We start from the raw sequence: 71,834 nt of genomic DNA on the forward strand, positions 1-71,834 counted from the left end.
TGACTATTTGGCTTCAGTGGACCTTAGGCATGCTCATTACTCAGTGAAGGTTGCAGAGGAACAACAAAAATTTCTTTGTTTCACCTGGCCCGGTACTGTACAAATTTACATGTTTGCCAAATGGAATTTCAGAGGGGCCAAGACTGTTCACCAAATTAATGAAACCTGTCTTTGCTACCTTAAGAAAGAAGGGTTACAGGATCACCAGTTTTATTGATGACACGCTTATCATTCACAGTACAAGGTCAGGTTGTCTTGAAAGCATAAATGATACAATCACTTTGTTGAGGAGTTTGGGGTTCTACATTAATGAAGAGAAATCTGTCCTGATTCCTACGAAGTGCATAGAGTACTTGGGTAATGTTATTGACTCGGAGAGTATGAAAATTTACTTGCCTGAACGCAGGCTGGATAAAGTAACACAAGGTTGTAAGGCCCTTCTGAGCAAGGAACGACACACCATCAGAGGGGTAGCTAGAGTGATAGGCATGCTTGTAGCTGCCACCCCAGCAGTGGAACTCGGTAAGCTTCATTACAGGAAATTAGAGGCAGCAAAGATTGCTGCCTTAAAGGAAGAGAAAGGTGACTTTAACAGGAAAATGACTATCACTAATGACATGAGAGAAGATTTGAATTGGTGGATAAATAACGTTTCAATTCAGGACAGACAAATTTTCAGAACAGGACCAGATATTGAATTGTACACGGATGCATCTCGCTCAGGCTGGGGTGGTCACCTAGACCAACAGACAGTGAGTGGTAATTGGTCAAGGGAGGAAAAACATTTACACATAAATGCTCTCGAGCTCAAAGCCATTCTCCTGACACTGCAAACATTCACACTTGAACTCAGAAACAGGCACATAAAGGTTTTCTGTGACAACACCACTGCCATATCGTATGTCAACGAAATGGGGGGTTCTAAATCACAAACTTGCAACAACATATCTATTGAAATTTGGGACTTGTGTTTGTGAAACAACTCGTGGATCATCTGTTCGCACATACCAGGCAAAGACAACGTTATTGCAGACATAGCTTCTCGTAAAATTAATGACAGACACGAATGGAAACTGGGTGAAAACATCTTCAGGGAGTTATCTCAAGTGTTTGGTACTCCTTCCATTGATCTGTTTGCCTCTAGAATTAATAAGCAAGTAAGCACGTTCTGTTCGTGGAAACCAGACCCAGAGGCAAAATATTTTGATGCGTTCTCATTTAAATGGACACAGTTTCAACTTTGTTACATCTTTCCTCCGTTTTCATTAATTACTAGGTGCCTGCAAAAGCTAAAAGCAGAGGTAGCGAAAGGGTGGATGGTGGTGCCACTATGGACTTCGCAGCCTTGGATGGGCACTCTCCTCCAGTTGCTGGTCGATCACCCTCGTCTGATCATGGGGAAGGATGTGCTGACGCACCCATCTACGGCAGAACCTCACCCGCTATTGAAACACACGAGTCTCATGGCGTGCCTTCTATCAGGGAATCCCTACGAGAACAGGGCGTATCTGCAGAGGGCGCAGAAATCATTATGGCATCCTGGAAACCTGGCACAGAGAAGCAGTACAGGCCACACATCAGAAGGTGGGCCCAGTTTTGTCATAGACGGGATATCGATCCCGTTAATCCCACTGCACCAGAAATAATAAACTTTTTAACGGAAACATTCCACCGGAACGTGGGCTATGACAGTATCAACACAGCAAGAGGTGCTCTATCTTCATTGGGCATTGTAGTCAATGGCTGTAGGGCAGGGGTCCACCCTCTGGTGATCCGCTTTATGAGAGGGGTGTTCAATTTGAGACCAACCAAACCCAGGTACACAGAAACTTGGGATGTTAAGCCCGTTTTGCAGAAACTGAGAACGATGTACCCACTGAAAAACCTGTCACTTAAAGAAGTCACATTAAAACTCGTGATGTTGATGGCACTGACACAAGCTGCCAGAGTACAGACGTTACACTTGCTGGTATTAAATGGCATTACTATAGGAGATGACTTCATTTCTGTGCCTTTGGGGGGAATTCTTAAGCAGGGTAGGCCTAGCTACAACATTCGTAGAATTAAGTTTCAGGCTTATCCAAAGGACGCCAGTTTATGCGTGTGTGAAACCTTGAAATGCTACATTAAAGCCACACAAGAACACCGACAAATCACTCAACTCAATGACATTAAATTATTCATAAGTTTCATCAAACCACATAAAGCAGTGTCTAAAGACACTATTGCACGTTGGCTTAGAACTATGCTTAATATGTCTGGGGTAAACACCAACACTTTCACAGCAGGTAGTGTGAGGCCAGCCGCGGCATCAAAAGCCAAAGCTATGGCTGTACCAATTGAATGCATAATGGCAAAAGCAGGATGGTCAAGGGAAACCACCTTTGCAACTTATTATGACAAGCACATTGTCACAGGGACAGATGCATTTCAGGAGGCAGTGTTGGAATAAGTACATCAGCGGACAGCAGCTTGGATGCCCATGTTTGACTCTAATGCAGCTGCTTTTGTGGGCCTCAAAGTTAGGTTAAGATTATGTTTACATGTTACATGCAAATCTTTATGTACATACATTAATAAATATGTTATGTTTACACAAGGTACTGGTGAGCCCGGGTTACAGAGACTACTGGGAGTCATAAGTGACAGCGGATTAATATTTTTAAGGTTTTATTTGGGGATGATGGATTACTACAAATTGTTCCAATTGCATAGTCCTCAACAGGTCAAGTTGTCATTTTGTGATATGTACATGCTCATACATGTACTTGCAAAGTCAATATGATGTTATCTGTTTCCAATAAGGTTATTATTACCCAAAATTCACAATACACATAAGGTACGACACCCACATGGCTTCAAAGCCTCATGTGGAGGATTCCTCCAGCCGAACGGCGATTTGATGAAGTAAAATTAGAAAAGTACATGAGACTTACCGTAGGTCAGTTGAAGTGTACTTATAATTTTGCGAAGCAAATCGCCTCGGCTGGTTGGAAGCCTTCACATGCCCTCCTCTCCCACCCTTCGCTACTAATTACACTACTAATTACGCTACTAATCACAAGACCAGATACCCTTTATTTCATGTGGGCGTTCGTACATGTCAAAGTCTGATCTGGCGGCGGCGCGTGAAGCTTTCTCATGTGAAGGTTTCCAACCAGCCGAGGCGATTTGCTTCGCAAAATTATAAGTACACCTCAACTGACCTACGGTAAGTCTCGTGTACTTTTCTAATTATGCCCCGTTGTTTCCTTCTCTCGGTTCACGTTGAGGACCTAGTGTTTTTTTATGCTTTTTTTGTTTTATTGCCCTTGAACTCTAAAAGATAAAACTACATGACCTCCCATAACCTAACCTTACCTAACCTCCCTTAAAACCCAAATCCCCCCAAACCTAACCTTTCCTGACCTCCATTAACCTTTTATAACCTCCCTTAACCTCACCTAGCGTAATATAATCTTATAAGGGAAATAAGAGTGTTATAAAAATTGCAATAGTTTGTCAGAAAGGCCTATTTTTAACCCCTTGACTGTGGATTTCCTACAAGAAGACATCAAAAAGCTATGGGAGTGGAACAAAAAGTGGCTGCTACAATGCAATGATGAAAAATGTTAAGTCCTGCACCTTGGGAGGGGATATCCAGCACACCAATACCACATGGGAAACACTCCACTATCCACCACAGAGGCAGAGAAAGACCTGGGAGTGTATGTTACCAGGCTACCAGTGAAGGGATATCCAGCACACCAATACCACGTGGGAAACACTCCACTATCCACCACAGAGGCAGAGAAAGACCTGGGAGTGTATGTGACCAGGCTACCAGTGAAGGGATATCCAGCATACCAATACCACATGGGAAACACTCCACTATCCACCACAGAGGCAGAGAAAGACCTCGGAGTGTATGTGACCAGGCTACCAGTGAAGGGATATCCAGCATACCAATACCACATGGGAAACACTCCACTATCCACCACAGAGCCAGAGAAAGACCTGGGAGTGTATGTTACCAGGCTACCAGTGAAGGGATATCCAGCACACCAATACCACATGGGAAACACTCCACTATCCACCACAGAGGCAGAGAAAGACCTGGGAGTGTATGTTACCAGGCTACCAGTGAAGGGATATCCAGCACACCAATACCACATGGGAAACACTCCACTATCCACCACAGAGGCAGAGAAAGACCTGGGAGTGTATGTTACCAGGCTACCAGTGAAGGGATATCCAGCACACCAATACCACGTGGGAAACACTCCACTATCCACCACAGAGGCAGAGAAAGACCTGGCTAAGACCGCTAATGGGCTGGGGCCGTCCAAGAGGGCCTACTGGTGCTACAGGCAGACAGGGGATAGACAGGAAGCTGATGAGAAAATAGAATTCCCAAACCAATTCTGGTGTGTGTCTGTATGCATGTGTGTGTGTGTGTGTGTGTGTGTATTTACCTAGTTGTATTTACCTAGTTGTAGTTTTACAGGGCCTGGGCATTATGCTCGTGTGGTCCCGTCTCCGTGTCTGCATTTATCCAACTTATCTTTAAAGCTTTGCACACTCCTCGCTGATACTGTATCCTCGCTCAGACTGTTCCAAACCTCTGCATTTCTTTGCGGGAAGCTATACTTCTTTGTGTCTCTCAAGCATCTCCCCTTTCTCAATTTTTTACTGTGTCCTCTTGTATTTCTGCTTATGTTTCCTTCTGTTAGCAGCAGTTCTTCATTATCTACTTCATCTATTTTGTTTAATAATTTATAAATTTGGATTAGGTCTCCCCTTTCTCTTCTTTGTTCCAGTGTTGTTAAGTTCATTTCCTTTAATCTTTCCTCGTATATTAATCCCTCCAACTCTGGGACCATTTTTGATGCCATCCTCTGTATTCTTTCTAGTTTCTTTATATGCTTCTTCTTATGGGGGGACCACACTACCTCTGCATATTCTAATTTTGGTCTAATCATGGTAGTGATTAGCCTTCTCATCATGTCCTTGTCCATGTAGCTAAATGCTACTCCAATATTTCTCACCAAGTTATATGTGTCTCTAAAGATCCGATTTATATGACTCTCTGGTTGATTATCATCCCTCATCACTACTCCCAGGTCTCTCTCTTCATGCACTTTTTTTAATGTTTCACCATTTCCCATTTTGTATATCCAGATTGGTCTTGTTTCACTTTTACCCATTTCCATAACATGACATTTTTTCACATTAAATTCCATCTCCCAATCCATACTCCATTTCCAAATTTTGTATAGGTCTTCTTGCAATATTTCACAATCTTCTTTGTTTCTTATATGTTTTTGTAATTTAGCGTCGTCAGCAAACAGGTTTATGTAGCTATTAACTCCTTCAGCCATGTCATTTACATATACCAGGAAGATTATCGGTGCTAATACTGAACCCTGTGGTACTCCGCTTTCTACATTTCTCCATTCTGATTTTATGTCCTTGACCACAGTTCTCATCTCCTTCCCATTAGGTAGCTTGCCATCCATTTTTCATATTTCCTTTCAATCCTCCTTTATTTTCCAGTTTCCATAATAGTCTTGTATGTGGAACTTTGTCAAAGGCCTTTTTCAAATCTAGATAAATACAATCAACCCATCCATCCCTTTCCTGAGTTCTGTCTGTTACTCTTGAGTAAAAACTGAGTAAGTTTGTAACACATGATCGGCCCTTTTGAAATCCATATTGTTTGCTGGTAATTAACTTATGCTCTTCTAGAAATTTAGTCCACTGCTTCTTTATTATTTTCTCACATATTTTGCACAAAACACTTGTCAGGGATATGGGTCTGTAGTTTGAAGGTTCATCTTTCCTTCCACTTTTATATATGGGGACCACTTCAGCCCTTCTCCACTCATTGGGCACCGTACCTGTTGCTACTGAGCATCTAATGATGTCGTATATTGGAACAATTAATTCATCTCTACATTTTTTAAAATATACCCAGAAACTCCATCCGGTCCTACTGCTTTTCCCTCTTCTAGTTCTCCCAGTAATTTATGGATCTCTTCTTTGTTTACCATAATCTCTTCCATATGAACTTCTATTTTATTCTCTTGTGGCGCAATAAACATTGTTTCTTTGGTAAAGACTTGCTGGAATTTTCTATTTAATAACTCTGCCATACCTTTAGGGTCATTGACTTCCACATTCCCGTCTCTCAGTCTTTCTATTGTTTCTTTCGGTTTAGTCTTCCCATTTATAAATCTATAAAACAACTTGGGCTGTTCTTTGCATTTTTCCACAATATCCTTCTCATATCCCTTTTCTTCTTCTTTCCTTATTTTCACATATTCATTTCTCACCATTCTGAAGTCTTCTTTGTTTCTTTGATTCTTCCTTCTTTTTAGTCTTTTCCATGCTTTGTCCCTTTTTTCTTTTGCGTTTGCACATTTGGCATTAAACCAGTCCTTCCTACCCTTAACTTTGGGTCTGTATACGGGTACATATTTTTTGACACCAGTGTTATAGGCTTCCATAAAGATATCATACTTTTCTTGTACTTTATTTTTTCTCAGTAACTCATCCCATTCCACTTTCTTGTAAAACTTCCGAAGGTTTTCCATGTCTGTCTTAATATAGTTTAGCCTGTTTGATTTGTAGGATTCGTCCTCTTTAGTAACCTCCACTTCTGTATCAATCTCTATGGTTACATGATCACTCTTGCCCAGTGGACATCCATACCTTAGTTCATCCTTGATGTATATTCCTTTTGTTAGTACTAGGTCCAGTCTTGCCGGTTCATCGTCACTTCTATATCTTGCATGTTCATTCACTCTTTGTAACATAAGATTCTCCATCATCAATCTTAGGAATCTATCTCCCCATGCGTTATCTCCACTATTACTCTCGAATGTCTCCCAGTCAATCTCTTTACAATTGAAGTCACCAACTAGCATAACTTTTTTGTCTTCCTTTAGCATTTTGCTTAAACTCCGTATAGTGTCATTGATCATAGTGTTGTGCTCTTCCTTACACCATGAGTTTGTTCTGGGTGGTACATATGCGGTTATAATTGTCAACCTTTCCTTGTTTTTGGTTTCCACATTTACTTTCGCAATTTCAGCTTTACCTTCACCGTATTCTACCACTTTCACTGTTAACTCCTTTTTTGTCATTATCATCACTCCACCTCCCCCTTTGCCCATTCTATCTTTCCTCCATATATCATAGTTTTTATTTATCTCTAATTTAATAGCTTCGTTCAGTTTGGTTTCCGTTAAGCATACGATCATTGGTTCTTTCTCCTTTATGAAATCTTGCAGTTCCAATTTACTAGTTATTAATCCATCTACATTTGTATACATCACTCTTAAACATTTACTCTTATCTATCTTTTCTAACTTTCGTTCTTCTTTATCCTCTCTCTTGTGTACCACTTTCTGACTCGGTCCCCTACTATTCTCCAAAAAAATATCTCCTTCCACAGATCTTTCATTATTCTTCTCCTTCGCCTCTGCTAGTAGTTCGTTCCATTTCCTTCTTTCTTCTTCATTTATATTTTTCTTTATATGTATATATCCTTGCAATCTTCTGTTTCCTTTAATTTAGTTGTTCTGTACAAAATATCCTCAGCCGCCTTCTGTGATCTTAACTTTATTTTTATTGGCCTGGTCTTTCCTTCTGTGTAAGGACCCATCCTGTGGATTTCCTCCACCTCTTCCTGAAGACTTTGTTGCTCGTCATCATTTAAATTTTTTAGTAGGTCCTTAATTGATTTCAATTCCTCTTTATCTCTTTTAGGCTTATATGTGATCATCTTTTCCTTCAAACCAAATACTATCACACTCTTCTTCTTGTCTGCAACTTCCCTGACTAGTTCTTCATTTTTCTTTATTACCTTAACCACTTCCTTTTCTACATCTTCCTTATCTTCTTTCATTTGTTGCTCGATTACCTCTCTTAGATTCACGTTTGCTTTCTCACTCTCCACTTTCCAGGTCTTCATTTCACCCAATACCTCCTCCCTGACTCTTTTCTCCTCCTGGGTGACTAATTACTTTAAACTTTCTGTGTGTGTGTGTGTGTGTGTGTGTGTGCATCAGTGTGTGTGTGTGTGTGTGTGTGTGTGTGTGTGTGTGTGTGTGTGTGTGTGTGTGTGTGTGTGTGTGTGTGTGTGTGTGTGTGTGTGCATCAGTGTGTGTATGTGTGTATTTACCTAGTTGTAATTTTACAGGGCCTGAGCTACACTCGTGTGGTCCCGTCTCCATATCTGTACTTGTCCAATTTTTCCTTAAAGTTGTGCATCAGTGTGTGTGTAAATAATAATAATAATAATAATAGTACTACTAATAATAAACAGTTTATTTAGATGGTTTGCAGCCAAAGGCTGAAAATTTACATGATATTTACATAAATGCATTTGTGTACATAAAATGTAAATATAAATTATATAATATAATATAATACTTGCTGTTTAGTATGTTTACAATGGTGGGGATGGGGCTCTTCCTGTACCTTTCCGTCCTTGCACGGATAGATATCAGTAAGTTGCTGTGTCTAACTGCATGGCGAGAGGGAGGCGCAGTGTCTGGCAGCAGGTCACGGTGGTGCGGGTGATTCAGGAGCTGTTCCGCGCACTTCTGGAGGAGGTGCTGGTAGCGGTCCTTAAGTGTGGGCAGGTGTAGGGTGTCGAGGGCCTCGTCATAGGTGGAGTAAGACGGGCCCAGGGTGAGCCTACACTCATGCCTCTGCACCCTCTCAAGCTGGCGGTGCTGGGTGCTGTTGAGGGAAGGAAAACAGGCTGGGGAAGGGTAAGTGAGCTTGGGGAGGATGAAGGTGTTACAGACTCCCGCCAGCTCACGCGTGGGAGTCCCCAGTGACTTAAACTGCCTCAGAAGGTAGAGTTGACAGGAGGCTGAAGCGATGGTGTGGCTGTCGTGCTCCTTCCAGGTCAAGCGGTTGTCAATGGTGACACCGAGGAGCTTGGTTGTCTCCACCACCTGTGCATCACTGTGTGTGTGTGTGTGTGTGTGTGTGTGTGTGTGTGTGTGTGTGTGTGTGTGTGTGTTTCCTCTTCTTCACCCAACCAGTATCATAACAAACTACATTTCCGGTCCAGCAGTACCGCCTTTCATTACCCATTGGCCTCCTGCTCCTCTGATGCCTGAGTACTACAACCTGACCCTTTCCTGCAGGACATGAGGAGAGTTGAAGCCAAGACGGAGGAGCTGCAGAGGTGCCAGGAGGAGAAGCTAGCTCTGAAGGCCCAGCTTGATGCACTGGGACTCTCTCTGGCCAAGCTGGACATAGCCATAAAGGACAATGAGCTCAGGACCATGGAGGTTTGTCTGAGGGAATCTTGTCTTGTCACCGAGCGAGGATATCAGAACCATGAGCGAGTCTTCTGTAATCACATATGAGTCTTATAATCACATTCTTCTAGAGTCACAAGTGAGTTCTGTAATAACTAATGAGTTTTATAATTGGGAATGACTTCTATAGTGCCCTTGAGCTGCCTCCTGTGCTGTAAGAAAAACAATGGATTGACACACTTACCGATGTCGTAGACCCACACTTATTTTGGGCTGGCGTGGACTTTAGAGTAACTTGCATGTGTGTTTTCTTTAAGGTTGTATCAGTGACATCTCAAGCAATGGACGTCTTTCTCTTTTGATCTTGCGGCGCCCTTGTCCTTAAGCCGCGAATTTTGATAAATCAACCGCTTTGGTGCGAATCGCCCTAACTCCCTTATTTCTGGGGCTTCAGAAAAGTTATTGGTATCACTTGACGGCAAAATGCAAGGGCTATATTTTATAATTAGCAACTGGGCTTAAAAAATTGACTCTAAAGGGTCGAAAATCAAATAAATTCTCAAAAAGAAACAATAAAAAATGTATTTTTGAGTTCCCAACCTTGAAATCCACTCATTTTTTGAGAATTTCAAAAAAGTTATTTAACAAATGATTTAGCCCTGCCAATGTGCTTTCCAAAATGGTGAATGTTTCCCTGCTCCCAGTAGTTTCGTCGCTAGAGCTCGAAACGTAAACCTTGATCCACACCCACCATCACCACCCTGTTGATGCGTCACTGGTCGCCACCGCCGTCCGCCGAACTCCCACCCCGCCCTCCCCTCTCCCTCCCCACCCCATCCTTTCACCGCCTCACAGGAGGTGGAAGGACGGGGTGAGGAGGGACGAGAGGGAGAGGGGCAAGGACCCGGCAGACGACGACCAGTGACGCATCAACAAAGCGATGATGGTGAGTGCGGGGACGCGTCTTTGTTGTGTCAGCGACTCATCAATGCAATGCAGGAATTCTTTCTTTAGAAAACTCCAACTCAAAGGAGTCATCCTTGTCACCAACGGCATCCGCAGTCAAAGGAAGAGGAGGGAGGCAAGCGAGGCGGAGTGGTGGAGGTGAAGGGAGCGGCCGGTGACGGGGGCATGGGGTGAGGAGGGGATTTAAACAAAATGAGAACGTGCGGCCTTGCTGTTTCCGTGTATTATTTATTTATTTTTATTTTTTAAGGTTAGAGTAGCAAAATCCCCAAAATAGGCAGACCTTCCCAGTGTCCAGGAACATAACCCCCCTATTACCATTGTTTCCTATGGGGAAATTATGTTTAAATAATGCGATTTTAAATAACGCGACATCTCCAGGAACGTAACCCTCGCGTTAATCGAGAGGTGACTGTATCTTAAAATGGTTTTAATACAAGATAGTCAACATATTGAAGTGTTCATATATGAATTTTTATGCAGATATTTTAGTTTTTGTGGCGTCAGGAAGGTTTTTCATCGCGTCGCGTGAAATGAGTCAGATTTGGTGAATTTTCGTCGCGACTTACGGTCGAGCTCGAGCGAAAACTACTGAAGCTAGGAAGGCGTGCTTGATGGCAAATGAAAGCTCTTTTAATACAGATTAATAATCAGAAAAGAAAAATTGGAAAACATTAAATAAATAAAAAAGTTATAAGCAAAAAAACTAAGATGTGTCCAAATCGCTGTGAAAGGGACGAAAAACAGACTATTTTGTGACGGCTCAACGACAAACTTAGAATGGAGCTATCAAAACATCCTTCAAGCTGGTCAGACTACATTGTCAAGAGGGGCTACATGCTCAATTACAGCCTTCTAGAGGCAATAGCAAGGCCACACTAGACAAAAACGGCAAAATGCCTGGCGTTCGTCAAAATCGCTCTCGACAAGGTTTATGTTTTGAGCTCTAGCGACGAAACTACTGGGAGTAGGGATATGTTATGCACTATTTTGGAAAGCACATTGGCAGGGCTAAATCATTTGTTAAATAAGTTTTGTGAAATTCTCAAAAAATGGGTACTCAATGGGAACTCAAAACTTTTGAGTCAATTTTTGAGCCCAGTCGCTAATTATAAAATATAGCCCTTGCATTTTGCCGTCAATTGACACTAATATCTTTTCTGTTGCCCCAGAAATAAGGGAGTTATGGCGATTCACACCAAAGCGGTTGATTTTTCAAAATTCGCGGCTTAAGGACAAGGCTGGAGCAAGTGTCTGTTCCATATGTACAAGTTTCACTGGTTTTATGTATGATGCTCCACTTGACAGTTTTTTTTTTTCTTTTTTCCCTACAGCAAAGGTGACAGCTCAAGGGCAAAAAAAGAAAACAATAATGAAAAAAAAGCCTGCTACTTGCTGCTCCCACAAAAAGAGTTCAGAGGAGTGGCCGAAAGAGAGGTCAATTTTGGGAGGAGAGGTGTCCTGATACCCTCCTCTTGAAAGAGTTCAAGTCGTAGGCAGGAGGAAATACATATGAAGGAAGGTTGTTCCAGAGTTTACCAGCGTGAGGGATGAAAGAGTGAAGATGCTGGTTAACTCTTGCATAAGGGGTTTGAACAGTATAGGGACGAGCTTGAGTAGAAAGTCGTGTGTGGCGAGGCCGCGGGAGGGGGGGAGGCATGCAGTTAGCAAGTTCAGAAGAGCAGTCAGCGTGGAAATATCGACAGAAGATAGAAAGAGAGGCAACATGGCGGTGGATTTTAAGGGGTAGAAGACTATCAGTAAGAGGAGGAGAACTGATGAGACGAAGAGCCTTAGACTCCACTCTGTCCAGAAGAGCTGTGTGAGTGGAGCCTCCCCACACGTGAGATGCATACTCCATATGAGGGCGGACAAGGCCCCTGTATATAGATACCAACTGTGCAGGGGAGAAGAACTGGCGGAGACGGTACAGAACGCCCAACCTTGAGGAAGCTGATTTAGTGAGAGAGGAGATGTGAAGTTTCCAGTTAATATTTTGAGTTGAGGATAGACCGAGGATATTTAATGTTAAAGAAGGTGACAGCTGAGTGTTGTCGAAGAATAGGGGATAGGTGTTTGGAAGATTGTGTCAAATTGATTGGTGGAGAAATTGAGTTTTTGAGGCATTGAAGGACACAAGGTTCCTTTTACCCTAATCAGAAATGATAGCAAGGTCTGAGGTTAAGCGTTCTGCAGCCCCCAGTCTGGAGTCATGTACTACCTGTTGTGATGGTCTTCTGTTGAAAGAAGTTGAATAATGCAGAGTGGAGTTGTCAGCATATGAGTGGATAGGACAGTTTGTTATGGAAAGAAGATCATTGATGAATAACAGGAAGAGAGTGGGTGATAGGACAGAGCCCTGTGGAACACCACTGTTGAGAGATTTAGGGGAAGAACAGTGACCGTCTACCACCGCAGAGATAGAACGGCCAGAAAGGAAACTGGAGATAAAGGAACAGAGAGAGGGATAGAATCCGAAAGAGGGCAGTTTAGAAAGCAAAGAGTTGTGCCAAACTCTATCGAAGGCTTTTGATATGTCTGGTGCAACTGAGAAAGTTTCACCGAAATGGCTAAGAGAGGATGACCAAGAGTCAGTTAAGAGAGCAAGAAGATTGCCAGTAGAACGCCCCATATGGAACCCATACTGGCGATCAGATAGAAGGTTAGAAGTGGAAGGGTGCGTTTGAATCTTCTGGGAGTGGGATCAGCCACTGTTCTTCCCCTAAACCCATCAACAGTGGTGTCCTGCTGGGCTCTGTTCTGTTTCCCACTCTGTTGTTCATTAACCCCCATGGCGTCGGAACATTTCCCACCCGTGACCCCCCCCAGCGTCGGCACTTTTCAAAATTCTTTTTTCTCCCATTATGTCAGAAATGCTGAAAAAACATAGGTTTAAGTCATGAAAAGTGTCAAAAATGACATCTGAGTCACGGTGTGTGTCGTAAATTGTCGCGTCGTATATGTACGACGCCGACGCTGGGAAGGTGACTCAGCCTGTGTAGTACATGTACGACGCCGACGCTGTGAGGGTGTGAGGGTTAATGATCTTTCCAAAGCAAACTGTTCTTTCCACTCATTCACCGATGACTCTACTCTGCATTTTTCAGCATCTTTTAACAGAAGATCCTCCCAACATGAATTACATGACAAGTCTGGATGCTACAGAACACTTGACCTTGCTATCATTTCTGAATGGGGCAGGAGGAGCTTCATGTCCTTCAATGCTTCAAAACTCAGTTTCTACAATCTTCCAAACACTTATCCCCATTTTTTCAATAACACTCAGCTGTCACCTTTTTCTACAATATACATTTTCAGTCTATCTTAACCCCATTAACCCCTTCAGCACCGCTCCCGTTTACCCGACCCGGGCCCGTATACCGCTCGCCAGGTCAGGCCAGGTATCACTGAAAGGGTCAGACATGAGGCGCCAGCCTTGTTCCTCCACTGGCTCCATAGTGTCTGAAGACTCATCACTGTCATCTACTAAGTCACTATCACCACTTTCTGAGGCATCATCACTTTATTCTTAGTAGAAGCACCTGGCAGATATTCAGAGCCAGCCTTGGAAGTATATCATAGTGCATCCCCTATCACGTGACGGTGCTGAAGGGGTTAAACCGCAAAAGTTTTTCTCGGGAGATCCCCCATAACGCAAAAGTCTGGAAAATACACTTTGAAACTGAGAAAAAGTCATAAAAGATGTTTTATAGGAAATTTTCTAGGGTGTTGCATTTGGCTGGAATTTCAAGATTCCCCCAAATTTCCAACTTTTTACTGGTGCGACATACAGGAAAATTTATTGAGGAAAAGTTGCTCATTTTATGACGATGGAGTCTGAAAAGTGTAGTTTGTAATCTTTGACCCAGAAATTTGCTGCCTACAGAGCCAAAGTTGTGGTGAAAGTTAAAAAATAGTTTGGTATATTTTTGTATTTTTTTCACGCTGGAATGAATATCATTGAACAAAAGTTGCAGAAAATCCTCCGTGTAACTCAAATGTGGAACCAGATTATGATCTGGACTGACCGTTTGGCTGGAATTGCATGATTCCCCAAAAATTACAACGTTTTATTGGTATGACGCACAAGAAAACTTATTGAAGAAAAGTTGCTATTTTATCACGATGGAGTCTGAAAAATATAGTTTTTAATCTTTGACCCAGAAATTTGCTGCCTACAAAGCCAAAGTTGAAGTGAAACTCAAAAGAATATTTTTTGTAGTTTTTTTCATTCTGGAATGAACCTCATTGAATAAAAGTTTTAGAAAATCATCCGTATAACTCCACTGTGAAATCAGATTATGATTTGGACTGACTGTTTGGCTGGAATTCCATGATTCCTAAAAGAATCCTACTTCCGCTTCCCTCTCCTCTGAACACTCTTGTGAACAAGATATTGGTTCATCTAGAACACCATGTATATCAGTGGAGGTGTCAAGACTACGCTCAGCATGCACACAACGAACAGAAACTGAAGGAAGACCATCAAAATAGATCATCTGAGGGAACATAATTGCTCTGCAGACGCCATGATGCGTAGACAGGAACTGTAGGCTATTTTTAGCACAGAGTCGTGGTATTACCAGGGTAAGGGACAAAATAGGTGCCAGTTAGTCAGTTAGCATCAACAGACATAGTTACGCGAGCCCTTTAGATTCCAGATAGCTTCTTGCTCTCCGGCACTGCATGGTGTCATGCTCGTTGCCCGCGTCTGAAAGAACTATATGACGCCAGCGGCATCATCGTTATTAAGGGGTTGAACTTAAGATTTAACTGGAAACTTCATATCTCCTCTTGCTAAATCAGCTTCCTCGAGGTTGGGCGTTCTGTATCGTCTCCACCAATATTTTCATTCTGACTGCTAACTGCATGCCTCGCCCCCCCCCCCCCCCTCCCATGGCCCAGCTACACTTATCCCTATTTCATCCAAACTCCTTATGCAAGAGTTAATGAGCATCTTCATTCTTTCATTTGCTGATAAACTGGAACAGCCTTCCATTGTCTGTGTTTCATCCTGTCTGTGACTTGTACTCTTTCAAGAGGAGAGTATCAAGACACCACCCATACTTGACATTTTCTGGCCCCTCATTCTTTTCCTTTTACTGGAGCAGTGCCCAGCAGGCTTTTGTTGTTGTTCTTTGCCCTTGAGCAGCCTCCCATGCTGTACACAAGAAAATGGATTTCTCTTTTTAACCCGGTAGCAGCGGGGATCATGTTTCTTAATGGTCCCTCTAAGCGAGAAAAATGAGAAAAAATCACCCTCACACAAACCATTTCATAATATATATCAAAGCATTTGTGATCAGATTATGTATCATTATTTTTGGGGTTTATATCATGGCACAAATTTGTCCCGTCGTCGCTGCTACCGGGTTAATTGCACCTTGTTGGTTGTGGTTCTGAAGGTTCCAGTGAGTTGTGGCACTGTTCTGTGTTTGTGTCATGCATGTGCCTCCTGTATTATCCACAGTATTAGACTATTAACGAGAATACTGCAGACTGTACCACCAGTGATCTTACTTCACTATGAGACAGACACACCTCCACCTTCCTGTCCCACCATCTCTTTGTCATGTGAACCACTCACTTCTTGCTACCACTTTCTCCCTTTTTTCCCGGTGATCTGTGTGTCTGTCTGCCTTGGGAACTTCCTCCAAGGGGTTGGCCACAGAGAAAATGTCTCCAGCTCTGTCAACTCTCTCCCTCCATTACTTGTCCATTGATCCATTGCACCCTTGATGTCCTCTCCCCAGACCCCTATACACACTTGACAAAGTCATCCTCTTTCAGTCACACCAGGCATCTCAACCATCTCAGAATGCCTTGCTTCACTCATCAACCACTCAATTTACCATAAGCCAGAAATTTGTCCCCAAGGCATGATGTCCCTTCTTCACCAGGCTGGCAGTGAGAAGCAGAGGCTGGAGGGCCTTGTGATCCAGGCCAGCGAGGAACAGGAGATCAAGAAGAGGGACGAGAAGTTGGCAGTGCTCAAGGAGGACAACCAGAAGAAGAAGGATCATCTGGCCCAGCTGCAGCAGAGAGTCAGCTTCATCAATACAACCAAGGAGAAACTGGACAAGCTCATAGCAATGCTGCGAGAGATCCAGCAGGAAAAGTCAAAGGAGAAGTAAGTGAGGTCTATATTTACAATTGTTTGTTTCATTTGCTTTGTTTTCAGATTTCCCTTCTCTGCCAGAATGGGAAGAATGGAGTCGTCCTTCTCTTTTTCTTTGATCGCCTCCCTGGATTGAGGTCGATGGCATTTATGAACCTTCTCCAGGTAGTTGTGTCCATTGCATTGCCCTTTGCTGCTCTCATTCCTTGTACCTCCCTCTGAAGTCCTTGCCTCTGCTGTGCTCTGCCCAGCCATCCTCTTCCCTCAACAGCTGCTTCCTGCCCCTTGTTGTAGCCTCCTTGTCTCCTCTCACCACAACAAACTCATTCAGAATCAGAGTAAAAACCATTAAACTAATAGTCATTCACTCATGGCTTCCAGACTTTTACTCCTAGTTGTTTATGCAGGGGAGGGGGAGGGAAAAGAGGCAGAAAAGGTTATGAAAATGAACCTCCCTAATGTCCTTGCAGTCAGGCAGAAGAATTGTGTTTATAAATTCAGAATAAATTTCAGAATCTACATGATGAGGATGAAGGATGTACAGAGGAAGCAAATGGTATGCTGACTAAACTATACTGGAAGCAGCACTAGAAATAGGAACACTATGACCTGCCCAGGCAAGACTGTTATGCTGGGATCACACATCTGTGATTTTGCCTCTGCGACTCGCTGCGATTCTGAAAATGGGAAAAGAGTGGTGAAATCACAATCTACTACGCTCTCGCTGCAACAGTTGTAACAGGAATTGCAGGGAGTCTTTCTGAAGCATAGCAGAGTCGCCACGTATCGTGGGTGATTGCACGATGCGGCCACTGCTGCGATTTGTTTTGGGATGTTCGTAATAGATCGCAACTGCCTCTGCGATTCCCATATCGCTCAACTCAACGCAGCGTGATCGCAGTGTGAACGCAGTGAAAGCTCAGCACACTGTGACTCGGCAGCAATATTGCTGCAGTGATTGCAGTGGCCTGCGACAAATCGTTGGCAAATCTAGCAACTTTCTCATCGCAAGATGTGGCGACGAGGTATCGCAACGACATCTCCTATAAATAAACTGGGCGAGCGACGCTCCCTCGCTGAGACTCCACACTGCCGTGCTCCGGTGATGACTGCCTCTCCCTCTGGCAACCACCACTCCCAACCACAGCGTGCCACACAACGTCTTGTCTCCTTCAGGACGCCTACATCATGCCGAAGGAGAAGAAGGACAGCAACCCCTCCCAGAAGACTAAGAAGACCAAAGTCTCACCACCAGCCCCCACACCTACCAATCCACCAAGGCCCTAACCACCGCCATCATCGTCAACATCGTTTAACACACCCTCAACACTTGACGACCAGCCTGCTATGGAAGTAATCGAGAATCCACAAGAGGTGATACATGCGCTGCCAGCTCCTCCACCCCCACCAGTGCCTGTTTTACAGGAACAAAAGTCCGATCCGGAGTGGCTGTCCAACCAGATAGTGAGGAGGAGGGCGCCGACAAAGAAGAAGAAGAATCAGAGGGCCAGGCGGCATGTGAAATGAGGAAGAGACTGCTGTCCCTGCCGGCAGGGGTTGAGAGGGAGCTGGGGGGGAATGGTTGCAGGAAAACACTTTCCTGTATGACCAGGGGCTGGCAGACTACAAGAACACTGTAAAAAAAAAAAAAAAAAAAAAAAAGTTTTAAAAGAAAAGGCCTCCTCCCTCAACCCACCCCAACAGGTGGTTAGGATTAACCCCTTCACTACAGCCGGGCCAAAACAGCGCCCCGCGGCGTATCCGGGATCGCCACGCGCGCCAAATTTCAAACGTCGCTATTGAATATAACAAGTTTTCAGCCACAAACTCAACATAATCATCCTGTATTATATATGAAAACATGCAGAATTAAATGGTGCACATAAAGAAACTTAAATTAATTGATGATTTTGAGATGTAAGCATAAATATAGAGATAAAATAACTCGTACATTGGCTAAAGCGAGCCTGGACGCAGTATGCACGTCCTCGGATGTGGTACGGGGCATGCAAGGACTCAGTATATGCGTCCTTGTGTTGAAGGGGTTAATTGCAGTACATTGTTGTGAAGTTGAACTGGAAATGAGAGCCAGTCAAGCAGCAGTCTTCATCCACTGCAATAATCGTGCATGCGTCGCAGGTGCTCACGATGTGCTTGCGATGAATCCCTGCACGAGTTTGTGATAATTGCAGTGAGCTGTGACACGCACTCAATCTTTCCTTGCTTCGCGGGCAATGATTGCAAAGGTCTACGACTAATGGAGCGGAGATTGAGCACACGGCGTGATGGATCGCGAGATCTTTCTTGTCGCAACAAATCGCGCTTCTCGGATGGCGAATGAGCTGCGACTCCAACATTTTCGGTATCACAGTGAGTCGCAGAGGCAAAACCGCAGGTGTGTGATCCCAGCATTAGAGACTTAGACAGAGTTATGGTGCAGAGCTGGCTGGCTGCAGCAGGGCACTCCTGGGACTGGCTCAGACAGACAAGCAGGATGGATTGGATGATGGAATATGATTCAGCTTTAACATGTACTTCATATTCTTAATGTATTGCAAACTAATGTATAGTGAATATAAAGCTGCATATTTATAGAATTATATTAATTTCTATGAATTAGAAAAAAATCTAAAGAGAACGACTGAGCCCCAAGTTTGCCGAGGTAAAGGTCATCGTGCACCAAACACCTGAAAGGCTGCACAAGGTGTTACTTTACCCTTGACTTTCCAAGCCACTCCGACTCACTGCTCATAACTGAACACCCGTTTGGAAACTGCAAAGAAAAGCGTATTTTGATTTCTCTGTGTCGGTGCCCATTTCCATCTCAGGAGTCAGTGCCGCCGGGACTTTCAGATCATCACAGTATCTTCTCCAGGCTCCTCAGACACTGCCAATTTATCAGCCATCTTGAAAATAAGGATAATTTTTTGGTGGGCTGTGCAGTGGCTGCCCTGGCCAGGGTCAAACCTGAAGCCCCGTCCAGACGAGGGGCAGTTGCCCGCCGTGCAAACACTATTACCAGATATCATACTGCTTCAACTGTTTTGATGGTGGGAGCAAAGATGACGTCAGGAGCGGGAAAACTACGGGCAAATCATCCAAGTGCCCTTGCTCGTGGGCGAGGCAATACCTGCTGGTTTAATGGTTGGTATAAAGAGAGCATGTTGCCAGACACACGAAGTTAACCTGCGGAACTCCCCTGCAGTCAGTTTCAGATTTCCACTGTACGTACACTTGACGGGAGAACATGTCTGTCCCGTGTGGCAAAGAACAGGTGTGGTCAAGGGAAGCCACTGTGCAATTAATTGACCTATATAAACAGCACCCTTGCTGTAGCCCATGTTGTGCTATCGGCCGCTGCCTGCCCTGGACTGCCCGGTCTGCTATGTGTGCCTGGTAGTGGCAAAAACCCTCCACCAACTGTTCGACCTGGTAACCCTTCTAAACAAGCGAGGAATATACGATCAACGGGCAGTGCCGGGCAGGCAACTGCCCCTCGTGTGGACACAAGTTTGCCCGCCAGTTTTTGCCCGGTGAACGGAGTAGGGACTGTGGCACACAGCAACATCTGGTAGCACTGTTTGTTGCCAGATCTGTTTCCTCATTTATGTGCTTATGACGTCATCCCGCTGCTTAGTATGATGTGGTAACAGTGTTTGCACGGCGGGCAACTGCCCCTCGTCTGGACGGGCCTTAAGCTAGTGGAGCTGTAGCTGGCATGCCAGCCACACCACAGGGAGACTTTTGATGAAGGGGCTTACCACAGATAAGTGTTTTTAGTAAATAGCAGGTCAGCACCATCTTGGCAGTGGGCATGAATAACCAGTAGCAAGAAAGGAAGGAGATAAACAAGAATTTCAATTCCAGGAGACTTTTACAGATTTTACAGCCATTTATTGAGTAAATGTGATTGAAAGTTCCAGAACCAGGTTAGATAAGTTTATGGGCGGGGGCCACAGATGACAGGAATGGGTTGGAAATAGCCGGGTAATTGGAACAGACATTACAGCGATTCATTTAGTTAAAACATGGTTGAAAGTACCAGAACAAGATTGGATAAATTCGTGGATGTGGGCCACCGATGGCAGCGATTGGTTTGAAACAGCTTTCTTTGAATTAGGTGCTTCATTTTAACATCTCCGTGGTGCAGTGGTTACTGTGCCTAACTATGAATCTGTGGGCCAGGGTTCAAATGGCAGGCACACAAGGCACCCAGCTGTTCATTCTCTCTTTCGGGCTGGTGGATAAATGGGTACCTGGGGAAACCTGGGAAGGTAAACTGTAAACTTGTATGTCATGCTGACCCTGTGTCTTCTGTTTGTGTTCTCACCCACCTCAGGCTCAAGGGCCACTTGTACAGAGATGAGAACCGTGGCCATGCACAGCTGATGCTCCCAACTTTATTATCCTTAGCCTCCCACAGTCATGTTTTTGATCAGCCTTGTGACAGGCCCAGTAAGAATAAGATGAAGCGTGTGTAAATATTTACCTCAGTGTACCCTGGCAGGGACATCCAGGCAGTCATCCAGAAGAGGGTCTCCCAAGTCACCGAACTTCAGGAGGAGATCAAGGACCAAGAACAGAGTAATCTGCAATTAACTCAGCAGCTCACAGCCTCAGAAACCAAGCTGCAACACATCCACCAGGCGTGGGACCTCAAGCAGGACAGCCTCAACAAAGAGATCAAGGAGCAGAAACAGTAAGCCTTTATGAAGTTTTCAGTATACAAACCATTTTCCTTTTGCATCTATTTTTGTGACACTGTCCCCTCACACAGCCACCCCTGAATGGAGCGCCGTGGCAGAAGAGGCTCCTCCAGGCTTCCTTGTCTTGGCAGGCCCTCTCACCACACATATCTTTTGCCAACCGACCAACTCACTCTCTCAACTTTTCTATTGCCACGTCTATCTCCTCTACACTTCCCCTTGTAGGTATGATGTGGTTGTTCCACTTGAATCTTTACTTCCATACTGGTCACTTCTCTTTCCTCATGAATTGAGATGCCTTCTCCTCACCTCCTTTGTCTCTTCATTCCCTTTAACACGTCCGCTGCGATTGGCATGGATTTGGCTTTCACTGGTAGCCTGGTAACCCATACTCCCAGGTCTTTCCCTGCCTCTGTGGTGGATAGTGGAGTGTTTCCCATGTGGTATCAGTGTGCTGGATATCCCCTCCCAAGGTGCAGGAATACATTCTTCTATATTAAATTGTAGCAGCCACTCTTTGTTCCATTTCTGTATCCTGGTGATGTCTTCTGGCAGGAAATCCACAGTCAAGGGGTTGAGAAGTGCTCCGTTGCTCCCCTTGCTGTACAAGTATCAGTTGTTCCTCCCAACTTTTTCCAGAGGAGCATTTTGTCCTCCAGATAGGTTTCACCTTCCTGCCAAAAGCAAAGAGCGATGAAGAATTGCACCATTTTATTCCTCGTCATGGCCCGGTGATCCCGTTATTCACTCATGTCTGTGTAAGGTGTAGCAAGTGTTAAGAAAGAACATAAGATTGTCATTTAAGCAATAGTTATGAGGGGTTGTTCCTACCTACACTCAGAATACTGCACTTCCCTACATTGAACTCCATCTGCCATTTATTCGCCCAGTCATACAATCTGTTTAGTTCACCCTGGAGAATACTAGCGTCCTGATCCGACTCAATTACTCTACCGATCCTGGTATCATCTGCAAACTTACCGACATATTTCTCACGATGGCCCGCTGATCATACTGAGGCACCACGGATGTCGGGTGTCCAGTACCCACTCACTGTTGCATAAGGTGAGGCAAGTCTTTTCTCTGCAGGGTTCTCGAGGACCTTGAGCGCAACCAGACGGAGCAGGACATTGTGTGCAAGGAAGTGAGTGATGACGTGGCTGACCTGGACGGGCAGATCAGACAGTCCATGGAGGAGATCCGGAACACCAACATCATGATAAAGAACAACTACAAGCTTATCCTCGATGCTGTATGTACCATTTTACTTATTAATACATTAACTCAAATTCCACTGGTCAGGAAATTCATTGTCGTGCTTTATGCAAACAAGGAATGGAGGCGTAAGGGACAGAGTCAACTTTGCTCTAGTTTGCACTGGGAAAGTCAAGATACACACCACAGGATGAACAAGAAATATGATGCAAGGGAAAAGTGACCTAGTATGTGGTGTGCCAAGGATGAGTTTTCCTTCGCAACTTGTATCTTGTTCTGCCTGAGATGTGTAGCCTTGCCTCTCCTCGTGCAGACTAGATAGAACTGTCTTTGTCCCCCTAATGCTGCAGCTGTAACCCCCAAGACAGAAACATAGCCTGCCTTTCCTTGTGCAGACTAGATAGAACTGTCTTTGTCCCCCTAATGCTGCAGCTGTAACCCCCAAGACAGAAACACAGCCTGCCTCTCCTCGTGCAGACTAGATAGAACTGTCTTTGTCCTCCCAGCGCCTCAGTGATAATGTGTAGCCTACCTTTTCTCATACAAACTAGATATAATTGGCTCTGTCCTTCAAGTGCCTCAGTGATACCCCCCAAGACAAGTGTAGCCTGTCATTCCTTGTTCAAACTAGATATAACTGGCTTTGTCCTTCTAACACCACAGCTGTAACCCCCAAGACAGAAGTGTAGCCTGTCTTTCCTAAACAAAAGAGGGGTTAGGGAGCCATTCCTCCTTCAAGGTGCAGGGGTTCCGTAGGCTTTGCCCTGCACCCGTCACTGACGGCAGGCTCCCTGGATGGAATGCATCAGGGAAGCCTGTCGCGTGGTCGGGCCTCCAGCAAGACATACATTAAAAAGCATATTTAAAAGAAAAGGCTGAGAGCAAACTTGCTTTGCCCAGTGCAGTCCTTTAGCCGCAACAAAGCACCTTGGAGCCTATTGGACCTCGCCAGCTACTCCCTGGACTTCTTTTACCTAAACCTCAACACTTCTCCTTTCATTCTCCGGAATTCTTAAATACTAAATTAGTATTGGCCAACTCTTTTTGTCTCATCCTGAGGTAGGTCAGCAGGTAACTCTCTTGCTTTGATTTAAGTGGTGTTCCTGCCTATTTCCTATATTTTCCCACATGATAAACGTTTAATTGAAAACTAGTCAAGAACTTTGTTGGCTTGAGCAAGTAAGGGCTAAGAGGATGGTGATTCACTGAACCAATCCTAAAAGTACTTAAGTTGGATCATGTAGTGGGGAAAAGTACTTAAGTTGGATCATGTAGTGGGGAAAAGTACTTAAGTTGGATCATGTAGTGGGGAAAAGTACTTAAGTTGGATCATGTAGTGGGGAAAAGTACTTAAACAATGACAGTTGCAAAATCTTGTGAAACAAACCGTTGCAATGCAAGGGAAGCCTGTGTGCAGTGGCAGTCTTAAATTGGTTAATTGTGCTCAGCACCCTTGAGGACTCTGTAGATTTGTGGGATGCATTCAAATGTGAAACTTTTGAAGCTGCAAAGGAGTGCATTGGAGAATGCCTTAGATCAAGGAGTGGCTTTGCCTCGGGGAGATGCTGGAGAATATCGAGATATGCTGCCAAGGAGTCGGGACCACTCTACCACTCGGTTGCGTAGGACTCGAGTTCTCCTGAGGAGAGACAAGAAGAGGTTTGTCAGGGGTCTATCTGAGGATGTCGAAGTCCATTTCAATGCAAATGACCTCCGACCTACCTACCAATCCCTGAAGAGCTCCGCCCCGAGCCTCCCTCACAGGTTAGTGCACCATCTCGCAACTACCATGGCATTACACTGCTAAGTGTGCTAGGCATGGTGCTTGCCTATCTATATCTTATGCACATTCGCACTCAGCTGCTGAAGTTGCAGAGGCCTGAGTAGTCAGGGTTCACCGCTGGTAAGCCAACAAATGACTGTATCCCAGCACTTTGCTTGCTTGTAGAGTGCCGACGTGAGTTTTGAAAGAGCAGGCCTGCAGCTTAGGTTAGTCTCAAGATAATGTAGACACTCTGGGATCTACAGCTCTGTGGGATTCATGCAGGGACCGTTGACTGGCCTGTACTGTGGGACTGAGAATGTTGTGAAGTGTGGGTGTGTGTCCAGCTTCTTCCCTGTGAATATGGGAGTGACGCAGGGCTGCATCCTTGCTCCATCGCCTTTCTAAACACTTGTATGGACTGGGTATTAGGCAAAGTTGTGAGCCAAATTCATTATGGAGCATATATGAGGTCACTGACTTTGTTTTTGTCCACGATGCTGTAATCCTCGCCAAGTCACTTAAGGTTTTGGGGATGGCTCTCAAGGTATTGCATGAGAAGGCCAAGCCTTTGGGACTGCAAGCCTTTAGGACCAAGATGAAGGTACAGGTGTTTGGAGGCTTAACTGCATAAAACTGTCATGCCCCGGGATTTTATTTTTCTATTTCCTCTATTTTCCAACACGTCCTCTGTGTGTATCGAAACACACGAGAAATTAATCAAGATCAGGGTATTCGGCGGCAGCCTGGGATTGAACCCGCGACCAGCGTGACAGGAGAGCCACTCCTTACCGAGTCGGCCAAAGAGGTACCACACTGGCTAAGTGGGTTATGGGAGGCTCGTTCATCAGGCATAGTCGCCGCACTACAACTGTGCTGTCTGTTCATGTGTGTGGCGAGGACCTTGGTAGTGTAGTGCAGAGTAATGGCAGGTCCTGTGGCTTGTTCAATTCTCTTGGTGCCCTGGGTGGAGGGGTGCCCTGGGTGGAGGGGTGCCCTGGGTGAAGGGATGCCCTGGGTGGAGGGGTGCCCTGGGTGGAGGGGTGCCCTGGGAAGGGACAGATGGTGGCCACGGGGCAGACAGTTTTGAAGCGTGGTAATGAGGTAGTTGGTCTGTGCCCCTGGGTGGAGAGGTACTCTGGGTAAAGACGGACCATGGGGGCGGGGCAGACAGATTTGAAGCACTGTAATGAGGTAGTTGGTCCGTGCCCCTGGGTGGAGAGGTACTCTGGGTAAAGACGGACCATGGGGGCGGGGCAGACAGTTTTGAAGCGTGGTAATGAGGTAGTTGGTCCGTGCCCCTGGGTGGAGAGGTACTCTGGGTAAAGACGGACCATGGGGGCGGGGCAGACAGTTTTGAAGCGCGGCAATGAGGTAGTTGGTCCAGCCATGCATCAGAGTGAGGGTAACCACTACAGTGCCCTCTTGAATTTCGCGCAATCCGAGTTTCACGATCCTCGAGTTTTGCGCTTAGTCCTAAATTCTCACTATCCTGATTTTTGTGCATTACCGCCCTGAGTTTCTCGCTGCTCAGACTTTTTTTTTTTTCCTCCCCATCTCCGCCTGTAGCGCTGGTAGGCTTTCTTCAGAGGCCTGGTGGTCGGTCCAAGCCCGTCATGGCGCAACAGTGTCCCACAGGTGATGTTCTGGAAATTTACCCAGTTCTCTGACAGGGTTTGGGTAAACACTCTTGTCCTCCCGTCTTTGAAGCCACCAGGCTCAGGACATTTCAGGAGCCCAAATGTGGAGCCCTCTAAAGCCTAGGTCCCCAACCCAAATGACCTCGAGGGTCGCATTGCCCATTCCCCGTCAGCCCATGGGCCACATCCAAAAAACACCACCACCACCTTTAATATAAAATATGATATATGGTCATCTAGAGCAGGGGAGAGACACTGAAAACTGAATGGCCAAAGAACCCTTATAAATCCGAAAAGTGCGCCATAGTGGACGCTGATTGGCCGGCTTAACAGCGCACGCTCATTGGCTCTCTCAGCACTGCAGAAATTTAAAAAGTTTTAAACCGGTCATGTGCCCACAGTCTGCACCGCGGGCCACAGACACGATCCTGGAGCCCTTCGGCAGGCCGCACCTAATGTTGAATGATGTAAAGTCCTGCAGGCCGCACACCAAGGGTGCTCGCGGGCCGCGGGTTGGGGACCTATGCTCTAAAGATTAAAGGTTACCCCTGGCCTGGGTGTATGGGCTGGTGCCCCATCTGTACCACACAGCTGCTCCCAAAATAAGGGTGTGTTGGGATTTCTTAGTAGGTGAATATAGTCAGAGAAGTGGCAGCAAGTCACCTTGTATCAATGTCTGTTTCCTTACAGATGGAGGAAGGCAACGTTGAGCTGATGTCTGCCCTCACTGAGGCCACCAAGTGTGTGGAGGAGTTTAGGTCTGCAGAGTGACTCCAGTCCTCAGGCGGGCCAAGGCTTCAGAGGATACCAGGCTGAGGATCAATGGGGATTCAGTTCTTACTTCCGGACTTTATATTTTCTAAGGCTTATGGATTTACGCCTTTATATTTCCTAAGGCTTACGGTTATACTATAGTGTTACGTAGTGTTGTCGGGAGCATTTATTGGTGCAGCAGTTACTTGCATCCTGAGTGTTGCAGGGTGTGGCTGTTACTCTGCACTCGTGTACCCAGGCAGGTTTTTACACACCTTTTCAGGCACTTGTGTACCCAGGCAGGTTTTTACACACCTTTTCAGGCACTTGTGTACCCAGGCAGGTTTTTACACACCTTTTCAGGCACTTGTGTACCCAGGCAGGATTTTACACACCTTTTCATGCACTTGTGTACCCAGGCAGGTTTTTACACACCTTTTCAGGCACTTGTGTACCCAGGCAGGTTTTTACACACCTTTTCAGGCACTTGTGTACCCAGGCAGGTTTTTACACACCTTTTCAGGCACTTGTGTACCCAGGCAGGTTTTTACACACCTTTTCAGGCACTTGTGTACCCAGGCAGGTTTTTACACACCTTTTCAGGCAATCATGTACCCAGGCAGGTTTTTACACACATTTTCAGGCAAGGTATTTTGCTTTCATATCTTCACCTTAGTTTCAGGATGTCATTTTCACTTTTTGTAGATTTTTTGTATATTGCAAACATTTATTTTACTAAACTTCTACAAATTTTGGTGATTTTCCTTCCATACTCTGTCTTTCACTACAGTGGTAATATATGTATATCTCCATAGTAAAACTCTAATGCTAATAATTCAGTTTCATGGCTGCCCATGGCTGCCGCGAAATGTGTGTTGTTTTGTTTTCCTGAACGCTGTTGTAGTCTGAACATTGCCATTGTGGCCTGCCGGGCTTGAGGTGATCTCTTCGCTGATTGGACAGCAGCTTGAGGCAGCCTTGCTCCGGCTCATCTTGAGAGAAACTGGCCCTCCACACTGCATCTTGCCACTTTTTTCTGTAGCTCAGCTCACACTTCTGCCTTGCAACTCTTACTTGGTGCCTTCTTCAGTGGACGGGAGAATAAGAGTGGACTGTGGATGGCTTGAAAAAACAAATTTTTAACTACAAAATAAGACACTATTTGAAGTCTGTCTCTTATATAAATGTTTCTAGTGCTTTATATTCCTATTTTTCATCAGATTGTTAAGGTAGTGCAAAAATAAACTTGCAGGTTACAGACAATGTTCTGAACACGGTGGCATCACCAGACTTTGAATTCATTGGGAGGGAAGGGAATTGTGCACATTTAAAAAACAACTTGTAGGTGCAGCTCTCAGCATGTCATGTTTGCTTGGTAATGATTTTTTAATACATTCGTAATTCACTTTTATGCTATTATTAACTGATGAAGAAACTAAATATTGCATTACATAAGTGAGCTACAAAATCAATATCAATGGGGGCATACGCCGGGGGGTGCATCGCCTCGCCCACCCTACGGCGCAGAGCCCAGGGGTCCCTTTAGGCGAGTCTCATGCAGGCCCCCTTCTCATCCCAAGTACCTCCTGGAAGGAACCATCGACTTCCTCTGCGGGTGCCCCCATGGCCTTCCTTCCCTCATACACTCTTCACAAATTCATTCTCCCCCATTCTCATCATGTGTCCAAACCATCTCTGCGTACCACCCACTCCACCACTCCACAATCCACTCCCTTCACTGTCAACCCATACCAAACCCCTCACACACACTTCCATTACTTCCTCCATGCCATCCTGACACACCACACGCACCTCTTGTACAACTCATTTCCACTGCACGTATTCTTGATTGCTGCGCTGCACTCCATGTCCACGTCTCTGATGCATGCGACAGAGTTGGCAGGATAATACTGTTCCTTGTTCCCCTCTTTACCGCCATGCTCACACTTCTTCCTCTCACAACTCTCCCCAATGCACCCACCACCTGTCTGCCCTTCACTGCTCTTTCCCTCACCTCACCTTCCATGCTTACATACAACTGTCCTTAAATATTTCAACTCGGTCACCTCCATTCTCTCCTCCACTAACCTTATCTTACATTTTGTCGTGCTCTCTGCTTTGCTCTAACTCTGTATGGCTTTGCAATATCAATGACCTGCTCTCTCGCCCTCTCAAATACCATAACCTTGCGCTTTCCAGCATTCACTCAGCTTCCTCCTCTTACACACCCTGTCAAATGCATCCACTATCCTCTGTAGTGTCCCCTCATTCTCTGCCAACAGTACTGTATCATCTGAAAACAGGTCCGCCACCAATGACTCCTCTGTACCTCTCACTTTCTGCCTTGTACCAAGTTCCCCCACTCTGGCTTTCATTTCTCTCACAGAACCGCCCATGTACAGTTACTTTCTTCATCCTCTCATTTAAAACCCTGCCATACACTTTTCCTGCCACTCTGAGTAGACTTATTCCCCTGTAACTATTAGTCACCTCTGCTTCCTTTCCCTTTGTACAGCAGCACAACACTAGCCTTTCTTCAACCCTCAGGCACCTCACCCTGTTCCTGTTCCTGTTACATATCCATAATATCCATTCCACAACTACACCTCCTCCATACTTCAGCCGAGTGGCCTAAGACTACCCACACGCTGTCCTGAAGACCCGGACTCTAGAAGAAACCGTCTAAGTGAATCAAGAATGAGTTCCGGGGCACAGCATGAGTGAGGAATAAATGGCGCCACTATAAAAATTGCCTGTGCCATGATGGGGTTGGGCCGACCACTAGGCCCCTGAAGAAAGCCAACCGGTGCTAGAGGCGAAGTTGTTAAAGAATAATAATAATAATAATCTGTTATGCCATCAGCTCCAGGGGCCTTTCCTACCTTTAACTTCTTCTTTGCCTCCTCTATCTCACCTCTCTCCAGCCTCCCCTGTGGATCTGGCCGCCCTACACTGATCTTTATTCCTACACTGCTCACTTCCGCTCTCCCTCCCACACTCTTATTCATTACAGTTTCCTCTTTCCACACCTCCCTTATCTCCTTATTCCCCTCACAAGCACCCATCTCTCCTCTTCATGCTACAAATGTCACTCTTTCCTCCCCTATTTCACTTTTATCTTCTTTCCAGCAAAGTTTTTTGTTCTGGTATTTTGGTGATATTTTCCTACCCAAATCCTCATCCACTCTCTTTACTTCCCTAACCAACTTCTTGCTCTCCCTGTACTTCCTCTCCCATCTCTCTCGCCGCCTCCATCATATTTCTCTCTAACATTTTCTTGTAGTTCCTTCTGTTCTCCTCAACTGCCTCTTTCTATCTCATCTGTCCACCACACACTCCCTTTCTTTCCTTTTCCACACGACCAATACCTGACCACTGAACTCAAACACCTGATTCACTCCCACACTGCAGAGGACCTACCACTGACAGCACAGTCTGGCCAACACCATGAATCCAAGAGAAACCTTCCAGATTAATGAAGACCAAACTACATATGTAAACCTTATATGTCAGTAACACTCCTTCCCAGATGATCAGTCACTAGAACTACCAAGCCTATCAATGAAACCAGAGGACAAACCTGCCTCTAGCTTTGTATAAATGAAGTACCCACTGTCTTCTGGCGTACCTGGCACCTCAGGCCGCCTCCTCTTGGGATGACACTAGACTGACTTCCTCCTCCAGTCTTGTCTTCAGGGTTTTGTAATGACTGTAGACTGACTGACTGACTTCCTCTTTCAGCCTTCTGGGTTTTGTAATTTCATCTTCGTCTTCTCCTGGTTGTCCCTGAGAAGGCCTGAAATGAACCAAAAAGGAAACCAATACAAGTTCACACAGGGAACAAGATATATAAATGCATAGGGAACTAGAAGATACTTGGGAATATATACTTATTTTATGCATAAGAAAGAAAATAGACAAAGCAATACTTCCAAGACTGGAGAGCAAGACAATACATTCTCCCCTTCTTCTCCCCCCCCCAAAAAAAAGGAAAATTCTAAACCCTTTCACTAAGTTGTGGGGTCACTGGGCTGGGACGAGGCACTCAGAACAACGACACTTGTCAACCACAGAGTCTTAGAGTGAAGCATCTTATTGGTGGGTTATGTGGAGTGAGTGGAGGTAGTGGTGTAGGTGGAAGGTAGAACAGTTAACCCGTTCACTGCGGTTGGCACAGATTTCGCCTTCACTGGTATCCTGGCGGCGGATGCTCAAACGGTCGTATCTCAACATTTGGTCCTAAATCCGCCATTGTGGTCGCAAGTGCTGCCCCGTGCGATGTTCAAAAAACGTCCTAGACGCCATCTTGTGCCCCTCAGCCTGACTGCTCGGGAGCGGGGCTAGATCCGACCAGTTTCCGTCCTAACCCGTCGCCATTGAAGAAGTGTTTCCGCCTCATCCACATCTCCACCTCTATACACAATATAAGGTACGTGTTTGAGCTCCTACCTTTGTATAGCTTTACATTAAGGTGGCAAGAGTCACATGAAGGACAATTACGATGATATGTGGGCTGGTTATGGAGAAATAAGGTAGGGCACATGAGGCAGTGGTGTGGGTTGTTTTCATCAATATTTCTTAATCCCATGGAGTTCTTAAAGCTTCCATGCATATGAATATTGTTGTTTGAGCGTAGCAAGAGTCACATGAAGGACAATTACGATGATATGTGGGCTGGTTATGGAGAAATAAGGTAGGGCTCATGAGGCAGTGATGTGGGTTGTTTTCATCAATATTTCTTAATCCCATGGAGTTCTTAAAGCTTCCATGCATATGAATAGCGTTGTTTGAGCGTAGCAAGAGTCACTGGGGCTGGGAAGGGCAGGGTGTTGTTCTACTTAATTCTAGTAATGTGGTTATTTCTGTGTTTCACAGATGGAGTATGTTGCGGTATACGTTTTCAGTCGCAGACTGCGCAGAGAAAGGAGATATCGGGACCCACTTGACCCACTACACGTTAGTGATGAACATCTGTTGCGGGTGTATAGATTTCCCCGTCAAGAAATCATCAGGCTCTGTGATGAGCTGCGTCCCCACCTGGAAAGGAGAACCAGGAGGGCACATGCACTCCCAACTCACACCCAGGTTCTGGCTGCACTAAGGTTTTTTGCAAGTGGCAGCTTCCAAACTGTTATTGGAGACACTGTTGGAATGGACCAATCAAGTGTTAGTAGGGCCATTGACAAAGTAACTCAAGTACTTTGTGTAAAGGCCAGTCAAGAGATAAAGATGCCAACCACAGCAATAGATATCAACAGAGCTATGCAGGACTTCAGACGCACTGGTAACTTTCCAAGAGTGATAGGTGCCATTGATGGAACCCACATTCGCATCAAGGCCCCAGAGGAAAATGAAGAGATTTATGTCAACCGGAAACAATTCCACTCCCTAAATATACAGGCTGTGGGTGACACCAACAACAAGATCATCAGCTACGACACCAGTTACCCAGGGAGCACACATGATTCCTTTATATGGAGACACTGTGCCCTTAAGCAGCGGTTCCTTGCTGGTCATTTTGGAGATGCTCTTTTAATAGGTATGTTTCCTTATATATTCCATGTAATTCTATCAAATTACCTGTGCTTTCGTACCACATGCCTACATGTTCAGATTTTTGCCTGCATAGAAGAAACCTCATAATTGTATATTATATCTTGTGATTACATGTTAATGAATGTTAACCTTCTAGACATGTCATATTGTTATGATAACAAAACTCTTAGTAGAACTGCATATGACATTAAAATTTTTAACATAGTTTTCATGCATTTCGTAGTGGAAAGACTGTCTCACATAACACTACATTGTCAATGCCACATCATGTTACTCATCAAGCTCGTCTATACATGATGTCAACAGTAAATGGTATTATTATGAGGGTCTGGCAGTTCAACAACTTTCTTAGTGATTACAAGCAGCCAGCCACAGTTGGGTTACCATCAGTACAAAAGTAACAAAATATCACTGCAATTTTTTTAGCATTATTGACAACACCAAGGCACAGCTACCCATACTCAAATTGTTCCTATGCTAAATGAATAATGAATTAATGAATTTTCCATTTCACAGGAGACAGTGGGTATCCTCTGGAGCCATTCCTGATGACCCCAGTTGTACACCCGACAACACCTGGGAGGAACGCTACAACCAGAGCCATCGAAGGACAAGATGCATTGTTGAGCGGACGTTTGGGATCCTCAAGTCAAGGTTCAGGTGCCTTCACGAGTCAGGAGGAAGTTTGCAGTACGACCCCGAGAAGACAATGAAGATTGCGACTTCTTGCATGCTCCTGCACAACTACTGTGTGGATCGTCGCATTCCCTATGTTGGTGATCTTGTGCAAGAAGAAGAAGTACCAGTTCAGCCTGTGAGAGACAACAGACAGGTTCCTGGTCAAGTTGTCAGGCAGGAAATTATTAGAAACTTCTTTTCCTGAGTATAGGTAGGCATATATGTAGACCTTGCAGTTATTAATAGATTGCTTTCATATGTAAATGTGCAGAACTCACAGTTGGAGCATAAGAATAAAACAAGAAACCATAATGACCACATGCTCATCTTTCTTGATCTGAATTTATGTTAATTATTATTAATATCTAATTAATATCAGCTTACACCTGCAGATTGCGTATGGTGCACCGGTGGCCGAGTGGTCAGCGTGTGTACGATCCAGAGGACTGTACTCCCATTGCAAGACGCTGAGAGAATTCAGCCATGGACACTTGGTGGAGGGTTACCAACATGCTGCCCAGATCTTCAGTCAACCTTAACTTCTGCATCTTTGATCAAGAGAGGCACCAGGGCTAACACTTCCTCACCACATTCTCATCACCTAGTTTGATACCCTAATTGTCCCTCTCACATACCTTATACATTTCAGCACTCTGTACTTTTGACTTGCTTATCATCCTCTTCAACTCTTTAATTGTTGGCCATTTCTCTGCTTCATATAACATAACTAACCTCACATATGCACAGTAGCCATTTAACTTGTTCCTTAACCATGTGTTTCAGAATGTGTGTATGTGGTGATCCATAGGACTCGTTTCGGATCTTTTCCGTTTGGTGTACAGCGCTAAAATTAATTTTAATATAGATTTTCTTATGTATTTTTGTCCGTAGAATCCGAATATGACAACCGTTTTATGGAGAAACGAACAGTTTTTAAGTTATTTTCCTTTACGCTGCAGCCGCCGCAGCCTCAAAATAGCTCGCAGAGGGCTTAGGGTCGGGGAGCATATTTAAACTACTCCAACCGAACTTTACGACCTACTAACGGGGGGGCTGCGCCCCCCTCGACCCCCCCTAATAACCAGGGGGGGCTACGCCCCTCCCTGGACCCCCCCCTCATGTATATGTGACTTATTTCAGCGAGGAGGTATTTCTCGCAACACCCGCTGCAGCCTCGCCGCGGCCAGCACCAGAGGCGACGCGCTTTCGTAAACATTATCCCATATTTTCAAGAGTAAAAAAAAAGTCCTTGAATTGGATTTTCAAAGCGTTTCCATGACTGCTGAAGGTTTGCAAACGGAATACTGAATATTACGACTTTTTAAAGTTTGAATTCCTTCAGTAATAGATAGGAAGAAAATAACTTTAAAGGCAAATAACTCAAAAACTGTTAATTTCTCCAAAAAAATAATGTGATATTCTGATTCTACGGACAAAAATACATAGAAAAATCTATATTAAAATTACTTTTAGCGCTGTACGCCAAACGGAAAAGACCCCTCGTTTCCCACCGCAAGACGCTGAGAGTTTCAGCCATGGACATGTGGTGGAGGGTTACCAACATGCTGCCCAGCAGATCTTCGGTCAACCCTAACTTCAGCGTCTTCGGTCAAGAGGTTCACCACCTCCACACCACACAGTCTCATCACCTAGTTTGGTACCCTACTTGTCCATCTCACATACCCCATGTATCTCAGCATTCTGCACTCTTGCCCAGGGAGTGCGGATATTGATTAGTGATGAACCAGGTTGGCGAGGAATGTTTATGGAGGAATGGGAAGGTGCTCATTGCTGGTAAAACTAAAACCCATTTCAATGAAATAACATTCTGATGAACCCCAGCAGTGAGGTAGTCAATTTACCGGCAAAGGCACAACAACCCCTTAATCATATTAAAAGCATATGACTGACCTGTGTGATTATCTTCCTGTGTTTATGACTGTAATTATTTATCCTATGTACTGTAATGACTGTTGTGCTAACTGAAGCTGTACTGTTCATACCACAGGTTAATCAAATTAAAAGCATATGGATCACTGCGTAATGTGTGATTACTTTTTTCTATAATTATGATTTCTTTTTACCTACAAGAAAGTAACATACCTTCTTGTATAATGGCTTGCTGGAATGCGTACACTTGTCCAGAAAGGCCATTTTGAATCTCTTTAGAAACAAAAAACTTTTAAAAATATTCCTTTTTACTGTCAATGAACAATGTTACATACACAAACAAAAATAAAGGGTGTAAAATTGCTCAAAAGAGCAAGCGTATATATACGTACTAAACACTTCCCTAAGAGGTATATATATATATATATATATATATATATATATATATATATATATATATATATATATATATATATATATATATATATATATATATATATATATATATATATATATATATATATATATATATATATATATATATATATATATATATATATATATATATATATATATAAATATATACACACACACACTAAACACTGTACGGGTTAAGCAAAGGAAGCAGCTCGAGGGGAAGGGCACAAAAAAATAAAACCAAATACAAATCACTGCTCCAATAAAGAGTTAAGAGGAGAGGACAATTTGTGGGTGTCCTGATCAATATTCTCCTCTTGAAATAGTGTGTTGTAGGCAGGAGGAAAAACAGATGAAGGAAGATTGCTCCAGAGTTTACCAGTGTAAGGGCTGAAAGAGTGAAAATGCTACTGGTTAACTATTGCATAAGGGATTTATTTCGACAATAAAGGGATGAGCTCCCACCAGGGGATGGCCACGGCAGACGAGTTTCCATCTCTCCAGACACTCCCTTGCTTTCTCAAAGTTTCAAGGACCTTTCACCCCTCTCCCTAACGTACTCTTGCACCCTATCTCCATTTCACTGGAGATTTTCTCTAACATTCCCTCCCTCTCACTCACATATCATAGACTCTTACTCTCCTCACTTCGCTCCATGTGACCAAACCACTTTAAAGTCTGCCCTTCACTTCTTCCCCTCATCCCCATGACCTATTCCAAAACGCTCATACACACTTGCATTACTCATTGCAGCCATTCTAGTCACACCACAAGCACTTCTCAAAAAACTCCTTTCCACTGCCTGCATTCTAGACCTATTGACTTTCATGTTTCACTAGCATATGTGAGGGTTGGTACTATTACTGTATTTCTCAAATCCCTCTTTACCTCCATGCTCAAACTTCTGCCATTCATGATACGTCCCAAAGACTCTACCACCCTTCTTCCTTGCAATGCCCTTTCTCTTGTCTCTCCCTCCATACCCCAATGCTTGCACATAACTAATCCAAGGTATTTACACTCATCATTCAAAATTATTTTGCATTTATTTTCACATAAAAATAATCATTCTCTACCTCAATTGCCTTATTCCACCCATGAAACCAAATTAAATACATATTTGTACCTTTAGTTGCACATATGAGTCTGGTATGAGATGAAACGGGAGCAAATAACATCAGTACCAAAGGTCTTTACTAAATATCACAGTTGAGATGAACGAATAGACCCAAAACAGGGTTTGCATACAATGTATACAAAACCTACATCAATATTGCACATTAAATAGCTTGTCCTGTTTGAACAGTGTCCAGTAGCAGTGGCACAACTTACAAGTAACTGTGCCATGCATAGTTCTGACAATAGTATGCATGATAAAAAGACTACCACAGCCTATCACAGGAGTTGCAGATATCACATGCAAATGTAACACAATATATTGACTAGGTGACATGAATGACACATATGTATATCACAGTGATTCCCAATATCACACATACATAATGCATAAATATATTCAATGGCTATTTGTGTTTGTGACATGAACGACACATGTATATCACAGTGATTATTCCAAAGCTTTTGACTTCACATTATAAAAATATAACAGTTCTCTTACTTATCCACATTATAAAAATATAACTGTTCTCTCACTTATCCTACCTGTGAAACATAAGTAAATACATATTTGTACCTTTACTTGCGAGCAATTAACATCAGCACCAAAGTTCTATACTCCATAACACAATATATTGACTAGGTGACATGAATGACACATATGTATATCACAGTGATTCCCAATATCACACATACATAATGCATAAATATATTCAATGGCTATTTGTGTTTGTGACATGAACGACACACATGTATATCACAGTGATTATTCCAAAGCTTTTGACTTCACATTATAAAAATATAACCGTTCTCTTACTTATCCACATTATAAAAATATAACTGTTCCTCCTTCAAGGTGTAGGAGTTCTGTAGGCTTTGCTCGTCACCCGTCACTGATGGTGGGCTCGCCCAATGTGAAGGCATCGGGAAAGTCCACCGCACAGTTGGGTCTTTGGCTAGTCGGGGGATAAATCCCCTGGCTACCCAGGGTACGTCAATGGACCGTATTGGCTATCCGGCGGTGACTCGGAGACAGGTACTGTTTTGACTTAACTCGGTTCCTCTTTTCTTTTGGAAAAAATAATAATGGCTGTCGTTTGAGCCTTATGTCCAAACGTAGTACCTGCTGATAGAAAAAATGCATTTATGCTTTGCTGGTAAGGTTTTAAGGTTTGCGTCTGTGTGTGGTGTGTGACCACTGAGGGCGAATGTGACGCAGGCCACAGTCTCCTGAGCAGCCCAAACGGGCAAACACAGCTTGGGAGGTTTCATATTTTTTGCCCAGCAGCTTAAAATGATTGAACTTGCTGTTGAATAATTGCTAGTTGAAGTACCTGTAGCTATTTTGACCTCTGGCCTTAAGATAAGAGATTTACAGACATCCTCTCCAGCGAGAGGGCGTCTGTAAACACTTATCTTAAGACCAGAGGTCAAAATAGCTACGAACAATTATTTTACAGCAAGTTAAATCATTTTTAAGCTGCTGGAGAGCAAAATAAAGCCCTGGGCAAAAAAAAATACGAAACCTCCCAAGCTGTGTTTTGTCCATTTGGGCCGCTCAGGAGACTGCGGCCCGCGGCACATTCGCCCCTCACTGGTCACACACACCACACACAGACGCAAGCCTTAAAATCTGACCAGCAAAGGGTAAATCCTTTTTTTTTTTCTACCAGCAGGTACCACATTTGGCTCCAAACGACAGCCAGGCTTATTTTTTGCGGAATTAGAAAAAATGAACTGAGGGATGTCAATACAGTACTTGTCTCCAGTCGCCGGATAGCCAATACGTTCATTGCAGAGACCTCAAGTTGTCAAACATGAGGTCTCTGCAGGCGGGTGCTGCAGATAAACATGCACATTACTGTGGCAGTTTACCTGCAGCACACCGTATAGCAGCTGCAATCTCTGAACCAGCGCGAGCAATTGCTTGCTCCAGCCTGTCGGTCATCCTCTCCACCGAAGTGTGGAGTGTCTTCTGCACTTCAAACATCGTCCTGTGCAGGATGTTGTGCAGTTCTCCGGTGGCTGGCTGGGCGGGTGGGAGTGTGGCTGGCTGGGCGGGTGGGAGTGTGGCTGGCTGGGCGGGTGGGAGTGTGGCTGGCTGGGCGGGTGGGAGTGTGGTTGGCTGGGCGGGCATAGGGGTGGTGGGTCGTTGAGGGCCTGGGCCTTGATGCCTGTCTTGGGGTGCCCATAAATGCCACATATAAATGGTCATTAAGGGCCGCAGGCATATCCACTGGTATAACCTCGGTGGTGGGCTGCACCTGCCTCCACTCCTCTTCCTCCTCCTCCTCCTCTACAGGTGTTGCAGCATCCTGGTATTCTGTAAGGAAATCACAACATATAAATGCTATACAGCGGTATTATTAAACCATTGCTAAGTTCCTACACCCTCCCGGGAGCCTTGAGGAATCTATGCCTCCTAGTGCCTAGATACTAAATATCATAAATTAAATTAACATTTACTGTAGAATTAAGACTAAAAATATATAACAAGTATTAGGTCTATTTCAAATGTGAAACTTGCTCCTAACGTATTGTTTTTTTAGGTTGTAAATGTATATTACAACAATATAACTAATGTGTATACATTTTGACTTTCTGGTGTACACTGTGTAGTTAACACAAGATAGTGTATGTGTAGTTAGTATTACACATAACAATATTCAATGGTTAATCGTTATCATTCAGTAAGAATCATATTTCTGATCATAACGCAAATATATTTTTATGTCTCACCCTGTGTCAGTGCCAATTGGTCCGGGTTTGGAATCCCACGATGGCCCATGATGGCCTCCACAGGAATTAAGCCCAGCACAATTTCTTCCGCCACTGAATAATGTGTCTTTTGTGCTGGGCCGCCACCTGAGAAGAAAGGAAAATGATGAATGGTAACATTTAGCAGGCAGTTTATATGACAGACATATTTTAATTCATGACTCACAGCATGGGTTTACTGAAGGAAAGTCGTGCCTTACTAATCTTATATCCTTTTACAATAGAGTATACGGGCAGCTGACAATGATGAGAGCTATGATGTGGTTTATCTTGATTTTAGTAAGGCCTTCGATAAGGTACCTCACCAGAGACTGTTAAATAAAGTCAGGGCTCATGGGATAAGAGGGTCCAGTGTAGGCCACCCGGCCTCTTGCAGTTTCCCTATGTTCTTATGTTCTTTTTATGTTGGGGCTTGGAAGGGCAGGGTGTGGCAGGGTGTTGGGGCTTGGAAGGGCAGGGTGTGGCAGGATGTTGGGGCTTGGAAGGGCAGGGTGTGGCAGGGTGTTGGGGCTTGGAAGGGCAGGGTGTGGCAGGGTGTTGGGGCTTGGAAGGGCAAGGTGTGGCAGGGTGTTGGGGCTTGGAAGGGCAGGGTGTGGCATCTGACTCCGACCAATATTTCATTAGTTTTCTACATTATGGCTAGTCTATACGAACTAGGGGAAATACTTACTTACAGATACTTACAGAAGACCTCCTGGAAGAGGCTTACGCCTGTGACTCCAGATCTACGTTAACAACTTGTGGCAGTGTGTGGTGGATGATTTGAGCCTTGTAATTATATTTCAAATCTTGGTTAGCCCAGAATTGATCGAGTCTGGATTCAAACTGAATCACTGTTGTTGCCGTCACCACCCACTCAGGCAGTTGATTCCAATTATTCACTACTCTACTTGGGAAAGCATACTTCCTTACATCCAACCGTGATCTTGACTAAAACAGTTTCAATGAATTTCCCCTACTCCTGCTTTCTTCTCTAAGTTTCAATATTCCTCTGGTACATGCATCATCATATTTCCCAGTGAGTATCTTATAGGCCTCAATTAGATCTCCCCTTGCTCTTCTATATGCCAGTGTGGGCAGTCTCAGCTTCCTCAGTCTCTCTTCGTAGGAAAGTCCCTTGAGTTCAGGCACCATCCTAGTAGCCCTTCGCTGAACGTTTTCCACAATTTCAATGTCTTTCACCAAGTAAGGACTCCATACTTGGTTGGCGTATTCAATGCATGGCCTTACCAGTGCCTTAAACAAGGATTTAAATATTTCAGAATCCAATGAAACAAAAGTTCTTCTAATTATTCCCACTAAATTATTGGCTTTATTTACTTTTTCTACTAGATGGTCAGCACAACTTAGTTTATTGTTTATAATGACACCCACATCTTTCTCTGTAGTAATCCTCATTAACTGTTTCTCCATGTGATATCCTTGATCTTCAACAGATGTTCTTCCTATTCTCATGTATTTGCATTTGTCTGGATGAAATCTTAATAACCATTTTTCACTCCATGAATATAAGTCTAACACATCTTGCTGCAACTTCCGACAGTCATCTTCTTCTTTAATGCATCTAAAGATCTTAGTATCATCCGCATACATATATACTTCACTATCATTTGATATTTTATCAGGGAGATCATTTATGAATATTACAAACAGCAATGGCCCTGTTTGCGTCTTCTTGAGGATGGGCCAAGTGAGGCGCGGATGACTGGTGTGAGGAGTGGTCGGGCTCTACGAGGTCAGGTGTTGCCACTGAAACAGTCGGTGGAAGAATGGAAGGAAGTAGGGAAGCGTAGCAAGTGGTCTGGCTAGACGGCCCCGCACCAAATGCCCAAGTTTCCATCGTTTGTTTACAAACACCTTCCTCGATCCTGATTGGCTGTCTTCTTTGTTTCAGTGATTTCCATTGGTTGCAATCACATCAGCTGGTGAGCTGCCGGCCCTCTACCGCCTCACTCATGAACCATAGGGCTAACCCTTAGCACCCCGCTGCGACCGCGCTGTGCATCGCTGCGGAGGACGGTCCTAGCGGGGAGCTAACTTGCGACGCGACCCGTGACTTACAACCGTCTCCGGGGCTAAGTTACCACCCCTTTGAGCATCCGGCGCCAGGATGCTGCAACACCTGTAGAGGAGGAGGAGGAGGAAGAGGAGTGGAGGCAGGTGCAGCCCACCAGTATATAGGGGAGGCGGTGGCTGAGTCGTCAAAGTAACGGCCTCGTGTTCAGGAGGATGAGTTCAATCCGCCCGGTGCCACCAAGCTGGGATTTTTCAGCCGCCGCCGAGTGGCTTAAAACTACCCACATGCTCTCCAGAAGACCACCTATCAACCCGGTCTCTAGATTCTAGGATTAAAGATGAGCTCTGGGAGGGCAGCATGAGCCAATGCAAGATGGCGCCACTATAAACACTCGCCTGCGCCAGAACGGGCTGGGCCGACCATCAGGACCTACCGGAAAGAAGCCTTGGACCGACCATCAGGATCCACCTGGAAGAAGCCTACCGGCGCAATAGGCTGCAATGTAAAAAAAAAAAAAAAAAACCGAGGTTATACCAGTGGATATGCCTGCGGCCCTTAATGACCATTTATATGTGGCATTTATGGGCACCCCAAGACAGGCATCAAGGCCCAGGCCCTCAACGACCCACCACCCCTATGCCCGCCCAGCCAACCACACTCCCACCCGCCCAGCCAGCCACACTCCCACCCGCCCAGCCAGCCACCGGAGAACTGCACAACATCCTGCACAGGACGTTAACCTACTGGAGCAGATGTTTGAAGTGCAGAAGACACTCCACACTTCGGTGGAGAGGATGACCGACAGGCTGGAGCAAGCAATTGCTCGCGCTGGTTCAGAGATTGCAGCTGCTATACGGTGTGCTGCAGGTAAACTGCCACAGTAATGTGCATGTTTATCTGCAGCACCCGCCTGCAGAGACCTCATGTTTGACAACTTGAGGTCTCTGCAATGGATTGTATCCGGCGGCGACTCGGAGACAAGTACTGTTTTGATTTAACTCAGTTCCTTTTTCTATTTCAGAAAAATAATACTGGCTGTCGTTTGGAGCCAAATGTGGTACCTGCTGGTAGAAAAAAAAGGATTTACCCTTTGCTGGTCAGATTTTAGGCTTGCGTCTGTGTGGTGTGTGTGACCAGTGAGGGCGAATGTGCGCAGGCTGCAGTCTCTAGGCAGCCCAAATGGACAAAACACAGCGTGGGAGGTTTCGTATATTTTTTGCCCAGGGCTTTATTTTGCTCTCCAGTAGCTTAAAATGATTTAACTTGCTGTCAAATAATTGTTCGTATTTTGACCTCTGGTCTTAAGATAAGTGTTTACCGACGCCCTCTCGCTGGAGAGGATGTCTGTAAATCTCTTATCTTAAGGCCAGAGGTCAAAATAGCTACAGGTACTTCAACTAGCAATTATTCAACAGCAAGTTCAATCATTTTTAAGCTGCTGGGCAAAAAAATATGAAACCTCCCAAGCTGTGTTTTGCCCGTTTGGGCCGCTCAGGAGACTGTGGCCCGCGTCACATTCGCCCCTCAGTGGTCACACACCACACACAGACGCAAACCTTAAAACTTACCAGCAAAGCATAAATGCATTTTTTTCTATCAGCAGGTACTACGTTTGGACATAAGGCTCCAAACGACAGCCATTATTATTTTTTTCCAAAATAGAAAAGAGGAACCGAGTTAAGTCAAAACAGTACCTGTCTCCGAGTCACCGCCGGATAGCCAATACGGTCCATTGACGTACCCTGGGTAGCCAGGGGATTTATCCCCCGACTAGCCAAAGACCCAACTGTGCGGTGGACTTTCCCGATGCCTTCACATTGGGCGAGCCCACCATCAGTGACGGGTGACGAGCAAAGCCTACAGAACTCCTACACCTTGAAGGAGGAACAGTTATATTTTTATAATGTGGATAAGTAAGAGAACGGTTATATTTTTATAATGTGAAGTCAAAAGCTTTGGAATAATCACTGTGATATACATGTGTGTCGTTCATGTCACAAACACAAATAGCCATTGAATATATTTATGCATTATGTATGTGTGATATTGGGAATCACTGTGATATACATATGTGTCATTCATGTCACCTAGTCAATATATTGTGTTACATTTGCATGTGATATCTGCAACTCCTGTGATAGGCTGTGGTAGTCTTTTTATCATGCATACTATTGTCAGAACTATGCATGGCACAGTTACTTGTAAGTTGTGCCACTGCTACTGGACACTGTTCAAACAGGACAAGCTATTTAATGTGCAATATTGATGTAGGTTTTGTATACATTGTATGCAAACCCTGTTTTGGGTCTATTCGTTCATCTCAACTGTGATATTTAGTAAAGACCTTTGGTACTGATGTTATTTGCTCCCGTTTCATCTCATACCAGACTCATATGTGCAACTAAAGGTACAAATATGTATTTAATTTGGTTTCATGGGTGGAATAAGGCAATTGAGGTAGAGAATGATTATTTTTATGTGAAAATAAATGCAAAATAATTTTGAATGATGAGTGTAAATACCTTGGATTAGTTATGTGCAAGCATTGGGGTATGGAGGGAGAGACAAGAGAAAGGGCATTGCAAGGAAGAAGGGTGGTAGAGTCTTTGGGACGTATCATGAATGGCAGAAGTTTGAGCATGGAGGTAAAGAGGGATTTGAGAAATACAGTAATAGTACCAACCCTCACATATGCTAGTGAAACATGAAAGTCAATAGGTCTAGAATGCAGGCAGTGGAAAGGAGTTTTTTGAGAAGTGCTTGTGGTGTGACTAGAATGGCTGCAATGAGTAATGCAAGTGTGTATGAGCGTTTTGGAATAGGTCATGGGGATGAGGGGAAGAAGTGAAGGGCAGACTTTAAAGTGGTTTGGTCACATGGAGCGAAGTGAGGAGAGTAAGAGTCTATGATATGTGAGTGAGAGGGAGGGAATGTTAGAGAAAATCTCCAGTGAAATGGAGATAGGGTGCAAGAGTACGTTAGGGAGAGGGGTGAAAGGTCCTTGAAACTTTGAGAAAGCAAGGGAGTGTCTGGAGAGATGGAAACTCGTCTGCCGTGGCCATCCCCTGGTGGGAGCTCATCCCTTTATTGTCGAAATAAATCCCTTATGCAATAGTTAACCAGTAGCATTTTCACTCTTTCAGCCCTTACACTGGTAAACTCTGGAGCAATCTTCCTTCATCTGTTTTCCTCCTGCCTACAACACACTATTTCAAGAGGAGAATATTGATCAGGACACCCACAAATTGTCCTCTCCTCTTAACTCTTTATTGGAGCAGTGATTTGTATTTGGTTTTATTTTTTGTGCCCTTCCCTCGAGCTGCTTCCTTGCTTAACCCGTACAGTGTTTTGTGTGTGTGTTTATATATCTATATATATATATATATATATATATATATATATATATATATATATATATATATATATATATATATATATATATATATATATATATATATATACCTCTTAGGGAAGTGTTTAGTACGTATATATACGCTTGCTCTTTTGAGCAATTTTACACCCTTTATTTTTGTTTGTGTATGTAACATTGTTCATTGACAGTAAAAAGAAATATTTTTAAAAAGTTTTTTTGTGTTTCTAAAGAGATTCAAAATGGCCTTTCTGGACAAGTGTACGCATTCCAGCAAGCCATTATACAAGAAGGTATGTTACTTTCTTGTAGGTAAAAAGAAATCATAATTATAGAAAAAAGTAATCACACATTACGCAGTGATCCATATGCTTTTAATTTGATTAACCTGTGGTATGAACAGTACAGCTTCAGTTAGCACAACAGTCATTACAGTACATAGGATAAATAATTACAGTCATAAACACAGGAAGATAATCACACAGGTCAGTCATATGCTTTTAATATGATTAAGGGGTTGTTGTGCCTTTGCCGGTAAATTGACTACCTCACTGCTGGGGTTCATCAGAATGTTATTTCATTGAAATGGGTTTTAGTTTTACCAGCAATGAGCACCTTCCCATTCCTCCATAAACATTCCTCGCCAACCTGGTTCATCACTAATCAATATCCGCACTCCCTGGGCAAGAGTGCAGAATGCTGAGATACATGGGGTATGTGAGATGGACAAGTAGGGTACCAAACTAGGTGATGAGACTGTGTGGTGTGGAGGTGGTGAACCTCTTGACCGAAGACGCTGAAGTTAGGGTTGACCGAAGATCTGCTGGGCAGCATGTTGGTAACCTCCACCACATGTCCATGGCTGAAACTCTCAGCGTCTTGCGGTGGGAAACGAGGGGTCTTTTCCGTTTGGCGTACAGCGCTAAAAGTAATTTTAATATAGATTTTTCTATGTATTTTTGTCCGTAGAATCAGAATATCACATTATTTTTTTGGAGAAATTAACAGTTTTTGAGTTATTTGCCTTTAAAGTTATTTTCTTCCTATCTATTACTGAAGGAATTCAAACTTTAAAAGTCGTAATATTCAGTATTCCGTTTGCAAACCTTCAGCAGTCATGGAAACGCTTTGAAAATCCAATTCAAGGACTTTTTTTTTACTATTGAAAATATGGAATAATGTTTACGAAAGCGCGTCGCCTCTGGTGCTGGCCGCGGCGTGGCTGCAGGGTGTTGCGAAATACCTCCTCGCTGAAATAAGTCACATATACATGAGGGGGGGGTCCAGGGAGGGGCGTAGCCCCCCCTGGTTATTAGGGGGGGTCGAGGGGGGCGCAGCCCCCCCGTTAGTAGGTCGTAAAGTTCGGTTGGAGTAGTTTAAATATGCACCCGACCCTAAGCCCTCTGCGAGCTATTTTGAGGCTGCGGCGGCTGCAGCGTAAAGGAAAATAACTTAAAAACTGTTCGTTTCTCCATAAAACGGTTGTCATATTCGGATTCTACGGACAAAAATACATAAGAAAATCTATATTAAAATTAATTTTAGCGCTGTACGCCAAACGGAAAAGATCCGAAACGAGTCCTATGGATCACCACATACACACATTCTGAAACACATGGTTAAGGAACAAGTTAAATGGCTACTGTGCATATGTGAGGTTAGTTATGTTATATGAAGCAGAGAAATGGCCAACAATTAAAGAGTTGAAGAGGATGATAAGCAAGTCAAAAGTACAGAGTGCTGAAATGTATAAGGTATGTGAGAGGGACAATTAGGGTATCAAACTAGGTGATGAGAATGTGTGGTGAGGAAGTGTTAGCCCCTGGTGCCTCTCTTGATCAAAGATGCAGAAGTTAAGGTTGACTGAAGATCTGGGCAGCATGTTGGTAACCCTCCACCAAGTGTCCATGGCTGAATTCTCTCAGCGTCTTGCAATGGGAGTACAGTCCTCTGGATCGTACACACGCTGACCACTCGGCCACCGGTGCACCATACGCAATCTGCAGGTGTAAGCTGATATTAATTAGATATTAATAATAATTAACATAAATTCAGATCAAGAAAGATGAGCATGTGGTCATTATGGTTTCTTGTTTTATTCTTATGCTCCAACTGTGAGTTCTGCACATTTACATATGAAAGCAATCTATTAATAACTGCAAGGTCTACATATATGCCTACCTATACTCAGGAAAAGAAGTTTCTAATAATTTCCTGCCTGACAACTTGACCAGGAACCTGTCTGTTGTCTCTCACAGGCTGAACTGGTACTTCTTCTTCTTGCACAAGATCACCAACATAGGGAATGCGACGATCCACACAGTAGTTGTGCAGGAGCATGCAAGAAGTCGCAATCTTCATTGTCTTCTCGGGGTCGTACTGCAAACTTCCTCCTGACTCGTGAAGGCACCTGAACCTTGACTTGAGGATCCCAAACGTCCGCTCAACAATGCATCTTGTCCTTCGATGGCTCTGGTTGTAGCGTTCCTCCCCAGGTGTTGTCGGGTGTACAACTGGGGTCATCAGGAATGGCTCCAGAGGATACCCACTGTCTCCTGTGAAATGGAAAATTCATTAATTCATTATTCATTTAGCATAGGAACAATTTGAGTATGGGTAGCTGTGCCTTGGTGTTGTCAATAATGCTAAAAAATTGCAGTGATATTTTGTTACTTTTGTACTGATGGTAACCCAACTGTGGCTGGCTGCTTGTAATCACTAAGAAAGTTGTTGAACTGCCAGACCCTCATAATAATACCATTTACTGTTGACATCATGTATAGACGAGCTTGATGAGTAACATGATGTGGCATTGACAATGTAGTGTTATGTGAGACAGTCTTTCCACTACGAAATGCATGAAAACTATGTTAAAAATTTTAATGTCATATGCAGTTCTACTAAGAGTTTTGTTATCATAACAATATGACATGTCTAGAAGGTTAACATTCATTAACATGTAATCACAAGATATAATATACAATTATGAGGTTTCTTCTATGCAGGCAAAAATCTGAACATGTAGGCATGTGGTACGAAAGCACAGGTAATTTGATAGAATTACATGGAATATATAAGGAAACATACCTATTAAAAGAGCATCTCCAAAATGACCAGCAAGGAACCGCTGCTTAAGGGCACAGTGTCTCCATATAAAGGAATCATGTGTGCTCCCTGGGTAACTGGTGTCGTAGCTGATGATCTTGTTGTTGGTGTCACCCACAGCCAGTATATTTAGGAGTGGAATTGTTTCCGGTTGACATAAATCTCTTCATTTTCCTCTGGGGCCTTGATGCGAATGTGGGTTCCATCAATGGCACCTATCACTCTTGGAAAGTTACCAGTGCGTCTGAAGTCCTGCATAGCTCTGTTGATATCTATTGCTGTGGTTGGCATCTTTATCTCTTGACTGGCCTTTACACAAAGTACTTGAGTTACTTTGTCAATGGCCCTACTAACACTTGATTGGTCCATTCCAACAGTGTCTCCAATAACAGTTTGGAAGCTGCCACTTGCAAAAAACCTTAGTGCAGCCAGAACCTGGGTGTGAGTTGGGAGTGCATGTGCCCTCCTGGTTCTCCTTTCCAGGTGGGGACGCAGCTCATCACAGAGCCTGATGATTTCTTGACGGGGAAATCTATACACCCGCAACAGATGTTCATCACTAACGTGTAGTGGGTCAAGTGGGTCCCGATATCTCCTTTCTCTGCGCAGTCTGCGACTGAAAACGTATACCGCAACATACTCCATCTGTGAAACACAGAAATAACCACATTACTAGAATTAAGTAGAACAACACCCTGCCCTTCCCAGCCCCAGTGACTCTTGCTACGCTCAAACAACGCTATTCATATGCATGGAAGCTTTAAGAACTCCATGGGATTAAGAAATATTGATGAAAACAACCCACATCACTGCCTCATGAGCCCTACCTTATTTCTCCATAACCAGCCCACGTATCATCGTAATTGTCCTTCATGTGACTCTTGCTACGCTCAAACAACAATATTCATATGCATGGAAGCTTTAAGAACTCCATGGGATTAAGAAATATTGATGAAAACAACCCACACCACTGCCTCATGTGCCCTACCTTATTTCTCCATAACCAGCCCACATATCATCGTAATTGTCCTTCATGTGACTCTTGCCACCTTAATGTAAAGCTATACAAAGGTAGGAGCTCAAACACGTACCTTATATTGTGTATAGAGGTGGAGATGTGGATGAGGCGGAAACACTTCTTCAATGGCGACGGGTTAGGACGGAAACTGGTCGGATCTAGCCCCGCTCCCGAGCAGTCAGGCTGAGGGGCACAAGATGGCGTCTAGGACGTTTTTTGAACATCGCACGGGGCAGCACTTGCGACCACAATGGCGGATTTAGGACCAAATGTTGAGATACGACCGTTTGAGCATCCGCCGCCAGGAGCTTTCCCCAAGACCACCCACATGCTGTCCTGAAGACCACCCATCAACGTGGACTCTAAAGGAACTGTCAAAGGGAAATCAAGAATGAGCTTCCAGGCGCAGCATGAGCCAAGAATAGACGGCGCCAGTATAAACACTTGCCTGCACCACGTCGGGCTTGGGCCAACCACCACTGTTCCTATGGCTATTTATTACCCACAAAAAATGGAAATGTGTACATTTCAGGATAAATAAAAGTACGATGAAAGAGAAGGTTTTTGCCTTAGGCCAGTATTTATGTTATGACTACAGTACCCTCTCGAGTTTCATGCTCGCTTCATTCCGAAGGTGTAGCGCTAAACTCGAGGGTCGCGAAACTCAAGGTATTGAAAACACTGAAAAAGCGCTTATTTGTTCCGACCCGTGGAGGTTTTTTTTATATTTTTTTTTATGTGGCTTTTGGCGCCGGTAAACTATCCATCTGAGCCTAATGGTCGGCCCCGAGCCTGTCATGGCGCAGGCAACTGTTTATAGTGGTGCCATTATAATTGGGTCATGCTGCCCCCCGGAGCTCACTTTTTTTCCTCCTGTACTCCCTTGTTATCTCAAAATACGTACCTTGGAAAAAGAAAGAAAACAGAAAGAGAGGACAGGTCATTTTAAAGCCACAGATGAAGCCGTACGATTGGCTGAGCTCTGAAAACATGCTTGTGATTCGCTGGGAGTCTAATGACGTCATCGCCGGCGCTCACCCAATCAGCGGCCTCACTGCCTTATTAACCCGTAGGCTTCGGCTATGGGAAAGCTGAGAAGTGCCCGAGAAACGACAAAATAACTCTGTATTTTGAGACTAAGAAAAGAGCATGGAACGTACATCAGAGTACTCCTCTCATAACCATAAAACCGTTACAAATATTTACTTTTACTCAAACTCCATTCTTTTTGGGTGATGTCTGTTACAAAATAAAGAGTCTCGTGATGCGTGGCAGCTAGCCGAGAGTCGCTTGTTGTGTACTACAGAGAATTTGCCAAGCGATCACTGTATGGATAGCTAATTCTGTATGCCACGACCTTACAGCACCACCTATGACAAAAAAGCCCACCTCAATATCACCCACCCACCACATTGACCTAGGGCATTCATGGTGGGTTGCACTATGCCATCACCGCCTACAATTAGCTCGAATTAGGCGTTTTATGGCGAGCCCTTTTTAGGGTCCACCGTACCACAGCCACGACTCGTGAAAGCCTAAAAAAGGGTCTGTCCACGTTCTTGGGTTAAGGAGGGCGCTGGGGGGGGGGTCCCTCCTGGGCACACAGTATGCCCTATGGCTTTGAAATTTTAGTATGTTGTTTGTTGGTGTAAGTGTATGACATTCTGTGAATTTTGTGAAATTTTGCAGAATGTGTAGAGGAGACTCAAACAAAGCATAAAATCTTATTTTTGTTTCACAGACTTTAGTTGAAAAAAATATACCATAGAAACTTTGTGTATAGATCTACATTTCTCATTTTGTAATTTTTTTCATTTTTTGTTCTGGCTTAAAAAAATTGAAATTCATTTTCACTAATAATTTTCTCCACTTTTTCTTCCGTTTTCTTTTTACATTTTAAAAAAATGTACAAAATGAGAAAAATTGCCGTTTAGTTGTAGATTATATTGATACTTTACAAAAGACTGTCAGACGTTTTGTCGATTTTGTGAAATTTTTTTTGTGTAAAAAACAAATTTTCAAGATTTTGGCTCCTTAAGATTTTTTTTTCCATTTCATGTGTCTTGCCATTTGTATTCATTTGATTGTCATGAAATGTTCACATATGATTGTTTATACCTTGTTCACTTACTGGGCCGCCAGTGTGCTGAGCAGATGTTTCACTTGTTGCATATTGGTACATCTGTGGCTGAATAGCCCTTTTCTATAAACTTTTACAAACATGAGTATATAAACAATTTGTGGGTAAATTTGTATTTATTATGACTGCAGATGTGTTGCAATGGTACCAGGTAATAAGTTCAAAATGATAAGGTGATAAATATATAGCTATGTAAAGGCATCCAAAATACATTTAAAGTTTGGTGACATTTTGCTTCCAAATATAAGCATTTCATTATGTAACAGTAATCAACTGTAGAGGCAAATGCCCCTCATATCAAACAACGTAAAAAAAAAAAAAAAAAAATCCTAATAAATGAAAATCTTGCTTTCATAACAGAAAAAATAATGCTCCAGATCACTACTTACTAGTACTTGGAATATTAGATTATCCCAATGGTTGATTTATTATAGTGTTTTTTACTGAACTGTAGAGGGAAATACCACTCCGCAAATAACGTAAAAAAAAAAAAAAAAAAAATTCTGATAAATTAAAATTTTGCTCATTACAGAGAAGAAAATAATGTTCCTTATCCTGCTCTTCATCTGTTTCTAACTCGTCACTTTCCTCGGAGAGCTCATCATCTGGGTCATCTGAACTGACAAAAAACCTGAATCATCTGAATCACCAGATGAGGTATCCGATCGCCCTCCTTAAAAGACGGTCGGGTTCATTTCTGTTGAAAAGGAGGGGAAAAAAACATTATTAATAGTTTTTTTATGTACAGCTCATCAAAATGTAAGATATTGTATCGACACAAACTCGTATAATAATCATGAAAACTACACCAAATAGCAGAACAAGACTATATCGTCAGTGCGTCGCGAACTGGTACATATATGCGCCAACCCATGCCTGGTACATTGGTGCACCAATACGCGGCAGAGGGAAAAAATATTAGTGGTCCGCGATTTGGTATATATTTGTACCGTGGATTTTTACACTATACTACAGGCTATCCTCTTAATGGTACATAACCTCTCTGCAAAAGTCCAATGGACACTGTCGTGGTGGCCGGTGGGCGACCTGAAAGTTCCTCGGAGCAGGCAATAGCGCTGAGTTGCCAAACGAGATTAATGTGTTAACAGGCATTAAAACTATCAAGCTTGCAGCTTTGGTCGCTGGATATTGTCCATTTACGTGTAGTTCTGTCTGAGTATTGTTACGAATATCGCTTCAGATTTACTTAGGTTAGTTCAAAAGACATATTTATCAATGAATATATTATATTGCATTAGCTTATTATCAGTACACGCACTATTTGCCTGACCCGGTGGCCTGTGGCTTGCCTTCGGTGCACCCACCACCACCCTGATCCCTCCACCAACTTCAGTTTCCCCGTCCTAGGGCTCAACGCATTCAGGCTAAAAATCGGGCAAACAGAGTACTAGGTTTCATCTCAAGGAGCGTGAGCAATAGGAGCGCTGAAGTCATCCTCAAACTTTACTTAGCACTAGTTAGACCTCATCTCGATTATGCAGTTCAGTTCTGGTCCCCCTATTATAGAATGGATATCAAGATGTTAGAATCTGTACAGAGGAGGATGACAAAGATGATTCAGGGGGTGAGAAACTTGCCTTATGAAGACAGGCTGAAGCAGTTAAATCTACACTCTCTAGAAAGGCGAAGGTTGTGAGGAGACTTGATCGAAGTTTATAAATGGATGAAGGGATTTAATAAAGGGGATGTCAATAAAATTTTGAGTGTGAAAGAGCCAGGTAGGACGCGTGGCAATGGTTTTAAGTTAGACAAATTCAGATTCAACAAAGACATAGGCAAGAATTGGTTCACCAATAGAGTGGTGGACGAATGGAACAGGCTTGGGAGCCATGTTGTGGGTGCCAATACCATAGATACATTCAAGAAGAGGTTAGATAAAGCCATGGATGGTGAGGTAAGGTGGGGTTGAGTGTACAGGAGCTGCCTTGTATAGGCCAACCGGCCTCTTGCAGACTCCTTACGTTCTCATGTTCTTTTTTTTGTTTTTTTTTTCAGCACATGACTTTGTGGCCCAATGTCCACCACTGGTGTTAGTGTTGAAGTGAGGCATCGAGACAGTTGCTGTGGTCAGTACTTGTTCCGTCCCTGCTGCCGCTGACTTCAGGACTCCTTGGTGCATCCCTCGCCTTGCCTGCTCAATTGGTCACTGAGTGTGGCTTTGAAGCAACCTCGCCACCTTCTCCAGCATCTCTGAGGTTCCTCAAGGCCAGCCAACTCCTCACATCCAGAGTAGTGTTGCAGTGGAGGCTGCAAGGCGGGACAGCAGCTGGAGTGGCTGGGATCAGCAAGAGCAGACTGCTACTGGTGTGAGGTTCAGGAGTGATAAAAAACACCACCAACACAACCACCAACAACAACAACAACTGCTGGCCTCTTCATCCACAAAGGGGGAAGTTTGAATTTCAGAAGTGTGAGAAGATCTGAGAATGAGAGCAAGTTTACTGACCAAAGCCAAGAGTGTGAGAAAAGACATGCAGGGAAGGATGACCTCAACAAATACACCCACACACTCTGGTGTAAGACCTCATGAAAGTCGGGAGTGTGGCAAAAGGTTTAGTAATAGGAGTAACCTCAAACATCACACCGTTACACACACTGGTGCAAGAAACCATGAGTGTGAAGTTTGTGGGAAATGTTTCAATCAGAAGGGTCACCTCAACACACACACCCTTACACACACCAGTGCAAGAAATCATGAGTGTGAAGTTTGTGGGAAATGTTTCAGTCAGAAGGTTACCCTCAACACACACACCCTTACACACACTGGTGCAAGAAACCATGAGTGTGAAGTTTGTGGGAAATGTTTCAATCAGAAGGGTACCCTCAAATTACACACCCTTACACACACTGGTGAAAGAAATCATGAGTGTGAAGTTTGTGGGAAATGTTTCAGTCAGAAGGTTACCGAAGGTTACCCTCAAATTACACACTCTTACACACACTGGTGAAAGAAATCATGAGTGTGAAGTTTGTGGGAAATGTTTCAGTCTGAAGGGTAACCTCAAGAAACACTCCCTTACACACACTGGTGAAAGAAATCATGAGTGTGAAGTTTGTGGGAAATATTTCAGTCAGAAGGGTCACCTCAAATTACACACTCTTACACACACTGGTGAAAGAAAGCATGAGTGTGAAGTTTGTGGGAAATGTTTCATTCAGAAGAGTAACCTCAAATTACACACTCTTACACACACTGGTGAAAGAAAGCATGAATGTGAAGTTTGTGGAAAATGTTTCAGTCAGAAGGGTACCCTCAAATTACACACTCTTACACACACTGGTGAAAGAAATCATGAGTGTGAAGTTTGTGGGAAATTTTTCAGTCAGAAGGGTACCCTCAAGAAACACACCCTTACACACACTGGTGAAAGAAATCATGAGTGTGAAGTTTGTGGGAAATGTTTCATTCGGAAGGATAACCTCAAATTACACCTTGTTACACACACTGATGCAAGAAGTCATGAGTGTGAAGTTTGGGAAAAGGTTCAAACTGAAGAGTATATTGGACAGGCACGTCTTCAGACACTCTGGTCATAAAGGGTTCAAGTGCGATGTTTGTGGGAAACGTTTCATGACTAAGTGTGAGATTGTCAGGCACATGAAGGTCCACTTCTCCTGAGGTGCTGTGCTGATTCAGTTCTGCTGTGTGTGTGAGTGCAAGTGTTTGTTGTGGTGGTGTTACAGGGCTGTGTGTAGCACAGAGAACAGAAAATATTCATCTATTGGAACAAATGGAGACTGTGACGGCATGATCTGTTATTCACTTTCCACCCCAGGCTTCATGTGGTTGGTGGGTCCTGTGAAAGGTCTGATCTTTTTGGTGACTGTGCTGGGCTGGCTGTTGTGGCCTGGGCTTATTGGTCAAGTGTGTGTGTGTTAATAGTAATAATATAGTGTATTTGGTCTTACCAGCCGCTAAGCTGAAATGTACATTATAAACACATTGTAAAGAACAGTAGGTAGGGGTTCAGGGATCTAACACATCAGTGGGAGGTTGGAATGATAGTGGTGGGAGGGTTGAGTGCAGTGTGGTGGTGCCGGGGAGGGGGAGGACATCCTCTTCCAGATGGTGGCAAGGTGTTAGTCCCAAGGTGTGACATTCATGTAGGTGTGAAAGAGGGGTGACGATATGATTGAGCACATGCTACTTGAGTGATGTATGTATATAAGAGAGAAAAGGGGATTATGGTAACAGTTGTGACTGAATGGAATAGGATGTTGGAGAGGGATGTAAAAAGGTTAAATGCATGCAATATTATTTCAGCTGAGGTCATTTTCAAAGACAATTGTTGTCATTCAGTAGATCATGTCATTCTTAATCATCAGAAATCATTTTCAAGACTCAATTCTGACCTGTCACATTGCGTAGATCTTGTCATTCTTAGTCAGTTGAGGTCATCTTGAAGCCAACAATTCTTGTTTCATAGCTCAATTCTTGTCATTTTCCCTCTTTTTGTTCCTCAGATATATTTTTCAAATTAATATCATATTTATTTCCATTTATTTCATTTTGGGAGCAGGCATTAAGGCCAGGGCCCGAATTTACAATTACTCTTAATCTTTAACTTAAAAGTTCCACTGAATCTCAAGTTTAACTTATAGCTGAGCTTAAATGAAAAAAATAAGTTCAACTTCGCTCAACACCTGATCCAGTATGAAAAAGTGTCCTGGCAAAAGAGGTAATTTTTTTAAATTGCAGAATTGCGACACTTCAGTGACTGAATATGTAGTAATACTACTTTATCAATGTTAAATGATGATATACTTAAGAAGTATGGGCACAATAAGGTAGTATTTATAAAATAAAGGTTACGTTTATCATCCGCGCAAGGTGATATCCTTTTTTTTCTCTTGAATGTAAACACGGACACGCGTTCCTGTTCTTCATTCCCGCATCACCCACCCTCTGACGAAGTAATCATGGAGAATATTGCCGCTTTCACTTCTCCCAAGAGGAAAAGGGGAGTAAATTGGAGAGACTGCCCCACACTACATATAGTAGAACAAGTTGGTTTAAGGAAGACAATACTAAGGGGCAAATTGAGCCCTAGTTTAACCTACAGCGACAAGCGGGCAGCGTGGGAGGAGGTGACAACAGATACCGTCTGCAAGGGTAGCCACGGTCCCCTAATAGTAGCCTCTTCCATTTAGCGTAACCCGTTTCTGGGTCGTGATCTGTAGAGTCCCTTGAAAGATAGAGTCCCGACAGCCTAAGATTTGGACGCCATTATTGGCCCTGTTTTCGCCGCGAGAGCGTGTGCTAGTGTTTGAAAAGCGCGGCGAAAACACAGGGCCAATAATGACGTCCAAATCTTAGGTTGTCGGGACTCTATGAGAGACTCTACAGAACACGACCCAGAAACGGGTTACGCTAAATGGAAGAGGCTACTATTAGATGACATGAATCCGGTGGTATACGATGATCCTCAAACATACGTTTGAGGCCACTCTCACGCCAAATACAAGCATCATGAGTGGACCCAGGCCAATTAGCTACAACATTAAGAATAGTATATTTGGCATATCAAACACTAATTTTGTGTTTATGCAATGGAAATTCTTCCTGTTGACATAGTCTGAATCATATTCCCTGGGGGCCAGTATCCTGACATGCGTGCAATCTATTACACCAACAATGACAGGGACGTTTGCAACTTGCACAAATTCTTGTTGTTTCTCTCTGATTACAGGGACGGTGCGAGGAAATCGAATGAATTGGACAAGTTTGGCTGGTTGTGTAAAGTGCCTTGAGGTCTCTGTGATCGCTTTGCTCACTGACGACTGTGATTGACCAAGATCATCACTGTTACACATCTGCATTTTCCCCGTTGCTAAGTAACGCGGCGTAATAATTACTTTCATTTCGGGTGTCAATGCAAAACTCCTTGAAGTAGGGCTTTGCAGGGCCCCTCTCACCAAATCCGTTACGAACAGTACTCGATCCTGCACTCTCCAGTCCGTAGCGTTTCAATAGTTCTGCGTCACTCAAAGTATTCAGAACGTCTCTTCGCTCTTGAAAAGTCTTCACTAGGCGCTGACGGGCTTGTTGACGTTCGGCCATCTTGGCGACTGAAGTTCGACTTAGGCTCCTTAATACGGGGTTGGGCCCGCCTAAAATATCCCGTCAGCTAAGATCAACTTATGAGGGATAAGATGAAGAATAAAGTTAAACTCGCCCTAAAGTCAAACTTAGCGGTTTAAGATTAATTGTAAATACCGGCCCAGGTTATGTTAGGTTACCTTATATTTAGTTTAATTAGGTCAGATGAGGTTAGGTTACATTTAATTTGATTAGGGTAGTTAGTTTTAATTGTGTTCAATGAATGTGTAATATGCTTTAGTTATATAATGTGTACTCACCATTGCCAATGGAGCTTGGGAATAATAACACATGACTTAGTCATTCACTTTTTTTTATTGGATTAACCTGCAGTTTGAGTATTACAGCTTGATGTAGCACGTAACAGCTGATACAGGAAGGTAGTTGGTGTGGAAGAGAAATGGCTACTAACTCTGCCCTGTGCACAGGGGGTGATAAGTGGTGCCACAAAGAGATGCTCAGGGCTGAGAAATGTAAATCAAGTAGTGGTGCATTACAGGTGCCCAGTTTGTGAAAGACGGGACAGGAAACGGAGGAAATAGGTAACTGGAACTGTGTGGCAAAGCAGAAGGGAGGAAAGGACCTGCAGAAGCCACTGCCTCAACAGACTATTGGAAATGGTTTGACTATAGTAAGTCTGCTGGTCAACAGAAAAATATTCGTAATGTCGTGCCTGGCATGGGCACTCCTTAATAATGTTGGTTAATTATACCTCAAAGTAGAATTAATTGTTGATCACTTAAACCAGAGAGTAAAATTAGTAGTTCATTTACCAAGTCTAATAAGGCACCGTTATCGCACACAGGATTATCATCTGCCAAATAATATGGGTAGCGTGACTTTAACACTATTACTTAAGGTAAATATATTTGTTTAGAGATTCTGATGATGAACTAAGGGTCAAGGGACAGGATTCAGCCATACAAGACTAAATTGTCGCTCATAACACTTAGAACTTAGTCTAATTATAAACTAACATGTAAACACAAGAAACAAGTAGCACCAACACACGAAGAAAACCTATTGTTATGCCGGACGTGTTACTTGGGTTCCGTGTCGCCGTCAGGAGACTCCGTGGGAGGGAGATATGGAAACACCTTGCACAGCTTCTGTAGTTTAATATTCTTCCTTAGTTGTACAATTCACTCTTGACTCTTCACTGACCACTAGCTTACTACTATGACTGGGACTAACTCCTCTCGCCCTCTTCTCCTATATATACCGAACAGTACAGTCTAGAACGTTACAGTATATATTAGATTATACAAGAACATGTAGCAAAAATATGTGCGAGTTGGCAACACTTCCCGCCTGGCCGCGGGGCGCGGGCGGGGCCTTGCTCCCCGCCCCTCCCGGAGCCTTCCGGAGTCCCATAGACCCCGGGGGAAGCTTCCAGCAGAACACTATCAAGTGTTCCCACTAACATGTAAAAAACCTGCTCACTCAGTCTAACATCACTCATCAACTTAATTAAGCCTTGACTACAACTACCGAGTGTTTGCGCTCCACCGTGGTTACCCCTGATAATGACACGCACACCATTTGTCCTTTACCCTCTTTCCTCCTCCCGCACACAACCCCCAGGGCATGCTGGCTTGGGGCCCGACTGCAGTCAGCCAGCCTACCATCAGACAGACTTAATTACTTCGACATCTCTGTCTGGGGCGATACCTCGTATAGGAGTCCTTAAATATAATATTATAGCCTAGGTATATTGAACACTTCTATGTATGTGAGGCCAGTTATGCTATTCGAAGCAACAAGTTGAAGAGGATGACATGGAGCCAAGAGTGCAGAATGCTGAGATACATGGGCCATGTGAGATGGACAAGTAGGGTATCAAACTAGGTGATAAGAATGTGTGGTGTGGAGGTGGTGCCCCTCTTGAAGATCTGTTAGGCAGCATGTTGGTAACCCTCCGCCACTTGTCAATGGTTGAAAACTCTCAACGTCTTGCAGTGGGAGTCAAGTCCTCTGGATCACCACGTTGTTTTGTTCTTATGCCTCCGACTGTGAGTTGTGCACATTTACATTTGAAAGTAATCTATTACTAACTGCAAGGTCTACATATATGCCTACCTATACTCAGGAAAAGAAGTTTCTAATAATTTCCTGCCTGACAACTTGACCAGGAATCTGTCTGTTGTTTCTCACAGGCTGAACTGGTACTTCTTCTGCAGCGATCCACTCAGTAGTTGTACAGGAGCATACAAGAAGTCGCAATCTTCATAGTCTTCTTGGGGTCATACTGCAAACTTCCTCCTGACTTATGTAGGCACCTGCACCTTGACTTGAGGATCCCAAAGGTCCGTTCGACAACGCATCTTGTCCTGTGAGGACTTGTATCGTTCCTCCCCAGGTGTTGTCGGGCTTTTTTTTTTTTTTTTACAACAGATCGAGGAGGCAGCTCAAGGGCACAAAAAAAGAAAACAATAATAAAAAAGCCCGCTACTCGCTGCTCCCAAAAAATAATTAAAAGACGTGGCCGAAAGAAAGATCAATTTCGGGAGTAGAGATGTCCTGATACCCTCCTCTTGAAAGAGTTCAAGTCGTAGGCAGGAGGAAATACAGATGAAGGAAGGTTGTTCCAGAGTTTACCAGCGTGAGGGATGACAGAGTGAAGATGCTGGTTAACTCTTGCATAAGGGGTTTGGACAGTGTAGGGATGAGCATGAACAGAAAGTCGTGTGCAGCGTGGCTGCGGGAGGGGGGGAGGCATGCAGTTAGCAAGTTCAGAAGAGCAGTCAGCGTGGAAATATCGATAGAAGATAGAAAGAGAAGCAACATCGCGGCGGAATTTAAGAGGTAGAAGGCTATCAGTAGGAGGAAGAGAGCTGATGAGACGAAGAGCCTTAGGAACAGAGAGAGGGATAGAATCCGAAAGAGGGCAAAATGGGTACTTCCAAAACTTTATTTGACAACAAAAATAACGTTACTGGAAACGCTGTGCCGAATGGCACACGGGGCACTCATACCAGAGAAGTGAGAAGGAGCAGAGGACTGTGATACCCTCTCCTCAACAGGGCACCCGACGCACTAATACATGCCCGTGAATGAGTTGAAAAATTCGGCCAAGGTTAACCACAGTGAGCGCGAGTTTCAAAAACACCTTAATTTTTGTGCCAAACGGCAAACGATTTCCATTCTAGGGTTCAGCAGTATAGGATATACGTTGTCAGGTCCGGGGCTTGTATTTGTTTTAAGGGACTGGAGAGCTTTAAGGACTTCATCGGTAGTTATTACAAAGTTAGGCAATGCCTGCTCAAGAAGAGGAAGAATCTTCCTCCAAGAGAGCGACCCGCTGAGGGCCACTCCATGTATTATTCCTCCAAGGATAAAACTAAGCGTAAGGAAAAGAAAATACAAGAAATAAAAGACCATAAATAAAATGCATAAAAAGACAACAACTTCGGGCATAAAAAGTCTCCAATTAGAAAGAAAAGAAGAAAAAATAGGGAAAATAGGCAAATCGGAAAATAGGAAAACCTGAATATAGTGTGAAGAAGAGAAAAAAGAAGCAGATCAGATCAAAAGAAGAAGAAAATACGGAAATAAAAGAAAAATGGGAAAAAATATGTACTAAATCAGAAGAGGAAAACAGGAAAATCTGAATCTAGGTACACAGAAAAAATAAAGAATCAAGAATGACCTAAGAAGATGTACAAAGAGGAGATTTGATTGATTGATAGTTTATTGTTGCAGATAAACAAGAGGAGAAGGGAAAAGAAGAAAACGGAGAAATAAAAAAAAAATGGGAAAATAGGTCAATCGGAAAGGATAAAATAGGAAAGTCTGAATATAGGGAGACAGAAAAGTGAAACAATCAAGAAGGACCCAAGAAGCTATAAAGGAAGGAGAAGAACAAGACGACGAGGAAGCAAACAAGTCCCCTGTGACATCAAGACCAAGGTCGAGGTCCGCCGCGTGCCCTGATTCCCTGAAGTGCCCGGCAGTGTTTCTCGTGGAGGAGGAGGAGCCCCTCGGCGTGCAGGCCCCAGGGTGAGTGTGCGGGGTGGTGGAGGCCAGGTGTGGACAGGCTACACTTGGGACAGGAAGGAGGGGAGGCCAGGGTGTGGACGGCCACACTTGGGACAGGAAGGAGGGAGGGCCAGGTGTGGACAGGCTACACTTGGGACAGGAAGGAGGGAGGGCCAGGTGTGGACGGCTACACTTGGGACAGGAAGGAGGGAGGGCCAGGGTGTGGACGGGCTACACTTGGGACAGGAAGGACGGTAGGGCCAGGGTGTGGACAGTCTCCACTTGGGACAGGAAGGAGGCGAGGGCCAGGGTGTGGACGGGCTACACTTGGGACAGGAAGGTGGGAGGGCCAGGGTGTGGACGGCCACACTTGGGACAGGAAGGAGGGAGGGCCAGGTGTGGACGGCTACACTTGGGACAGGAAGGAGGGGAGGCCAGGGTGTGGACGGCCACACTTGGGACAGGAAGGAGGGGAGGGCCAGGGTGTGGACGGGCTACACTTGGGACAGGAAGGAGCGGAGGGCCAGGGTGTGGACGGGCTACACTTGGGACAGGAAGGAGGGGACTCAGGGGAGGGCCAGGGTGTGGACGGGCTGTACTTGGGACAGGAAGGAGGGGAGGGCCAGGGTGTGGACGGGCTACACTTGGGACAGGAAGGAGGGAGGCCAGGGTGTGGACGGGCTACACTTGGGACAGGAAGGAGGGGAGGGCCAGGGTGTGGACGGGCTACACTTGGGACAGGAAGGAGGGGAGGGCCAGGGTGTGGACGGGCTACACTTGGGACAGGAAGGAGGGGAGGGCCAGGGTGTGGACGGGCTACACTTGGGACAGGAAGGAGGGGAGGGCCAGGGTGTGGACGGGCTACACTTGGGACAGGAAGGACGGGCGGGCCGGGGTGTGGACAGGCCACACTTGGGACAGGAAGGAGGGGAGGGCCAGGGTGTGGACGGGCTACACTTGGGACAGGAAGGAGGGGAGGGCCAGGGTGTGGACGGGCTACACTTGGGACAGGAAGGTTCAGGTAGATAGCGGAAGTCCTGCCTTTGGATCGGCACTTCCTGATGTGATCTTGTTACTGTGGTCTTGTGGTCTTTTTTTAGAACATGCATCTTTAAGAGGGGGGGGCCTGGGGGGGGCACAGCCCCCCCTTGGTTAGCAAGGGGGGTCATTAGCAGGTCATAAAGTTCGGTTGGAGTAGTTTAAATATGATCCCCCACAAAAATACCCCGAGTTCACGCAGATCCCCGAAGATCGTTGGGGGAAGGGAATTAATTCGACTTCTTTACTTCAAAGTACAGTAAAACCCCGATTATCCGAAAGCGGATTATCCGAAAAACCGGATTATCCGAAATTGATCTGGATAATGCAATTAAATTTTTTTTTCTATACTAAAACGTTATAAAACATCAAAAATAAATAAAAGTAACTACATATGTACTATATTAACACATTTAAAATTGATAAGAACAGTTAAAATGAATATGCTTTCTAATACGTATTGCCGAAATAGCTTGTAACGAATAGATCAATGTAATAGACAAAAAACATTAAACAAACTCTCAACAACACCACGTCCGCACCTTCGCCCCAGCAAGGACGTAGGTGCGGCGAACGAACAAACTACTGCACGACTACTCTCACACCGTACTCTCAAGACAACGACACAAACACGACTCCCCTCTCCACTCCATGCCACATTCCCCTTCCAACATACGAGTTGCGCGATAATATGAGTCATCATACTGTGTCTCCACCTGCACGATGCATCAAGGTCACACTTGCAAGCTTGCACAACCATTCACAATCGCACTCTGCAACATTCACAATTCAGATCTGCAACGCTCACAAGTATCAACATACACTGGTCCAGACAAGGAGACACACAGACAAACATACAATAAAACATTTACATCACATGTTTTAAGTGTACTACTTTGTTTAGCGTAGCGTGTGTTTGTTTGGTTTCATTGTTTACATCGTCAGTCGGCGGCAGTCGCGTCACACACTTCACACTGGGCAGTCGCATCGCGTTCTACCTGTGCTTCGACCTCACTTCTTTCTACATCACCATGCCGAAAGAAACCGGGAAAAGGAAGAAAGTCGTCCTTACCATACAGCAGAACACAATGCCGACGATCAAACTGGCGGCGATCAAAATGGCGGCCATAAATCCGGATTATCCGAAAAATCGGCTTATCCGAAAGAGGCTTCCCCCCTTCCATTTCGAATAATCGGGGTTTTACTGTACTTTTTTTTTTACTATGATATATGGAGGCGTATTATCGTATTCTGGAGGTGCGGAATCAATATCCACAATCACCTTGTATACGTACTGGGAATACGAGCCCGTGAAGCAGATTCAAAATCCGGTCATTAAGGATTCACGTGTTCGAACAGCTCGGGCAAGAGGTTCGAGAGCCTGCACTTCCTGCACAAGCCGCAGTAGTGTTAAAGGCGTGGTGTTGGATGGATCCCAGCTAGCCGGTGGTTTTACTTGTGTCAGTGATAAACAATGAAGATACACTGTGTTTGGTGCCACGGACTCTACTTGGAGGACAGAAACCTTGCGATGAGGTGACAACCTACTAATGAGAGGGCATGAGTGTGGTGGAGGCGGTTTATGTGAGCACAGATGGCCGCCGGTGCCACGCCAGATGGTGAGGTGAGCATCGTTTGGTGGGTTCACGACGCTTGTCTCCCAAAGCAAGCTTGGGGATCCACTGAGTGCATGGTTTTCATATGGGAAACACTAAATTCATCGCAAACGCTTATTTTAGTGGTGGTGGGAGGAAAAATTCCCTAAATTTAGGGAATTTCCCTAGATCTAAGGAGTTTTTACCCCCCCCCCCCACTAAAAAATACGCGAATGAGACGGATTTCGTGTCCCCCACCCGAAACCCCACATTCCCACCAGGTCCCCAGGCTTGTATGGGGGGGAGGGGGGAGTATGGGCAAACACTAGAATTTTACCCAGGAAGGAGGGGAGGGCCAGGGTGTGGATGGGCTACACTTGGGACAGGAAGGAGGGGAGGGCCAGGGTGTGGACGGGCTACACTTGGGACAGGAAGGAGGGGAGGGCCAGGGTGTGGATGGGCTACACTTGGGACAGGAAGGAGGGGCTCGAGGGCCAGGGTGTGGACGGGCTACACTTGGGACAGGAAGGAGGCGAGGGGAGGGCCAGGGTGTGGACAAGCTGAACTTGGGACAGGAAGGCGCGTGGAGGACCAGGGTGTGGACGGGCTGTAATTGGGACAGGAAGGAGGGGAGGGCCAGGGTGTGGACGGGCTGTCATTGGGACAGGAAGGAGCGAGGGCCAGGGTGTGGACGGGTACACCTGGGACAGGAAGGAGGGGAGGGCCAGGGTGTGGATGGGTACACTTGGGACAGGAAGGAGGGGAGGGCCAGGGTGTGTTCGGGCTGTAATTGGGACAGGAAGGGGGGGAGGGCCACGGTGTGGACGGGCTACACTTGGGACAGGAAGGAGCGGAGGTCCAGGGTGTGGACGGGCTGTACTTGGGACAGGAAGGAGGGGAGGGCCAGGGTGCGGACGGGTACACTTGGGACAGGAAGGAGCGGAGGGCCAGGGTGTGGACGGGTCACGTGTGTGTAGGGTTGCCACCCTGACCTCGGGAAAATACCAACATCTTACTCTCCAATACGGAACTAACTGTAATTTAAGTTATGGGTCTTGTCTTGTTGCAGTGTAGGTGATGTTCACTTTGGGCGACTTGGGAGTCCCCCGCCCCAACACTATGCCCTACTCCTAGGGCCGCTTTCACTTTATTTGTTTTGATCGTTACCAATGGTGGTGATCAACGCATAGTTTTCCACGTGAAACTGGCCTATGGGGTAGTGGTAGAGGAGGTGAGAGGTGTTGAGAGTGTGTGGTAAGGTGCGGGGCTGGGCTCACCCCGCACCCGCCACTACCCCATAGGCCAGTTTTACGTGGAAATACTATAGCGGCAATTTGTAACGATAAAAACAAACAAAATGACTGTGAAAGCGGCCCCTAATGTGCCTCAGCTGGTCAGGGAGGGAGCTACTCTCTGCCCCCCTTAGAGTAGTCGCGTGTAGGACAGGGGGCTCATCAGGGATCCCCTGCAGAAACAGGTCAAATTTTCTCCTGAAGGTCTCCATGCTGCAGTTTGAGGTGTCCTTGATATCCCTAGGCAGGCAGTTGAATAGTCTTGGTCCCTCGTTGGTAAAGCTGGCAGCATATATGGACCTAAGACATTGACTGACTGTTTCAATGGATGTCCTGGGGCAGGTGCGGCCAAATTGGGGGGGTGTCTGGCGTGTTATCCCTCCTTCAGTTTGTGGTGATGGGTTAGGCACTTGCTTCTTCAGTGTTAATTATGTAGTACTATCTCTTCGTCTTTGGAGGGAGTAGAGTTGCCAGGTCTTGAGCCTGTCCCAGTAACTCAGATTTACATTGAGTTCAGCTTCCTTGTGAAGACCCTTTGTGTCTGTTCCAGTCGCTTAATATTGTACATTTTGTGTGGGGACCACAGATGGCACAGGTATTCCATTTTCGACAACACCAGGGACTTACAGAGCGGGAGGAGGTGTTCGGGTTCCCTCGTCTTGAAGGTGCAGAGTATCCATCCTGTCATCCTGCTGGCCGTCCTTGTGATGTCAATGTGCTCAGTGGGTGAAAAGTCATTACTAACTAGTACCCCCAGGTCATGTACGGAGCTCTTCTCTGCAATTTCTTGACCTTTCACCTGGTACTGTGATCTTGAGGTGGCCATTTTCCCATATCTTATTAATTCAAATTTATTTTTATTCAAAGACATGTTGTTGTCCTAACCTAACCTAACCCAGCCCTAAAATTTCTGTGGCCTGTCATGACTGACAGCCGCTGCCCACTGCTGGTGGAGGAAGGGGGAGGGACATTGCGTCGCCTTCTTTACACATACGTATTTTAAGACAACCCATAACAAATACATCATTTTTCTGTTGGTATCCAAGGCGGTGGCTGAGTGGTTAGCGTGCCGGTCCAGTATTCACTGCGTCGTGGATGATTTGGGTTCGAATCCGCCGCTACCACCTGGGATTTTTCAGTCACCGCCGAGTGGCCCAAGACCACCCACATGCTGTCCTGAAGACCACCCATCAACGTGGACTCTAAAGGAACTGTCAAAGGGAAATCAAGAATGAGCTTCCAGGCGCAGCATGAGCCAAGAATAGACGGCGCCAGTATAAACACTTGCCTGCACCACGTCGGGCTTGGGCCAACCACCACTGTTCCTATGGCTATTTATTACCCACAAAAAATGGAAATGTGTACATTTCAGGATAAATAAAAGTACGATGAAAGAGAAGGTTTTTGCCTTAGGCCAGTATTTATGTTATGACTACAGTACCCTCTCGAGTTTCATGCTCGCTTCATTCCGAAGGTGTAGCGCTAAACTCGAGGGTCGCGAAACTCAAGGTATTGAAAACACTGAAAAAGCGCTTATTTGTTCCGACCCGTGGAGGTTTATTTTTTATTTTTTTTTATGTGGCTTTTGGCGCCGGTAAACTATCATCTGAGCCTAATGGTCGGCCCCGAGCCTGTCATGGCGCAGGCAACTGTTTATAGTGGTGCCATTATAATTGGGTCATGCTGCCCCCCGGAGCTCACTTTTTTTCCTCCTGTACTCCCTTGTTATCTCAAAATACGTACCTTGGAAAAAGAAAGAAAACAGAAAGAGAGGACAGGTCATTTTAAAGCCACAGATGAAGCCTTACGATTGGCTGAGCTCTGAAAACATGCTTGTGATTCGCTGGGAGTCTAATGACGTCATCGCCGGCGCTCACCCAATCAGCGGCCTCACTGCCTTATTAACCCGTAGGCTTCGGCTATGGGAAAGCTGAGAAGTGCCCGAGAAACGACAAAATAACTCTGTATTTTGAGACTAAGAAAAGAGCATGGAACGTACATCAGAGTACTCCTCTCATAACCATAAAACCGTTACAAATATTTACTTTTACTCAAACTCCATTCTTTTTGGTGATGTCTGTTACAAAATAAACCGTCTCGTGATGCGTGGCAGCTAGCCGAGAGTCTCTTGTTGTGTACTACAGAGAATTTGCCAAGCGATCACTGTATGGATAGCTAATTCTGTATGCCACGACCTTACAGCACCACCTATGACAAAAAAGCCCACCTCAAGATCACCCACCCACCACATTGACCTAGGGCATTCATGGTGGGTTGCACTATGCCATCACCGCCTACAATTAGCTCGAATTAGGCGTTTTTATGGCGAGCCCTTTTTAGGGTCCACCGTACCACAGCCACGACTCGTGAAAGCCTAAAAAAGGGTCTGCCCACGTTTTTGGGTTAAGGAGGGCGCCCGGGGGGGTCCCTCCTGGGCACACAGTATGCCCTATGGCTTTGAAATTTTAGTATGTTGTTTGTTGGTATAAGTGTATGACATTCTGTGAATTTTGTGAAATTTTGCAGAATGTGTAGAGGAGACTCAAACAAAGCATAAAATCTTATTTTTGTTTCACAGACTTTAGTTGAAAAAAATATACCATAGAAACTTTGTGTATAGATCTACATTTCTCATTTTGTAATTTTTTTCATTTTTTGTTCTGGCTTAAAAAAATTGAAATTCATTTTCACTAATAATTTTCTCCACTTTTTCTTCCGTTTTCTTTTTACATTTTAAAAAAATGTACAAAATGAGAAAAATTGCCGTTTAGTTGTAGATTATATTGATACCTTACAAAAGACTGTCAGACGTTTTGTCGATTTTGTGAAATTTTTTTTGTGTAAAAAACAAATTTAAGATTTTGGCTCCTTAAGATTTTTTTTTCCATTTCATGTGTCTTGCCATTTGTATTCATTTGATTGTCATGAAATGTTCACATATGATTGTTTATACCTTGTTCACTTACTGGGCCGCCAGTGTGCTGAGCAGATGTTTCACTTGTTGCATATTGGTACATCTGTGGCCCGAATAGCCCTTTCTATAAACTTTTACAAACATGAGTATATAAACAATTTGTGGGTAAATTTGTATTTATTATGACTGCAGATGTGTTGCAATGGTACCAGGTAATAAGTTCAAAATGATAAGGTAATAAATATATAGCTATGTAAAGGCATCCAAAATACATTTAAAGTTTGGTGACATTTTGCTTCCAAATATAAGCATTTCATTATGTAACAGTAATCAACTGTAGAGGCAAATGCCCCTCATATCAAACGTAAAAAAAAAATAAAATAAAATAAAATCCTAATACATGAAAATCTTGCTTTCATAACAAAAAAATAATGCTCCAGATCACTACTTACTAGTACTTGGAATATTAGATTATCCCAATGGTTGATTTATTATAGTGTATTTTACTGAACTGTAGAGGGAAATACCACTCCGCAAATAACGTAAAAAAAAAAAAAAAATCCTGATAAATTAAAATTTTGTTCATAACAGAGAAGAAAATAATGTTCCCCATCCTGCTCTTCATCTGTTTCTAACTCGTCACTTTCCTCGGAGAGCTCATCATCTGGGTCATCTGAATTGACAAAAAACCTGAATCATCTGAATCACCAGATGAGGTATCCGATCGCCCTCCTTAAAAGACGGTCGGGTTCATTTATGTTGAAAAGGAGGGGAAAAAAACATTATTAATAGTTTTTTTATGTACAGCTCATCAAAATGTAAGATATTGTATCGATACAAACTCGTATAATAATCATAAAAACTAAACCAAATAGCAGAACAAGACTATATCGTCAGTGCGTCGCGAACTGGTACATATATGCGCCAACCCATGCCTGGTACATTGGTGCACCAATACGCAGTAGAGGGAAAAAATATTAGTGGTCCGCGATTTGGTATATATTTGTACCGTGGATTTTTACACTATACTACAGGCTATCCTCTCATAATGATACATAACTCCTCTCTCTGCAAAAGTCCAACGGACACTACCATGGTGGGCGCCGTGAAAGTTCATGGAGCAGGCAAGAGCGCTGAGTTGCCAAACGCGATTAATGTGTTAACAGGCCTTAAAACTATCAAGCTTGCAACTTTGGTCGCTGGATATTGTCCATTTACGTGTAGTTCTGTCTTAGTATTGTTACGAATATCGCTTCAGATTTATTTAGGTTAGTTCAAAAGACATATTTATCAATGAATATATTATTGCATTAGCTTATTATCAGTACACGCACTATTTGCCTGACCCGGTGGCCTGTGGCTTGCCTTCGGTGCACCCACCACCACCCTGATCCCTCCCACCAACTTCAGTTTCCCCGTCCTAGGGCTCAACGCATTCAGGCTAAAAATCGGGCAAACAGAGTACTAGTTTTCATCTCAAGGAGCGTGAGCAATAGGAGCGCTGAAGTCGTCCTCAAACTTTACTTAGCACTAGTTAGACCTCATCTCGATTATGCAGTTCAGTTCTGGTCCCCCTATTATAGAATGGATATCAAGATGTTAGAATCTGTACAGAGGAGGATGACAAAGATGATTCAGGGGGTGAGAAACTTGCCTTATGAAGACAGGCTGAAGCAGTTAAATCTACACTCTCTAGAAAGGCGAAGGTTGCGAGGAGACTTGATCGAAGTTTATAAATGGATTAAGGGATTTAATAAAGGGGATGTCAATAAAATTTTGAGTGTGAAAGAGCCAGGTAGGACACGTGGCAATGGTTTTAAGTTATACAAATTCAGATTCAACAAAGACATAGGCAAGAATTGGTTCACCAATAGAGTGGTGGACGAATGGAACAGGCTTGGGAGCCATGTTGTGGGTGCCAATACCATAGATACATTCAAGAAGAGGTTAGATAAAGCCATGGATGGTGAGGTAAGGTGGGGTTGAGTGTACAGGAGCTGCCTTGTATAGGCCAACCGGCCTCTTGCAGACTCCTTATGTTCTTATGTTCTTTTTTATTTATTTATTTATTTATTTTTTTTTTTTTTTTCAGCACATGACTTTGTGTCCCAATGTCCACCACTGGTGTTAGTGTTGAAGTGAGGCATCCAGACAGTTGCTGTGGTCAGTACTTGTTCCGTCCCTGCTGCCGCTGACTTCAGGACTCCTTGGTGCATCCCTCGCCTTGCCTGCTCAATTGGTCACTGAGTGTGGCTTTGAAGCAACCTCGCCACCTTCTCCAGCATCTCTGAGGTTCCTCAAGGCCAGCCAACTCCTCACATCCAGAGTAGTGTTGCAGTGGAGGCTGCAAGGCGGGACAGCAGCTGGAGTGGCTGGGATCAGCAGGAGCAGACTGCTACTGGTGTGAGGTTCAGGAGTGATAAAAAACACCACCAACACAACCACCAACAACAACAACAACTGCTGGCCTCTTCATCCACAAAGGGGGAAGTTTGAATTTCAGAAGTGTGAGAAGATCTGAGAATGAGAGCAAGTTTACTGACCAAAGCCAAGAGTGTGAGAAAAGACATGCAGGGAAGGATGACCTCAACAAATACACCCACACACTCTGGTGTAAGACTTCATGAAAGTCGGGAGTGTGGCAAAAGGTTTAGTAATAGGAGTAACCCCAAACATCACACCGTTACACACACTGGTGCAAGAAACCATGAGTGTGAAGTTTGTGGGAAATGTTTCAATCAGAAGGGTCACCTCAACACACACACCCTTACACACACCAGTGCAAGAAATCATGAGTGTGAAGTTTGTGGGAAATGTTTCAATCATAAGGGTACCTCAACACACACCCTTACACACACTGGTGCAGGAAACCATGAGTGTGAAGTTTGTGGGAAATGTTTCAATCAGAAGGGTACCCTCAAATTACACACCCTTACACACACTGGTGAAAGAAATCATGAGTGTGAAGTTTGTGGAAAATGTTTCAGTCGGAAGGATACTCTCAAATTACACCTTGTTACACACACTGGTGAAAGAAATCATGAGTGTGAAGTTTGTGGGAAATGTTTCAGTCTGAAGGGTACCCTCAAGAAACACACCCTTACACACACTGGTGAAAGAAAGCATGAGTGTGAAGTCTGTGGGAAATGTTTCAGTCAGAAAGGTACGCTCAAATTCCACACTCTTACACACACTGGTGCAAGAAATCATGAGTGTGAAGTTTGTGGGAAATGTTTCAGTCTGAAGGGTACCCTCAAATTACACACTCTTACACACACTGATGAAAGAAATCATGAGTGTGAAGTTTGTGGGAAATGTTTCAGTCAGAAGGTTACCCTCAAATTACACACTCTTACACACACTGGTGAAAGAAATCATGAGTGTGAAGTTTGTGGGAAATGTTTCAGTCTGAAGGGTAACCTCAAGAAACACTCCCTTACACACACTGGTGAAAGAAATCATGAGTGTGAAGTTTGTGGGAAATATTTTAGTCAGAAGAGTAACCTCAAATTACACACTCTTACACACACTGGTGAAAGAAAGCATGAGTGTGAAGTTTGTGGGAAATGTTTCATTCAGAAGAGTAACCTCAAATTACACACTCTTACACACACTGGTGAAAGAAAGCATGAGTGTGAAGTTTGTGGAAAATGTTTCAGTCAGAAGGGTACCCTCAAATTACACACTCTTACACACACTGGTGAAAGAAATCATGAGTGTGAAGTTTGTGGGAAATTTTTCAGTCAGAAGGGTACCCTCAAGAAACACACCCTTACACACACTGGTGAAAGAAATCATGAGTGTGAAGTTTGTGGAAAATGTTTCATTCGGAAGGATAACCTCAAATTTCACCTTGTTACACACACTGATGCAAGAAGTCATGAGTGTGAAGTTTGTGGGAAAAGGTTCAAACTGAAGAGTATATTGGACAGGCACGTCTTCAGACACTCTGGTCATAAAGGGTTCAAGTGCGATGTTTGTGGGAAACGTTTCATGACTAAGGGTGAGATTGTCAGGCACATGAAGGTCCACTTCTCCTGAGGTGCTGTGCTGATTCAGTTCTGCTGTGTGTGTGAGTGCAAGTGTTTGTTGTGGTGGTGTTACAGGGCTGTGTGTAGCACAGAGAACAGAAAATATTCATCTGTTGGAACAAATGGTGACTGTGACGGCATGATCTGTTATTCACTTTCCACCCCAGGCTTCATGTGGTTGGTGGGTCCTGTGAAAGGTCTGATCTTTTTGGTGACTGTGCTGGGCTGGCTGTTGTGGCCTGGGCTTATTGCTCAAGTGTGTGTGTGTTAATAGTAATAATATAGTGTATTTGGTCTTACCAGCCGCTAAGCTAAAAATGTACACATTATAAACACATTGTAAAGAACAGTAGGTAG

General features: G+C 44.3%; 2 protein-coding genes, 3 long non-coding RNA genes and 1 pseudogene across 10 annotated transcripts; 3 read left to right on the plus strand and 3 right to left on the minus strand.

The window, feature by feature from the left end:
- Positions 1–981: 981 nt before the first annotated feature.
- On the plus strand, positions 982–3,064 carry LOC126992815 (uncharacterized). Its single transcript, XM_050851649.1, has one exon. It carries the CDS (start codon positions 1,331–1,333, stop codon positions 2,450–2,452), a length of 1,122 nt encoding a protein of 373 aa, XP_050707606.1. The 5' UTR covers positions 982–1,330; the 3' UTR covers positions 2,453–3,064.
- Positions 3,065–8,995: 5,931 nt separating this feature from the next.
- LOC126992819 (uncharacterized) lies at positions 8,996–27,262 on the plus strand. Of its 5 annotated transcripts, XM_050851651.1 has the most exons (7): positions 8,996–9,293; positions 16,130–16,359; positions 20,855–21,046; positions 22,143–22,305; positions 26,361–26,766; positions 26,847–27,006; positions 27,047–27,262. In XM_050851651.1, exons 1-5 carry the CDS (start codon positions 9,150–9,152, stop codon positions 26,439–26,441), a joined length of 810 nt encoding a protein of 269 aa, XP_050707608.1. In that variant the 5' UTR covers positions 8,996–9,149; the 3' UTR covers positions 26,442–26,766; positions 26,847–27,006; positions 27,047–27,262. The 5 variants fall into 5 exon arrangements, with proteins under 5 accessions (XP_050707608.1, XP_050707607.1, XP_050707609.1 ...); XM_050851650.1 differs by lacking the exon at positions 27,047–27,262 and having other exon boundaries at positions 26,847–27,040; XM_050851652.1 differs by lacking the exon at positions 27,047–27,262 and having other exon boundaries at positions 26,361–26,726; positions 26,847–27,040.
- Positions 21,570–30,347, minus strand: LOC126992820 (uncharacterized). Of its 2 annotated transcripts, XR_007747097.1 has the most exons (4): positions 30,052–30,347; positions 23,656–23,907; positions 22,035–22,218; positions 21,570–21,727 (listed from the first exon to the last, which is right to left on the minus strand). It is a non-coding gene; the product is annotated as an uncharacterized LOC126992820 (long non-coding RNA). The 2 variants fall into 2 exon arrangements; XR_007747096.1 differs by lacking the exon at positions 23,656–23,907 and having other exon boundaries at positions 30,052–30,277.
- A 365-nt stretch (positions 30,348–30,712) lies between these two features.
- LOC126992821 (uncharacterized) lies at positions 30,713–32,562 on the plus strand. Its single transcript, XR_007747098.1, has 3 exons — positions 30,713–30,852; positions 31,299–31,962; positions 32,496–32,562. It is a non-coding gene; the product is annotated as an uncharacterized LOC126992821 (long non-coding RNA).
- Positions 32,563–38,267: 5,705 nt separating this feature from the next.
- On the minus strand, positions 38,268–39,328 carry LOC126992818 (uncharacterized). The gene is made up of 2 exons (XR_007747094.1): positions 38,820–39,328; positions 38,268–38,403 (listed from the first exon to the last, which is right to left on the minus strand). It is a non-coding gene; the product is annotated as an uncharacterized LOC126992818 (long non-coding RNA).
- Positions 39,329–46,119: 6,791 nt separating this feature from the next.
- LOC126992814 (putative nuclease HARBI1) lies at positions 46,120–48,581 on the minus strand (annotated as a pseudogene).
- Positions 48,582–71,834: the final 23,253 nt, after the last annotated feature.

The sequence above is a fragment of the Eriocheir sinensis genome, unplaced genomic scaffold (genome assembly GCF_024679095.1).
Source record: "Eriocheir sinensis breed Jianghai 21 unplaced genomic scaffold, ASM2467909v1 Scaffold503, whole genome shotgun sequence".
Lineage (NCBI taxonomy): Eukaryota > Metazoa > Arthropoda > Malacostraca > Decapoda > Varunidae > Eriocheir > Eriocheir sinensis.

Excerpts from the sequence above, each read along its gene's own strand:
- LOC126992815 (XM_050851649.1), top strand. The coding sequence starts at position 1,331 with ATGGACTTCGCAGCCTTGGATGGGCACTCTCCTCCAGTTGCTGGTCGA.
- LOC126992819 (XM_050851651.1), top strand. The coding sequence starts at position 9,150 with ATGAGGAGAGTTGAAGCCAAGACGGAGGAGCTGCAGAGGTGCCAGGAG. Across the intron at positions 16,360-20,854 it reads CAGGAAAAGTCAAAGGAGAA|GGACATCCAGGCAGTCATCC; the intron begins GTAAGTGAGGTC and ends GTACCCTGGCAG. Across the intron at positions 21,047-22,142 it reads GAGATCAAGGAGCAGAAACA|GGTTCTCGAGGACCTTGAGC; the intron begins GTAAGCCTTTAT and ends TTTTCTCTGCAG.